Source organism: Euprymna scolopes, chromosome 3 (genome assembly GCF_053919585.1).
Source record: "Euprymna scolopes isolate OS-2025 chromosome 3, ASM5391958v1, whole genome shotgun sequence".
NCBI classification, from domain to species: Eukaryota; Metazoa; Mollusca; class Cephalopoda; order Sepiida; family Sepiolidae; genus Euprymna; species Euprymna scolopes.
This window is the reverse complement of record NC_136484.1, coordinates 150,310,793-150,382,881: the sequence shown is the minus strand read 5'-3', so window position 1 is coordinate 150,382,881 and position 72,089 is coordinate 150,310,793. Positions and strand designations below refer to the sequence as shown.

The 72,089-nt window shown below is 34.2% G+C and overlaps 1 protein-coding gene across 1 annotated transcript; it reads left to right on the top strand.

The window, feature by feature from the left end:
* Positions 1 to 14,706: 14,706 nt before the first annotated feature.
* On the top strand, positions 14,707 to 65,837 carry LOC145259764 (pre-mRNA-splicing factor 38A-like). Its single transcript, XM_080117505.1, has 9 exons — positions 14,707 to 14,875; positions 26,828 to 26,987; positions 31,881 to 32,002; positions 33,917 to 34,002; positions 38,048 to 38,146; positions 41,230 to 41,348; positions 44,272 to 44,339; positions 45,430 to 45,454; positions 57,277 to 65,837. The coding sequence occupies exons 1-9, from the start codon at positions 14,746 to 14,748 to the stop codon at positions 57,524 to 57,526; spliced, it is 1,059 nt and encodes a 352-aa protein (XP_079973631.1). The 5' UTR covers positions 14,707 to 14,745; the 3' UTR covers positions 57,527 to 65,837.
* The last annotated feature ends 6,252 nt before the right edge of the window (positions 65,838 to 72,089 follow it).

The following is a 72,089-nucleotide window of genomic DNA, read 5'->3' as shown; positions in this document are numbered from 1 at the left end:
AGTCGTCGTCAAAATTCTCGCTCTCTACATTAGCTCCCCCATGGTCAGGGCTTTGATGTTCGGCACCTGTTGAAGAGCAATTGAGATGGTGTCAGGGAATCCAGTGACAAAAATTAATTTTGTGAGTCTCTCTGAGCTTTCTCCTGTGAATCCGGCCAATCCAACCAACTGCCTGATTTTGTTGGCGTACACATCCACACGTTCACCAGCCCATCTAACCATAGTTATTTTTCTATATGCTGCAAACGTGTCATCAGTAAATGCCTCCTTTAATCGAGCCTCAATCTGGTCTATTTTCTTTTGATCGTCCTCCTCCATTTCCATGTAGAGGGCCAGCGCATCACCTTCCAGGTATAAAGGTAGCAGACTCGCTACGTCATCCACCTGCTGAAGTTGTGCGACAAGTCTCACTTTTTTCAGCCACGCTACAACGTCTCCCTCGCCAGAGAACGGCTTGATAATATCACTGCTTATCCGCACCTTCGCCATATTCGGGCCGAAATAGCTTGAAACAAAAATGTAGTAGGCAAAAAAAAAATAAATAAATAAATGTTCTGTCAGCAACAGTACAACTTCAAAATAGTCAATATCGCCCACCTCCAGAAGAGAGGGAATTCCTGTCCGTGATAACCGTGGTAAAAGAAGACACACTCCAATCGCCAGAAACACCCACACACACAGTTTGCAGGACACTGCCGACTCGTCTCTAGCCTCCTGCTTTTATAGTGGCCGGGAATTATCCATTTGCATAATCACATGAGACAGAAACGTGATTTTCCGAGAGTTGCATGGGGTAAATGCTAATAAAAACCCCCGGACGCCATCTTGGAATTCTCTTTTTCCCCCAACTGGTGACACAACAGACGTACCCGAGGTAAGCTCTTTTTCCCCTCATTTTAGTTATTGCTACTTCTGCTACAATCCTTTTAACTAGCAAATAAAATATTTTCATTTCTTTTTTAAATAAATAAAAAAAATCCGTTTTAGCAGGAATGAGCTTAGCATTGACACCATCTGGCATGTATCTTCATTTGTCTGACTAATGTTCTCGTCTTGAATGTTATTCTTACACCTGAAGAAGGCTGTAAATGACCAAGGACCCGTGGTGTAATGGATAAGGTACTAAAGTAAAATTCAGTTCTAAGTCATACACTTTTGAATGGTTCAAACCTCAGTGTATGCAATGCTGAGAATACAACTGTAAATTGCTTAAAACTTCTACATTGTCATGGCAAACCAAATGAGAGCATACTAGCTCTGTGTATTAAATAAAGAGTTCTGTTTGAAATTTCATAAAGATTCCAGAGTTCAACAAGTTATAGCTGAAGAAGGTCAGAGGTTACATCAACTGAAACATTGTAAAAATAACACTCTAGATGAGAACAGTAGTTTGGATCATCCAAAAAATGAGTTATCAATCCTTGTTTAAAAAATTCAGAAACATTAGAAGATCAGATTTGCTTAAAGGAATTTACGCCGGCTTTTATCTCTTGCTTTTCTCATAATGTAGGCTTTGACAATAATTCCATTTAATAATCCGAATTACAACATGGCAACTGAACAGTTTTACAGAACAAAATACTTTAAATGATTCAATTAAATTTTATTTAATGAGAATAAACATTATAGCAATGGTTTTAATTTTTATTTCTTTTATTATTGGTGTATGATTATATAAAGTGTTGAGGTTAATAGAAATGTTTTGTTTTTTTTCTTGACCGCTGGGTTTGATGATTACCATCTCAGTTGTATTGGAGTCAATGAAGAGCATTTTTTTTTTTTTTATCATTATTATTATAACAACAACAGAAGGAATTCCAAAGTCTAGTAGTCTGAGGGAAGAAACTATTAGTTGTAAGCTTTCCAGCATACCTTAATAGTGCTGCTTGTCAGGTTAGTTGGGAGTATCTAGGTCGAGGAGGCATAAGTGCTATGAGTTCATTAGAGCACATTCCATTAAAGTACTTATAAAACAAGCTTGGGGATGCAGCAATTGAACAAAGGTTGGAGCTTGGTTGACAATGTTGGACCTATTAGATTGGAGACTCTTTATGATCCTGTCTAAGAAGGAAAGACTAGTAGTAGATGCAGCAGCCCACATGTGGCAACAATACTCCATGCATGGGCGCATTGTGGCTTTGTAACACTAGGGTAAAGATTTACATCTTATTAGAGGATGCTGATTGAATAACTAGGCACATAAATTTAGCAACATTGAAACGTTACAATAATTTTTTTTTTTTTTTTTTGCTAGCTTGTGGTGTTCATGTTAGACTTGGGATTATTAAAATAAAATTGAATCTGGACTTCAAACTAATTTTATTTTATTGTTACATGTTTATATAAATTTATTTATGTATCCATTCACAATGTTTTCTCATTTTGCCACCATTCTTCCAACAGATCACGTCAATCATATTGTAAACATGTACTGGGTTGCATGTTTTGGTGGTGCATGTGAATGACAGACATTGGAGGCAATAGCTGTCTGGTCAAGGTAAAAGGGAGGGGCCACAGTCTAGCTACCCATAAGATACTTTGTTTGAAATGAAGTAAATATTTAATTAAATGGGGTTTAGACTGATAGCAACCTATTTGAAAAAAATAATATCCAAGACTGTCTGCTAATAAGCCCCTTGGAGTGAACACTGGCTGGCTCTATCTCTAGTTGATATCTTGAGTGTAAAGTTATACTTAAAGTAGGCCAGAAGTGAAATAATTCCAGGAGATGGGAAAGGGAGGTAATCAGCCGGCACTCAAGACTGAGGCAGTTAGTTGGAGTTTGACATTCGAGTTTGGTTTTAAGTGCTATTCGAATACCATTTTAACCTCTAAAGAAAAATAGATCTCTGTTAATTGTTTGAAACTACTGTTGTGATTTTTTTTTTTTTTTTTTTTGTTGGAAGGGGAGTTTCTTTTTTACAGCACTGTCTGAATTGACCAACACCTTTGGATCAGCACAATGAATGGGACAATCACAATCTGTGCAGTGAATACGCATTCATATTCATAATATTACAACTATTAAAATAAGTTGTTAGCCAGGACAGAACAATAACAGCTACAAGATCATTTTTCCTTATGTGTGGGATCCCAAATCATGTGATAACAAGGCGATCAACCATTGATTTAGTCCAGTGATGCCACTTTGAAGTTCGCTTCCTCTTTTTTTTCACTTTTTAGTCTAACCTTTGAGGTTTGTCAACTCCTTATCTTTTTTGATTTCACCACTAAAGTGATAACATCCATTTATCCACTGCTCCTATTTCGTCCAAGTCAGTTATGTGAGACACAGTCAGTCATCTTCTGACCACTAAATACATTCCATCAAGGTATCTTTGAGACAGCATGTCATCTGTTGTTGATACTGTTATAGTTTGCCTGCAAGGTAACCACTCCTTTTTAATAACAAAACCGGATGTTGTTGAATAGAAGGATAATCTTTACTTTCCAGTACTGGTTGGTTTCTGACTAAACATTTCAACATCAAATGAACATGCAGTGAACAGACATAAATCTAAACAATTTATAAAACTAGCAGGGGGACCTGACGTTGCCTGGGATTGGATGAGAATCAATGAATGTTTCACACTCAAGTACTTTTATTGTCAACAAAATCGGTGAAATCGCCCATTCGTCAATCAAATCGATTGATTGCCTGCTCTATTCAGGAACCCATCGCAGTACACCAGGAGGAAGCTCACATGCCTCCCTGCAGTGACTAGTTGTATACAATGCACTGTGGAGAACCTACTGTTGATTTTATGAAATTATTTTTTATATAATGACTTAAAGTTTAAAATGCAAAAATCAAATATCATGGTTTGATTATGCTTTAAACAGAAACATTTATTTTGAACATACCCCTGTCTTATCAAAGAACCTCTTGTTGATTTTAGATGTCAGGCCCTCCTGTTTGTGTCGTGCTAAAACTTCTCAAATTTACTTGTGATGTCAGGCTGTATAAAAATGTTAACCATATTTCTGAAATATGTTAGTGTTAGAAATCAAACAGATTCAAAATTGTTAATGGTGACTTGTAGCCATTACCACTACACACAAGTGGTTGAGTGCTATTGTTGGTCGCTTGAAGTGCCCTTACTGGGAAATAATGACAAGTTCATTCTCAGGTACTTTTACACTCAACTATAATACCTCTTTAGGGAAGTTGGTTTTCGTCCCACCTTCCATCCTTGTGCAACATTTTGCTGCAGTGAGAAATAAGCAAATCTACAACTTTTCCTGGTGATACGATCTGTCTGTCTGACTGTTGACTTCCTACCTGTCCAGTTGTAGACTTCACAGCCAAGTGGAAGTGACCAATGTGTCCTCATTTGTCTGTTCCAGGACAAAACTTCCATTTTCAGGACAACTTTTCTATTACAATTTTATGTGAACTAACCTGTTCTTTTCAGGACAAATTCGCTTTGTACACTTTCATGTGATTCAACTTGTTATTCTCTGAAAAACTTCTGCTTCAGTCTGCTCAGAAGTCACCTAATCTCCGTGCAATGTGCATACATGACTAGATCTACTGAGCTGTGTCTCCAACCTTCAGTGATGCCCATGTTTAACTACTAAGATTAGAGAAGTAACCTTTAATCAACCAACCTACTGAGCTGTTTCTCCAAACTTATATATGTGAATTCTCAGCTTTTTAAGCGAAATCCACTTGTTTTTTTTGTTTGTTTGCTTTTCAAATGAGAAAAGGCTTATTTTCCCTCTAATAACCATTCTCCCTCAACACTTCAAAGATAGGTAGGAGAATTAAATGTCTTGTTTCATTTGAAAAATAACTTTCTGTTTCTTACTTCCACAAACACACTCGGTGAGTTTGTCTTAATTCTGAACTTTTTAATTGAAACTTATTGGAGTTGCTTAAGAAAAAAAAATTGTTCTATTGTACTGACCTCTCTCTCTCCAAACACACACGCATGCACACACACACACACACACAGTCATGACCCACAAGTTGGGAAATTCATTTCGATTTAATCTTTTTTTACCATTAACTACTCAAATTTCTGCTGGGTGAAGTCCTTAAGAGACCAATAAAAATTACTATGTCATATAGTCTGATTGACCAAACTGTTATTATGCGTCTAAATTTTTGAGATGGGGATTGATAATTTGGATTATTTGGAATACTGTTCTCATCTTCAGTGTTAGTTGCACAACGTTTCAGACAATGTAACTTTCACCCTTTAGGTGTATCTTGTTGAATCTAGGGAAATTTGAACGAAACCCTTTATTTAATTTTTTGAGATAGCATGCTCTCCTTCCGTCAGTCATGATCGAATAGTGGTCTTAAGAAATTCATAATTGTGTTAGTGTAGCCTTAACTGAAGATTGAACTTTCAATCCTCCAAAGAGTATTTAAAATTGAATTTTATTTAGTACTTTATTCAAGAGAGAATTCAAAATTCAAAAGCAGAACTCTACCCATTTGTTGTAACTATTCAGCTAACATGCTTGAGTTAACTATGGCATATTTAATACAATCATTTTTAATTTGTGTATCTTGTCAAACTCTGGAATCTTTCTTTGAACTTGGGAATTTGCACCAAATTTTGAATGGGACATTTTATTTAATGCATGTGAAGTAGTATGCTCTCATTCCATAAGCCGAGTATTAGGGAGTGAAAAAAAAAAAAGATGAAACGCCATAACAAAAAGAGGAAATAGTTAATCAGCAGAACAAAAGATTAGGAAGTGAGGTTGATAGAAAGACAATGGGAAGGAAGTGATTAACCAAGGCACACAAAGGCATTAGAAAATAGGATAGTTAATCAAACTGGTGTTTGATTAACTATATATATGCCTAGTACGTAGATAATGCAGATCTGGCCCAAACATCTTGATGGCATCAAGTTGGTGCATGAGTGTCAAAGGGTAAGGTTGACAAACTTAATGACATGGTTTCAACCTGACAGGCAAGTGCAGCTGCGAGTTCAGAGTTTACAGGTCGGCTGGTGCAGCCTCACACAGGTGGGAATGTCAATTGAGTAACCCCAAGGGACACACGTGAGTTTTTAGTCAGAATGAGAGAACTAGTGATAACCAGAGTAAGAGTTAGAGAGCAAGAGGCAGGGTCAGAGATTTAGAGGAGAGAGTCTTACATTCAAGATGAGGAAACAGAAAAGAAGAAAGAGGTTTGAATCGATGCAGAGGCCATCCCAGAAATGAGGAAGATCCTGAATAATGGCCGTCTTCAAATAATAAACAAGTTGTGTTTTAGTAGTATGCATGATTCGATTTCCAGATTGAAGTGCAACTATCGTGAGGGACATCAACCGAAGAAAGGAGAAAAGGTATGGGTCTTAAGATCTTGTAGATTATGTAAATGACACATACACACATGTGCACACACAAAGACAGACAATCAACACCCATGGTATAGTTATATACACACCATACAAATTATATAAACCCAGAAAATGAGCAAACATGGAGGTCAATATATCTTGAGTTAGTTTACAGACAGTTTTAAGAGTGGGTGTGAGTTTTTGGGTCAGTTTATAGACAATCTCGAGTTTATGAAAGTTTAAAACAGTTTCCAGTTTGGGATAGTGGAAGGTAGGTTCTCAGAACAGATGTGGAGATGAACTGATCAGCCAACTTCTGAACATCGTTTCAACAGAAAACTAAAACTGTGGACATTAGTGTTTAGAGGATTGATAGTGTCAGATGCCAACCCAGAGCCCAACTGATACTTGTAAAATGGAGTCTTTTGTTTCTTTTGAGTTGTTTTATTTTTTCATACTTTTGAGCCATTGCTCGTCCGTTCAGCAGTTGTCAAGATGATACAGCCAAAATAAAAGATGAAAAAAAAAAAACATGCAAACAACATCAGGGTTGGTTACTGTGTCAAGAGGAAGTGCATGGTTTTGAACAGAACTTTTAGGCAAGTCACCATTGAAAACATTTCATTAAATAGACTCACCATGTCTACAAGCTTATAACAATATGAAAATGTAATTTCAAACCCTAATTTTTATTTCAATAAAATGAGCAAGGACCAAATTTTAAAATCATAAAAGGTTTAATCGAAAAATATACAATATTTCTTTTTATCGGTTTTTTAAAAAGATTTCACAAAAATCAACAAATTTAACTTCATCGAAATCTAATAAATATATATAACTGCCAAAAAAAATCGCTTACCTGTTCAAAATTACTAAGCTATGGGTGCTTCTATTCATGCATAAGAATTTGTCCATATTTATACATTATATTCCGTGTATTTTTTTAATAACAGGATTTTTAAACAGTCCAGGAAAAACGTTTTTTTTTCGGTAAATGTTATCCGCCATTAACAAAACCGAAGTTCGTCGATTTCTTATATACGGAACCAGTGAAGTGACAAAAATAGTTATTTAAAAAACGTAAAAACAACACATTAATAATCTCGATAGTAACTATATGAATAAACAAACATTTAATGTAATAATAACGAACAAAAACACGTTTTTTTTTTACTATAAGCATATTTTATTCAGTTTTGTATAAAATAAATGAATGTTTATGTATATAAGTGATCAGTATGTGCTACCATATTTGAAAAATATGAACATTTCATTCATGGATTTTGGCCAATTACAAAAACTTTGCTCAACCAAATTTCTATTTTTTTTTTTTTATTCTCTTAAAGAAATACATGAATTTTTGATTTAATATATTTTAATTCTTTATCGAGTGAATTTTTTTTTTAAATATCTAAAAAAAGAAAACATTGAATGAAATAGAAAAAAATTGTCAGCGTCCAATATTTACTGGACAATTTAAGCATAACATAAACTTTCACTTAACAAAAAATAAAAACCAACGTGGTTTAAAAAAAAACTTTGGACTTTACAGGTAAATTTGCAAAAAACACTTCTTTTTTTTGTTTTAAATTAGAATATTTTATTTATTGATCTTTTATCTTCAATTTGTGATATATAAAACTTTGGTGAGTAAATTAATTATTTAAATTCTAATTCTAATGACCCCCCCCCCGAAAAAACGGGCCCCATGTACACTTTATGTGATATCTCCATTATTTATTCACCAATTGCCCTTATTTTACAGGACATGGAAGAATCAATGACCGTGAGTATACCAAGACCCCAGTGGGAGCTGGGACAAAGAATACACTGTATTAAATTTTACTACAAGAAAGGCTCATTTAAGAAAACCCAGGACAGTTTCATGCATCAGTTCAAATGTGAAAAGGCTCCAGCCAAAAGCAGAATTCAGAACTGGGTGGACCACGTTTTTTTTTCTTTTTTTTTTTTACACGGTGGTCACCACTTATCAAGGCCCGGAAGCCACTCAGGGATAAGAGTTATTGCAAATACAGTACGTTAGTATGGAGATTTAATGAAGTGTTTACTTAAGGGGGCGGTTCATTAGGAATTTGTTTATGTTGGACTTGAAGACGTCCAGGTTGTAGTCAGGTGGGAAGCAGGCAGACGGAACAGAGTTCCACAGGCGTGCAGTTCTAAGAAAGAAGCTTTGTTCATGGAATCTACATTTTGATTTAGGCACAGATAAAGAGTGGGGAAAATTTTTGACAGTGGATTCAGCTAGACGGGTGTTTTTTGTGAAAGATTGGCGAGGGGGGGACCAGAGATTGGAGTTCAGACGACCACCTGCCATGGAAATAACGATAAAACAAAGATAGGCTCGCAACATCTCTTCTGTGGGAGAGAGGTTGCAGGGAAGAGAAAAGGGCATCCCCACTAAGCCACGAAGTCTATTTTGTACTCTGTCAAGGCAGGATAGGCTGTTTTTAGCAGCTCCTGCCCAGATATGGCAGCAGTATTCCATCCTTGGACATACTTGGCTTTTATATAGATAGAGAATTGCATCAGTAGTAAGATATCTTCTGGAGCGGTAGAAGGATCCCACCATCTTTCCAGCGACCTTGGCAACAGACTTGATGTACGTGTTCCATTTCAGATCAGGAGTAAAGGACAAACCCAGAAGCTTGTCAAAACATGGGGCTTCTCCTAGACGAGAGCCATCCATTTCAATTGATGCCAGATGGGGATCAGAGCGTTGATGATGTAAAGACAGGAGTTTGGTTTTAGATGCATTAAAGGTAACCAGCCACATCTTCCCCCACTGAACCACGCGCTCGAGATCAGAAGAGAGAGAATCAGAGAGAACTTTGTCATTTACAGCCTTTGATGTGTTGCCGTAGATGGTCGTGTCATCAGCATAGATGTCAACGAATGATTTAAGTATGTGTTTTAGGAGATCATTGATGTAGATCAGGAAGAGAGTATGAGACCGTGGAGAACTTCAACGCTGCCAGAGAGAACCGTCCAAGCCACTTGGGACGTCCCAAGAAGCGAACAGTCAAGCTGGTTGAAAGAGTGAGAGAGTCTCTCCAGCAGAGTCCAAAATGCTCTGTACGTAAGCGAAGTCAGTCCCTCTGTATGTCCTGTGAGACTTGCAGGAGAGTGCTGGTGAACAATATCAGGGCTTACCCATACAGAATATAAACACTGCAAACCCTTACAGCCTCAGACAAGAAGCAGTCTTCTGGGGGTCCTCCAGACCCAATGAAGTAGCCACCAAGCCCCTACACTCACCTAAGTGCACAGTGTGGGCTGCAATCTTGGCCAGATGCATCATCAGACCAATGTTCATCGAAGAATCTGTCGCAGCAGTGACAGTTACCAAGGAGCGGTATGTGGAGGTCCTGAAAACCTTCAAGAGTGAGCTCCAGACCATCTATCCGTCGCTCATGAGGAAGTTCTGGTTCCAGCAGGACAGAGCAAGTTCTCACACCTCAAACCTGTCCCGAGATTGGCTGAAAGAGAACTTTGGAGACCGAGTGATCAGTCTCAAGACTGATTTTGAGTGGGCACCCCATAGCCCGGACCTAAACCCCCCAGATTTTTTCTTTGGGGCTATCTTAAGGACAGAGTCTATGCAGGGAAACCCAGAACCATCACAAAACTCAAGGAAGCCATCAGGGAGGATATGAGAGCCATTACTAATTCAGTCTGTAAGAACGTCATGGACAACTTTGTGCTGCGCCTCAAGAAATGCACGGAGCTAAATGGAGGCCATTTAGAACATATGCTGTAGAACGGAGAAAAAAAGGCCAAAGACCCTAGTGTTTTGATGTGATGTTTTGAATATAATAAACTAGTTATGACCAAAGTTTCATTTCATTCAGACAAAACACTAAGAAACGGGGGCTTAATTAGAGTTGGGGCCGGTTTTTTTTGGTCACCCTGTAGACATTTCAAAATGGGGGGATGAATTAAAAAAAAAACGTTTGTCTAAAATATATTTGCTTTATGGGAAAGAGCATAAAATTTCACATTGACCTTGAAAATATCGTAAAAATTGAACCAATAGAAAAATTTTGATAGATTTTTAAAGTTTTAAAATTGAAAAATATTTAACTTGTAAAATTCAATTGATTTCATTATGTAAAAAAAAATGGCTGCATGTAGGCGCGCCGGCACTTTGTAAACACTGTTTTTCAAAAAATAAAAAATAATATTTCTATTATTTTTTAAACAACTTCAAGAGTTTATTTTGGAAGTATATTCCATAAAGAAAATAAACAACCCACTTTAAAAAGAGAAATTACAAGTTTTTTATATTTTATTCGCAGTTTTTGTTAGGGGTGTCAAAAATTCCTCCAAAATTCTGATACACCTAGTGCATGGTTCTATCACACCTGTATATCTTACACAGAAGAATGAGAAGACTTTATCAAAAGGATTAAAAGAGTTTGAATTAATTAATAATACATTAACGATTCTTTCACCGATTTTCTCTCTAACATAGCATGGATGCACAGATGTCACCGGTGGAGAGGGTGGGGAGAGAAAGAGAACAATCATGAGAGAGACCAGATAATGTTCAAGATCTCGAGATAGATGAGATTACATCCGATATCTTGTGAAAGATGTGGAAAACATTCTAAATCACGTGGGTGACGTCACGGCTGTACCAAGGAGGAAATAAATGCTGTTATACAAAGCAAAAAAGCGAGTTGAAGTGTTTTGCTATTCTTTGTCTTGGTCTTCTTTGCGACTGAAACTACACACAATGTGTGTCGGTTCCCAGACAACGTTACATCTCTTCAGATCTGGAACATGTGTAGCATTAGTGAAAAAAGTTGCTTGTTATTTTGAATATCTTTATAGCAAGCTTTTCTCCTTTCATCACCAATGATCAGATCTTTATATTTCTGAATTTTTGTAATGAGAACTGATAATTTGTATTATATGGTCGACTGTTCCATTTCTGAATGTTATTAGCTATTACTAAGTAAAATAGTGAATTACTTAAGACTTCTACCCAATCACGGTTGAGTGAGAGCATACTACTCCCATCAATTAAATAAAGAGTTCTGTTCAAAATTTTGTGCAGATTCCTGAATTTAACAGAAAGATTCATGCATTTAACTAGATATGCCGAAATAAGGTTGGAGATTCCACCAGTTGAAACGTTCTGCGAATGACACTCAGGATAAGAACAGTAGTCCAAATAATCTAAATAATACAAAATGCTCAGATACATGTTTCGGTCTGATTAAAATGAATGCCTTTCTCCTTGGAGAAGTCCCTTGTTTTGATAAGTTCCTAGGACTAATTTGACTCCAGATATAAAATAGAAGATGTATATCCAATCTCTTCCTAAGGTTGCTGGAAAAATAGTAGGATCTTTTTTTACCGTTCCATAAAGTATCTCGCTGCAAATGCAGTCCTCCACCTTCCATTTATTTTGTCCTTTAGTCCTCACATTCCAGGAGTAATGTTTCTGACGAAGAGGGAATAATTGCTGTTTTCTAGGTCAGAATCGATTCTATCTAACACTTATCGTTAGCAAGTTTTTCACCTTGAAGTACTGCTTTTTTTTTTTTAAGCTCTTTACATCAAGTGGCTTCATGTTTTGTCTGGAGCGATTTCCATAAAAAATATATAAATATTAAATAGATTGTACGATGGAGTACTGCTGCCGCATCTAGGGAAATGCCTCTCATAGCACTCATTCCTACCTTGGCAGAGTACAAAATAGACTTCAAAACCTAGAGTAGCTTTTTTACATAAAAGACGTTGTTACTCTATTGGCAGTTCATAAAAGTTTCAATTTCCGGTTTCCTCTTGTAAGAGCTTCACAGCAAGAACTTGCCTTTTTTCTTCTCCTTTCTTTTTTTTTTTTTTTACATAGGCATCATCACTTATCAAGGCCAAGCGGTCACTCGAGGTTAAGGGTTAAAGAGTGTACAGTAGAAATTGGAAAATATAGTAATCGTTAGTAATGGAAATTCGGTAAATTTGTTAACAAGTGGAACAGCTCATCAAGAACTTGTTTACGTTAGACTTGAAGACAACCATATTGTAGTCAGCAGGAAAACAGAAGACAATTCCACAGGCGTGCAGTTCTAAGAAAGAAGTTTTGTTCATGGAATCTACGTTTAGGTTTAGGCACAGAAAAAGAGTGGGAGGAATTATTGATAGTGTTTTCAGCTAGATGAGTGTTTCTTGTGAAAGTTTGGCGAGGGGGGGGGGACAATAGATTGAAGCTCAGTCGAACACTTTCCATGAAAATAACGATACAGTAGAGACAAACTCGCAACATCTCTTCTGTGAAATAGAGGTTGCAGGGAAGAAAAAAGGATATCTCCTACGAGGTTACAAAGTCTATTTTGAACTCTATCAAGGCTGGATAGGTCCTTTCTAGCAGTTCCTGCCCAGATGTGGCAACAGTACTCCATCCTTGGACGTACCTGGCTCTTATATAGATAGAGAATTGCATCAGCAGTGAGATATCTACTGGATCGATAGAAGGATCCCACCATTTTTCCAGCGGCCTTGGCAACAGATTTGATGTACCTGTTCCATTTCAGATCAGGAGTAAAGGTCAAGCCCAGAAGCTTATCAAAACTTGAGGCCTCCTGAAGACGAGAGCCATTCATTTCAATTGATGCCAGATGGGGATCAGAACGTTGATGATGTAAAGATAGAAGCTTGGTTTTAGATGCATTAAAAGTAACCAGCCACTCCTTTCCCCATTGTACCACATGCTCAAGATCAGAGGAAAGAGAATCAGAGAGAACTTGGTCGTTTACTGACTTAGATGTGCTACCATAAATGCTAGTGTCGTCAGCATAAATGGCTACAAATGATGTAAGGATGTGATTTGGAAGATCATTAATGCAGATCAGGAAAAGAGTTGGGCCCAGGATGGACCCCTGAGGGACACCGGCATTAATACTGTGAGCTTCTGACTTTTGCCCATCAACTACTACTCTTATGAACCTGTCAGAAAGAAATGATTTAATAATTGAGAAGAAATTTCCAGCTATACCATAGCTAGAGATCTTGTGAAGTAAACTTTCATGCCATACCCTATCAAAGGCCTTCGATATGTCAAGAGCAATTGCCCTAGAAAGGTTGCCTCCATGGAGAGATTCGCTAATCCTATGAGATATAACTGTAAGCACATTTGTTGTATATCTAGCAAAACGGAAACCATATTGTGTGTCACTAAGAAGGTTATTTTTGCTGAGATGGTTGATTACTTCTCTATTTAACACAGATTCCAGCAACTTACTCATGATGCACAGGAGACTTATTGGCTTGTACTGAGAGGGGAATGAGTGATCACCTGAATTCTTAAATACAGGGCATACTGATGAGATTTTCCAGGGTGATGGGAAGCAATTTTCCTTAAGACAACGTTTAAATAGTTTTGTAAGTATGGGCACTAGTTCTGGTTGAAGTTTTTTGAGTACTGTAATTGGAATACCGTCAGGGCCGGTTGCTTTACTAGAATCAAGGTTTTTGATTAGCTTGGCAACATCACGTACAGATATATGTATATCACATAGCATGTTTTCTGATACAGGAGGAAATATTGGGGGTTGGTAGCCTTGGTCGCAAAGGGTAGAATTAGCTGCAAAGTTCTTGGCAAAGAGTTTGGCTTTGTCTGATGCTGACGAGATTACTTCAGGTCCATTGATGATAGTTAGGATAGAGCACACGCTTCTATTCAGGATTCTGTTTGCTATTTGCCAAAACTGGTGGGTACCAAGCCGCTGCTCAGCTACTTTGGACGTGACGGACTGAGCATACAACTCTCTTGCGTTCTTTATTACTTTCTTACTGTAAGATTGCTATTTTTTTTCTTCTGTGTGCTTAGCACTAAGCAAATGGTGAATTTTAACAGACAGAGTTTCTTTACAAGAGCTTCCCACCTGTGGAGCACTTGCTGAGGAACTGCTTCCTTGTTGATTACAACATAATCATCTTCAACTCCAACGTCAACAAACACTAGTCGTAAACTACCCCTTAAGTAATCAACCTTAGTTCGTTCTACTGATTGTTCCCCATCTTTCGACTGACAATCTTTCCATCTCATTAACCCTTACCCTCGAGTAGCTCTAAGTATTGATAAACGGCGACCCTACATTAAAAAAATGCATAATAGCAAAAATAAACATTTACATAAAATTTAAAAAAAAAAACATTCTGAGATAAGTAATACTAATATTTATATTTTATTTAGATCTATAGCTTAAAAGGTTAACATTTAAAGATCCCTAGATGCAGTACACATCAGAAGAGACCCAAATATTATGTTAAAAACAATCAAGGTGAGGATAACAGTCTAAATAAAGAATTAAAATCATGAAATTGAGAGATTAAGGAATAAAAAAGAAAAGTTGTGTTGGATTCAAATTATCTCCCTTTTTTCAGAACTCTTCACAACACAACATGCTTTAAAATGGCGAACCGGACTGTGAAAGATGCCCATTCTGTGAAAGGAACAAATCCACAGTATTTAGTGGAAAAAATTATCCGAACCAGAATTTATGAAAGTCGTTACTGGAAAGAAGAATGTTTCGCTCTGACAGGTATGAAATTCCTTTTTTTTTTCTTGAAGTTGGCATTTGCTGAAAGTAATTTTTAAAGCGTACTTTGAATTCGAATGTGTACTCTCGAAAGTTTATTTCTCGAAAATGTTTTTAGTTTTTTTGAAAAAGTGTGTACGTTTTGATATCGATTATAATCTCAAGTTTGAAAACTTATCTCTTCTAAATCTCACAATAATTTCCAGATTTCGTATAATTATGGAACTTGTGCAAGTAACTTCTGTTTACGGAGGGAAGTTCATTTCAACGTGGTCTTTAATTTATTTACCATCCAAAACTTAGGACTTCAGTTAATTTTGATTAGGAACAAAGTGTAGTATCTGTTCTGATACTACACTTTTTTTCTGTCCTCGGACAATGGAGGAGAAATCCGTCATGACTGAGACAATTTTAATTTTTGTTCCTATCTAGAATGCCCTTTCTGGGGGAGCTGGATTTTCCCCATATTAAAAACCGACTTTGTGTCTAACTCTGCCCTCGTGGGGAGGCAAGTAAATAGGAATAATCCATGTTATTTTTCAGTAAATGTTAAAAATTAACTTGATTAAAATGTCGGTATGAAATGTGATTTTTCTGTAAGCATTACAAAATACTTAGAAAATCAAAACAAAGTCCCCCCCCCTTCTCTTTCTCATATCATTAAAATATCTTGTTTGGTTTAAATTTAAGGTGCTAGTGCAGAGAGTGATCCGCGCTATTTTTTAAATCGTATTTCCAAGTTTAATTAAAGTTTTATGTTTGTTTTTTTTTATGCAATTGTAAGGTTGAAGTTACATATAGGGTGGGGGTGGGGTAATTCTGTGGTGAATTTTGGCAGTCCCTAATATGTTTTTTTTTTGTTTGTTTTTTTATTCAATTATAAGGTTAAAGTACAGAATAGATACAAAACACCCTCCCCTCCTCATGTTAAGAATGGCTTTTTAAATAATGTTATTATTTCAGCGCGGATCACTCTCTGCATGAGTATCCGACTAGCAGCTGTGACCCATTATTGAGTGATAATAGTATTTTACTCGTGCAGTTTACAAATCGTGATTTTTTTTTTTTTTTAAATAGGATTTTAAAATTAATTCAATTCATACGCTATCTTTTGTTTATTAAATTGTTCCTATTTACTTGCCTCCCCACGAGGGAAGAGTTAGACGCAAAGTCGGTTTTTAATCTGGAAAAAAAATCCAGCTCCCCAAAAAGGGTCTCTCTGAAAAGGAACGAAAGTAAAAATTGTCTCATTCATGAAGGATTCTTCCTCCTCTGACCGAGGATAGAAAAGGTGAAGTGTAGCACTGTAGCAGCATCAAAACAGATACTACAATGTGATCTGGGCCCTTTATTTATTAAATTGTTATGCCACATACAGAATAGTTAAAAAAAAGTTTTTAAAAACACCTCCCTCTCCACATGTTAAGAATGGCTTTCTAAATAATATTATTTCTCAGCACTATCCGCAAACTGCACAATACCATTAATTGTTATTATTTAATTCCTCTGAAATTTTTTTAAAATTACAAAGTTCAAGGATTTCACACAGTCAGAATACATTGTGATGTTATATAATAGATAATTTATATCATCCAATTTTTTTCATTTTCTCATTCTCTCTCAATTATTTATATCATATCGTTTATTGAGCCTTTAGGTTAATCACTTTTCCTTAGCAAGATAATAAACATCATCATCAGAGTTTTAGTAGTATACTAACAGGGAGACCCGACGTTGCCCGGGATTGAATGAAGATCAACAAATGTTCCACACTTCCAATACTTTTATTGTTATTGACATTAATGAAATTGCCTATTTTCGATCAAATCAATTGATTGTCTGCTCTAGTTGGTGCACTGGAAGGAAGCTTCATATACTTCTCTGTAGTGACTTAGTCCACAATACATTGTAGTCTACATTGCACTGTAGAGAACCTACTGTTGATTTTATAAAATTATTTTTATATAAGAGCTTGAATTAAAGTTTAAAATGTAAAAGTCAAGTATTATGGTTCAGTTGTGCTCTAAACAGAAATATACATTTCAAACCTGCCTCTGTCTTATCAAAGGACCTACTGTTGATTTTATAGATTGGCCCCTTCTGTTTGTGTGGTGAGAAATCTTCTCAAATGCACTTGTGATATCAGACCTACTGTTGATTTTATAGATTGGCCCCTTCTGTTTGTGTGGTGAGAAATCTTCTCAAATGCACTTGTGATGTCAGACTGTATAAGGTTGTTAACTTTGGTCCAAATTAGACCGTTTCTTCTTTAATCAGAGTTTCTCAATTATCAACTTTTGATACTTATTGGAGGTATTCCAATACAAAATCTATCTAAGAACTCTCCCATACACAAAGTACAAAAATCAGTTCAGCTGTTTTGGAATTTATAAAAACAAACTTACACACACACACACACACACAAAGTGCCTTTTATATATAGGTAGAGATAGAAATGGATTAGATCCGATAAATGCTGTTTTGATACTTGTGCAGTTTATGGACCGTGCTGAAATAATAACATTTAGAAAACCATTCTTAACTTTGGGAGAGGGGAAGATACTTTTGATAACTTAATTGTATTAAAATACTATTTATAAGATTAAATCTCTCTTTTTTTGAAATTGGAGAGGTATTGTTCTTTTAATGGAAAATTCAGGGGTTGATGATTTCATTTTTCATCATATCGGAGGAAAAGTAATCCAAGATGAAAATGGTAATTACATTTTTTCATCAACACACTGAAATAACACAAATAAATTTTACTGAATTTTTCCAGTTCACATGCACATGTAAACACAAGAAATGTTTCTGATGCATACTCCATTTTTAACAAAATTATCTCTGTCTAGAAGGATTTCTCATTCACAGAAAGACTCCAGAACTAGTGGTTTCAACATTTTCCAATAATTTTTCATAAACATTTAATTGTTCTTTTGTGGTATGGGAAATTTTCAATTTTATACAGAAAATTTGATGCTGGCATATCCTCAGCCCATTTCATTTTTAACTGTTTTTAGTATACATGAAAGTATTGTTCATTTTTTTGCTTTTACTTTAACTTAAAAACATTTTTTTACACTCTTAATTTATCTACCACTTCATAAAACAATAATTACAGTTTCATTAGCTTATGAAACTAACATAGAAACATTTTCTTTGCTACTATGAAATAACACGCATAAATTATATTAAACGTTTCCAGTTCACATTGTACATGCAAACAAAAAGTTCCAGATGAATTTCCCAGTGGGAGGAGGATGCACACTTATGTGCAAACATAAAAAAAATCTTAACAATTTTAGCATCCTTTTATATCTCCTTGGGAAATGCTGAGAAACGGGTCCTGCTAGTTATAATTTGAAGGTGGACTTGATCAGTGTCAAATAAACTCAAACCTTGGGAATCCACTTACTTCTATTAAAAGAGTGATTGTCTAATTTATTGAAGAGGGAAAATAATATCATCTTACCTAGGTCGATCAAGACCCTCTGCATTATTAATGAACATAAAGAAGTCTATTTACTTCTTCATGTCTGTATAGAAAGGGGAATTGAGAGCAACTTACAGATGGAAGCTGTATTGCACCTACAATCTCTACAATGATGAGTTTTTCCAACGTTTGTTCCTTCAGTGTTTGACACTAAAGTCCAAAAGCTTTATTAAATAACATGTCATTTTGTTGCATAGCCTGTTATCACTTTTGGGATCAGGATTTACTTTCTTTTCTTTTTTTTTTTTTTTTTTTTTTTTTTTTTACATAGGGCATCACCACTTATCAAGGCCAAGAGGCCACTCGAGGATAAGGGTTAAAGAGTGTACAGTAGAAATTGGACAATATAGTAATCGTTAGTAATGGAAATTTGGTAAATTTGTTAACAAGTGGGACGGCTCATCAAAAACTTGTTTACGTTAGACTTGAAGACAACCATATTGTAGTCAGCTGGAAAGCAGGATCGAACAAAACCAAACCAAGTTATTGGTTGAGCTTGTTTAACTATTGAGGATTTTTAGTAACATTACACAATTGATTGGTAATATTAGATTTGAATGTAAACATGAGAAAGTTTAGCTAATCCACCCGGGGAGAGGGGTTAAAAAGAAAACCATGAAAATGGTTTTATGATCAGTTTTGTTTTGAAATTTGATAATGAACAAAGAGATTGATATCAGATGTTACTGACAGTGGTGCCATCTGTTGTCTGATGATGGTATCAAGTTTCAAAGAGATTAATGATTATTAAAATAATCTTTAATTGATTTTTTTTTTTTTTTATATAAAAATGATTATTCCGATGTTAACTGATCATGCTTGTCTTTACTTTATTTACACGTTTTGGATTAGTTGTCATTTTTACAATGTATGTCAAGTGTAAAGATGAACACAATATAGAAATCAAAGGGGAGATAATCCCAGAATTAGAAATAATAATAAGAATTACAAAATGGGATACATGAAAATCGCATTTCAAGTAAAAATTCTTCAATGTATTTATGTACTCTAAGGTTACGGTCAGGATTCGGTTCTGGGGTTTGGGAAGGAGTGAGTCACTCGCTTGACACAGCTCGTTTCTGCCCTCTTCTTTTCCAATCGATCACACCTGGCCTCTTGCCACCAATGTCACACCGCACAATTTGAAAGTCAGCAACACGAAATACTTTTCAAGAGAAGATGTTCACAACTCTTTTCTTTTTCCGTCTTGCAGGGAATTTTTCCCAGCTTTTATATCCTCCTATCAAAAAAAAAAAAAAAAAAAAAAAGGAAGAGACAAGAAAAAAAAATAGCTTCTCCCATCATGCTCTGCCTTCCCAAGATGCCCTTCGAATATTTAAATGAGCTAGCCATCCTTTCCTCCTTTCCCAAAGAGCGATGTAGATATGCCCGGTATGTCGTATATTACTTTTTTTTTTTTGTTTTTTTTTTTGTTTTTGTTTCTAACCATAACCTAGCCTTTGACGGTACCTTTTTTTTTTTTTTTTTTTTATTCCTTTTCGCATATACTCCACATGTACCAGGCAAAAATAAGTAATCTCACTGAAAATTAGGAGAAAATGGTCAAGTAGAATTTCAATTAAAAATAAAAATCAGTTTTTGTATTTTGCTAATCTGTCATTGATAAGAGCAGAAATCCTATAAAACAGGGGGAGATAAGTAAGTCTGTTATTTAACCAAGTAATAATGAATGGAGGATTGGCAAAATATGAAAATTGGTTTTTATTTTTAATTAAACATCTACTCTATCATTTTCCAGATTGGTGATGGGAATACTTATTTTTACCTGACACATAAGTATATTGAAGAATTTTTACTTGGGATATGAGTATTTAAATTTTTTTTTTTTTTAAGGCAAAGATTAAAAAATGACAAGTTACAAAATGTATTATGATTTTTATATATGTCCAGTACCTTGTGTAATCTCAAAATAAACTTAAGTACTCAAATTTAACATCATCCAACCAAAACATAGTTTAACTTGCAAAAGAATGTTCATTATTTGTTAGTGTATAGTTTCTTATCATTACTGTTGATGAATATGTACTTGTGCATTCATTAAATAAGCTATGATTGTCCCACTTGTTGTGCCGATCCAAGGTTGTTGTTTGATGCAGTCAGTGCTGCAACAAAGAAATTTCATCCAAACCAAAACCACAAGTCCAATTTATAAACAAATAACATGTTTATTTTCTTTGAGATTGTAAGTGGCACTCGTTGAATGGCAGACCTGCAGAATGAGATTTTTGCCTGACCAAATCCAAATATATAAATTCCATTAACATTAAGTTCCTTATTCGAGAGTCCCAAGGTCCTACCTTGTCTGGAGAAACACTGACTGACAACCTTCAGAAAAAACACTGCCTTGTTGAACGTCAAAAGTCCTGCTACTTGCCTCACATTTGCAAGCCAGCTCTGAATTTCTCTCCCCTTCCTGTCTCCTATTATCTTTTCACCCTTGAAAGATTCTGGCCTTTTGTTAATGGTTACCATTCGTCCACCAAGGAGTAGTACTTAAGATGTTTACTAAATTTAATGGCTAGGCAGTCTTTATTGGAAGGGGTTTTAGAGCTCATCTAGAAAAATTACTTTTCCCAAGTAGGTTGATTCCAGCATTTTCCATTTAATGAAGTACTTATTTTTTTTTTTTTTTTTTTAAACAAAGAAAACATCTTTTGAATGGCTGGACTCCAACCAGAAATATCTTCAATTTTCTGTACTTCCCCACCCTTTTTCCTTTGGTCAACCATCTGTTGCTTACAACATTTGCCATTTATATGCACCATTAAAACCTGCAGACCAACACGTTTACTAACTGTATTTGTTTGAACCTGTGTGTGAACATGATTATGCTGCTATGCATGTTTCATTGAACAGCACGGATAATTCCCGTTTGTTTTTTGTTTTTTGGAATCGACCCCCATCCCCTTTGGCAGGCCAATGTTCAAACATTCTGTTTGAGTGTAAAAAGAAATTTGCCATAGTCAACGAACATTTTTTTACTTCCATGAGTCATCTTCAGGCGATTGATGAATTAAAAATTGTGTTCGGTGAATTTATTGAAAAGTCTATTAAAATCATTAGAAACACTTCAACGTGATTTCCTCCTCATATTGAGCCTGATTGGTTGGTTTGTTGAACGTAAACAAGAGAAAATTTAGCTAATCTATGGAAGTTGAAACAGTTTACAACTATGGCAAATTTCTTTTTACACTTAAACAGAACGTTCGAACATTGGCCTGCCAAATGGAAAAAATGAATTGCAAGAAAAAAAAAACAGGAATTATACCTGCAGTTTAACAAAACATGCATAAGAGAAAAAATGCTGCCCAAATATACTAATGATTATGCTGTATATATGTATGCATGTGTGTGTAATATATATATATATATATTCTCCTATAAATTTGGTGTTTTTTGTGTGCATTAATATTCATATTAAAAACCCTTTTTCCATTTATTTAAATAGAAAATACAACTTTGTTATGAGTCATGGAATTGCATTCATCTTCAAAAGATCTAGCTAATTTGCATATTCTTTTAAACTTTCATTTTAATTAATTCCATATTAGTTTTTTCGGTTTTCTTATGGGATGATCATCTTTAGTTAATTATTATGTGTAATTATATTTATGCAGATATTTTACATGATTTATACTTGCGTAATATTTGCAAAAAAAGTTATAGTCAACACCACAAACCTCTTTCTATATATATTTGTGTATATATATTTGTTTAAAAGATTTTGCCTACCAAACTCTTTCGTCAGTTTTTAATTTACAGACATGAAACTTAATATATAAGGTATTCAAACCCATGCAAAACTATATTTGGGTTTTAGCCGGGGAAAATCGGTGCAAAAGTGTGAAAAAATGGAATTTGCCAGGTGAAGGTTGAACAACAGCATTATGAATATGCATGCATAATGTAATAGCTATTTGTTCATATTTTAATTTTTAGCCTTGCAGCAAACATGTCTTCATAGCTCAGACATTAACATCAAATACAAAAGTAAATCATAAGCTAAACGATTTTGGTTTTGATTCCCTGCACAAGTCATTTTTTTTTTTTTTTTTAACTTTTTAAATCATTACTATATATTGGATTCAATATAATAATAAATACAAAATCTACATTAATCAGAATATCATATTTGAGCATATTTTACCATCCGGCAATGCCGGGCGGCCTGCTAGTATATATAAAATAAATAAATATGACCTGTCAATAAAAGGGGCTATGGATTTATATGCCAAAACAAAGGGCAGGTAACTCCCTCATTTCTAAGATAAGCGTGAGATTAAATACAAAAAAGTGTTTCAAACTGTTAATATCACTAAAAAAATAAATAAAAATCACAAAAGATCTTATGTTTTTTTTTGTTATCCATATTTTCCAAAAAATGAAAAACACGTCTTAGTTACAAGAATTTAACTGAGATACTGATGTGTTCCTCTAATTGTTCTATTTTAAAAATATGGTCTTGTTGTATATGGATGGCATTATTTTCTACAAATATGGCATAATGTTATACCGGCCTTTCTATGCATAAGGGAAATTACACCAGTTCTCACTATATATATATATATATAAAGTAAATAAAAGTAAATAAAAAAATGAGCTCCGAGGCGGCGCCAATATTAACCGTATGTATCGCTTGAAAAAATAACAACAATAACAAAATCTAAATTTATAAGCGATAAAAATAAACAGTATAATTAATCTAGGGATTATGGCCTAACTGTTAAGGCACCGGACTGTGGTAAACATGGTCTGAGGTTCGATCCCTAGAAACAGTTAAACTACGCTGATGAGAGGTAAAAACCTTGAAACACGCGTGTACGTAGATTACTGTTTTATAAAATAATAAATAAATAAAAATGTTATATACGTCCAAATTAAAAAGGGCGACTTTCTAAGTAAATAAAAAAAATGAGCTCCGAGGCGGTGCCAATATTAAAACCATATGTATCGCTTGAAAAAATAACAACAATAACAAAATATATATATATATATATATATATATATATATATATATATATATATATATATATATATATATAGTGCCAGTAATGTCTACACCGGTGAGAAGGAGCGACAGTACTCCACTGCCTAGCTGAGCACTAGTCAGTTATACCCGTATTCCTACCTTTGTACCTGCGATGTTAATACACTTCGTTTGTTAAACCAACCTCAATTTCATTTTCTCCTTTTACTATTGTGCTACAACACAACACATAACAGAAAAAGGGATGAAATGCGATTTTAGTAGTAAAGTATGGATTACAACACCAAATATTTTGCATTAATTATAAACTTCCAGCTAGTATACTACAAAACATTGGGATCATAAAATTGTAAGCAAGCTTGTTTTCAGGTGAGTCTTTTTGCCTCCGGAAAATTTTTGAAAGAAAATATGTAGAAATGGATTTTTATACTAACCTTCTTCACTCTGATAGCTTTTCTTATTCGTGTTAATAGCTTTTTTACTTGTCTGTTTGCATGAAGAAATAAAATTTTCGGAAGAAAAATACTTTGCAATTTTAAAGACCACTTGTCTGATGATAAATGGATAACCAATGGTCGATTTTTGTTTTTCATTGTTAATAAGTTAAACACATCCTTTCAAGAACAACATTAAAAACATATTTATAGTACAACGTAAAACAGTTGCTTTCAAAAGAAAATCTCACCATCACAAATGCATCTGGCTGAAGGAGATCTACAAATGTTTATCAATTTTAATGAAAGAATTGGAGAAAAGGATGTCAACTGGCAAGTGATATCTATTGATCAATAGCACTTAGAGTCACTAACAAACTTTCTTTGTTTTTATTAATTAAAAAAAATATTTGTTTATTGAAGGAAGAAGATCCTAGGTATGTGTTGTGGTTTAAATGTTGAAAGAAGAATGAGAAGGCTTGAAAACAGTGAAATTAAATATATATTAACAGAAAATACAGAAACGTATATTGGTTGAGTTGGACTCCACTTAACTGGAAAGAACAAAGTAAGGTTATGACCCAACCCCTTTGAGTCTCAACTCCAGACTACTTTTTTCGTTTTTTTTTTTTTTTTTACATAGGCATCACCATTTATCAAGGTCTAGAGGGCACTCGAGGATAAGGGTTAAAAAGTAAACTGGCTACTGGAAGTGACCTCAGGAATAGTCTATTGTCAGAATCTGTAGGGATGTCATCCCAGCAGTATGAAAATATGTAGATAATAAATTCATTTGCAGCTAACATTGAAGATAGCAATCTAAGCATAAATAACACAAAAGTCTTATTGGTCCATCTTGCAATTTCAAATTCCAATCTTCTTTGTGAAATCTCCATTTTTAACTCCATAAACATGAATGCACATCAATCTGAAAAAACAATAAAAATTTTATCAAATTTCCTCATCGTTTTGCAGTGATGTCATTAGGAACAAAAATTTGCAAACAAGCAGGAACAAATATTAAAAATATGCAACATTTGAATAAACTGTTTATTTAAATACACTATAACGTTTTCACATTTAATGAATGCATTTCATATTAAGTTTTTTTATTATTTTTATACTATGTACTCACTAAAAGTTCTCACACAGATCATCATCATCAGAGATTACTCACTGATAATAACCAGTGGTGGCCCTGAAATCTGGGTGACAAGTTTCTCCAGATTTTCAACACACTTCAGTTTTTTTTATAACATTTGCAAATGGCAGTGACCATTAGTCTTCACTGGGATTTGGGTGGCAATAAATCTCCCCAAGGTTTTGGTTCTCTTTGCACTTTTTCAGCAGAAGTCTGATTAGTGTTCTCTCTTCTCAGTCTTTCCATCTTCCTTGACCCTTCACAGCTATTTTTTGTGGTCAGCTGAAACCGGTTCCTTTTTGTTATATATATTTATTTTATGTTTTATTCATTTATTATTTGTTTGTTATTTATATAAAATGACATTCTTATTATTATATAAATATATTAACCATTTTTTATTTATTTTTTATTTTTTTTACATTCACACTCGTGGTTTAACAAATTTTAAATGATACTTTTAGTAATGCATGAAGTTCTAGGGTTAATTCTTCCAAGATGTTGTGAATGGAGTTTAGATACTGATACCCACATATAAGGTATGGAAGATAGAATTCATATAGTGTTAGTGGTTCAATTTACCAGAAACTCCCTAATTACAAGGAATGGCACCGGTAGAATATTGAAGTGCACGACACCCGAAAAGTTGTGAAAATGGTAGAAACCAAGATGAAGAAATCTGTCTGAAACTTGTAAATAACAAATTTAAATAATTATTGAACCGTCCCCCTAAGTAATCCAAGTTATAAAATTCTCACTAATGTTTACTATACTAAAATCACAATGACTAATGTATACCCATTAACCCTTATCCTCGAGTGGCCTCTGAGCCTTGATAAGTGGTGTCCCCCTCCCAACCCCATGTAAAAAAAAAAAAAAAAAAATCTCACAATCTGCGATACAATGAATGCATAAAGGAAAACATTAAAAAGTTTCTCAAAAAAAAAAAAAAAAATGCCTACATTTAAAATTTGGTTTTTTTTCCTAGATTTTTCCCGGGTTATATAATAACACAATTTACAAGCAAAACTAGTGTGGTTGCTGTCATATGGGAATAATAGAATTGTTTAAATAAAAAAAATATAGATGAAATTCTCACAATGAGTATCAAAATCTAGGATACAATACATAAAGGGAAAACATTAACAAGTTTTTCAAAATGAAAAAAAAAAACATTTATGAAAGTTGTGTTTGAAGGCTATATTGATGCTTCAAGCAAACTACAGCATCCTTTTCAAACATATTTAGTAATTTTTTTTTTTTTTTTTTTCTAGAATTTTTTTTCTGGGTATATTTATTTTTCTTGTTCCTTATTTATACAGCCATCAACTAGTAATGTATAACAACACATTTTACAGATAAAACTAGTGTGGTTGCTGTCATATCTTAAGGTGCATAATTGCAGTTGCTTGTTTTGTGCTATCTTTTTTTCATTTATTCACCTGTGTCATTTTTATCTGTGCCATAATTACTGTCCATTAAAACAATACCACATCTCCAAAACATCAATTTTTTAAAATAAAATGACCTTTATATTTGCATTTAACATTTTAAGTGTTTTTTTTTTTTTATTGCAACTGTAGAATGTATGAAAATACAAGAGGCAACACACCAATAAATAATTGACATCTTATTTGTAATTCTAATGTATGTAGCTAATATGTATGATTAGCTACCAATGACAGCCACCTTTGGTTTCTTCTTATTTATTCTTATTCCTTGTGGTTTTGTTTAGATATGCCGGCAAATGGAGGTAATACCTGCCATGAGTTATCTCCCTTGTTCTTACTGCAACGCACTGTCCAAAAGAGTTTGCATTTGTTAATGGAAATTAAAAAAGAAAAAAAATTTAGATTTAATTTATTTTTTTTCTTTTTAGCGGAACTGATGGTTGACAAAGCAATGGAACTGAAATATGTTGGTGGAGTCTTTGGTGGGAACATTAAACCTACGCCATTTTTGTGCTTGGTGCTGAAGATGTTACAGATTCAACCAGAAAAAGATATTATTGTTGAGTTCATCAAAAATGAAGATTTTAAGTGAGTTTGTTTTCTTTTAACTTTTTTATTTTTTTTTTATTTCACCTCAAAAAAGGCATTTTGGCATTTGGACATCAGAGGCTATTATTTGGGGCCATGTCTACTGGTGACTATGTGAGATGAGCGAGATGTCTGTTCACATTACATTTAAACTTTTGTATTTTAGTACAGTCAATCCAGGAGGGAATTCAAAAGTCTAGAAATACAAAGAAAGAAACTATTAGAATAGAATGCTTTCTAGCATCTAGGAACCTCAACAGTAAAGGGGTGGGATTTGTCTGCTAGACAGGTTCATCTGTATGTATGTATGTATGTATGGTACAAGTGCAATGAGTTTGTCAGAACACATTTCGTAAAAGTACTTATAAAACACAGGGATGCAACATTTTGGTGATGTGACAGGAGTTAAAGCTTTGTTGATAGTGTGGGATCTATCAGATTGGGACTCTTTTTTGGATACTAAGAGAGATTAGTGGTAAATGCACCAGCCCAGATATGGTAGCAATACTCCATAAATGTGTGAGTAGTGGCTTTGTAGAGATACAGGATACTCTCAGTTCAGAGTAATTTTCTAGCACCAACCGTCTTTGCAGCAGCCTTGGCAATGTCCTCAATGTACTTGTTTCAATTCATGTTCCCTGTAAATGTTAAGCCAAGGATTTTTTCTTTTAAGAACTTAAATTGAAAACAACTCTATTTAGATTGAGATATTTAAGTACTATTATAAAAAAAGCTTAAAAATTTTAAAATGTAAATACTTTGGAACAAATAAAATGAATAAAATCTTGTAGAATATGTTTTGAAGCTTATTTTACTTCGAGGTGACAACTTGTAATATCGGGTGATAAATGTCCCTTTTTTTCCTACATTTATTTTTTAAATTAAAAATTTCTTTCAACAATCGATTTCTTAAAACAAAAAAAAAACAGATTTATTTTATATATTTTGAAATGAGACCAGAAAATATTTTTTTATTGACTAATTAAAGGGAAACAACTTTTTCATTGTAAGATGTTAATGTTCTTCTGAGAGTTGATATGCTGTTAAATTGACTGTAGCGGTTGTCAAAATCCAAGTCTTTTTTATATCACTAGTTAACAGGCACTAAAGTCTTTTTGTCTTTGCTACTTTATACGATCCTCAATACGCATTCCAATGAACCGAATTTCAAATTGTCTCCGTATGCCAAAATTAACGCTTATTTATTCTACAAGCTTTCAGGTCATTTGCATATTAAATTCACGATTACAGCATCCTACGCTTATTTACTGTCTTCATACTTATCATATTTACAAAACAATGATTACTAATTTTAAAATCTCTCGCCATTTTCATCATCTTATGATCTTATGATCATATAGAGAACAAGATGGCCGACGCGTCCTGGTTTGTGCACTTCTTCTGAGTGGCATTGAGGGAGGGTTTTCCTCTTCCTTAATTGAGACATCAGTAACAGAACTTCCTGCATTGTCATCAGCTATATCATCACATATCTAGACTTGGTGGTGTTAGGAAAGAGATCAATCTTTCATCATCCAATGACTCTCTGCTTTCACTCTTGCAATCAGTTTGACTGCTCAGCTCTACAACAGACCGCAAATCCTTTGTGTCATGGGGTCTCATCAACCCCATACCACCTGTACACTACAAACATCAGTTACACAGCCCATTCTAAAATGAGTTGTACATCTTCCGTCAGGAGTTTATATCCATACTTTATTTTGAATGGAGAAAGATAGCATCTAGTATTGAGCATTGTTTGTTGGCTGCAATAGTTTTTATACTCTAGTGACTTTGCTCCACTATGCCATTTCCAGTAGGTACATAAGCACATTGGTCTAATATTCTATACTCTCCTAAACTGTCAGAACTACCAATGGCTTTTTACTATCATGATCTAAAAGAGACAAAACAATTTATGGGCAGGCAGGTAATCCCGCTGTAGGTTCTAAATGGTAATGTTCACCCCTTTTCATAACTTCCGAGTACAGATGTCAGCATTTGCAGTCAAAGTATCCACGTGCTCATTCAACTTTTTGTAGTTGAGCGCGAGGTGCACCGGAGTTTTCCTGGAAAATCCGTTCTGTTACTTTTTTATTCATATCATGTTTAATATTTGTGCAAAATTTCAAAAAATTCAAAAGCGTAGTTATTGAGAAAAATGCAAACAGAAAAACGGACAAGGGTGAATTTGCAGGTCCACCCTCCTTTTGTCGGGGTACCAAAAAAAAGGGATTGTTAAAATAGAAATAACTCTATATAGAAATAATTATAGAGAAAAAAAATAGGCAATTTTGAAGATTATATGTACTTGTCTTAAGCAAAAATTAACAGTATCAATCCAATCAGAAAATGTCCAGATAAAGAATGGTACTATTAATCCATTTAGGGTCAGCAGTGATCCTCTTTTTGTATCAAGATGAAAAACTATGACTGAAAAATTTAAAAACATTCAGCATATTTTATACAGTGAGTCTGTTATGTGATCGGCTTGTTCTTATCATCCCTGACTATAAATATAATCACCTTAATCTTTGTGATGATGCCCTGAAATCTTGTCAAAAATATTGCAATAATTTATCTACTTTGTTAGTTTTGCATAATTTTTCAAAGGGAATACCTATTTCACTCACGTAAATTATTCTAAGTGAAATGGGTTATGACCTATTTATAATTAAAGAATATGTTTTACTTTAAAAAAAAAACAAAAAAAAACAAACAGTAAAAAAAAAAGTTAAATAGACTACAAAGTTTCATAGTCCTGGATATGACCTTAAACTATATCCGATGGTGAGGCCCCAGCTTGCGGGTTTTGGGGAGTGTGGAGTAACCCTTTAATTGCCATTGCTTCCAGGTCCACTCTGACCCAGACTGGTAATACCTGATAGTCCCAACTATGGGTTAAATAGAAACCGACTTAAAAAAAAGCAAATATACTATATTAAAAAATTGTTCTTCAAAATCACTGGATTCGGCATTAAATAACCTGAAAAGGGTAGATATGCCGTAAAACAACCAACCAACAAAATTTCATGTCTTTTAATTAGATAAACATTTTCATTAATTTTGTTTCTTTGTTAATATTTTTATTAAAAATTAAAATTAAAAAATATTTGATCAATTGTAATAAGAGTATGTTAATACTATTTCATTGTTCAAATTTGGTTTGGTAAATAACATTTCCTATAATTTTTTTTTTTTTTTTTTTTAATTAAAATGTAATTAACTGTTAAACATGCAAGAAGGTTTTTTGTTATAAAAAAGAAATGTTATAGTAAGCTTAATCATATAGTGTTCAATAACGGCGTCCAGAACATTGCATTGTGCATAGATTGATGACTTATGAATTCGCATAGAAGTCTAATCATTGTTGAGGGAGGAGGGGACGATATATATAAAAAAAATGTAATTTTTGAACATCTGGGATATTTAAGTAGAGTAAATGTATTCTGGTGACTGATTCTAGCTAAGAGTAAGATAGACAGTGAATGTCCAGCAACCTTCCATTTTCCACACTTTTGGTGGCCGTGTTTCTCAAAATTTGCAGTTTATATTTTTTCACAAATAAATAATTTATATTGTAGTATCTGTTCTGATACTGTACAACATATTTTCTGTCTTCAGTCAATGAAGGAAAAATCCTTCTAGACTGAGACAATTTAATTTTTTGTAGGCATTTTTTTTTTTTTTTTTGGACAACTGGATTTTCCCATTTTCAAAATTAACCTTGTGTTTAACTCTGTTTTTGTGAGAAGACAAGTAAATAGGGTGCTCAATCAAGACCTAGTTTAAGTGTGTATGAAATTATGTGACTGGTGTCAATCCTTTGGATCAAACCACATGGAGAGCAGGTGTGAGACATAGCCTGGTATTGCCACTCTGAAGTCTGGAACACTCGCTGTATTCTAAATACCAAAATCTGATAATTATGACTTTGATAATACTACTGTTGTCAGAAATTAATTCTTTGGTACTTGTTTATTATAAGTGGATATAAAAAAAAAATGCATTTGAAGTAAAAACACTGTTCCGTAATTTTGTGTCATGTTGAAATTAGTAAAATTACAAAAATTACAGAGTAGAAAATCTGCTTGAACTATTTTTTGCACAAAACATTGTTATTATTGATTCACCATTTTCTCATTTGAAAATAGCATAAGTGAAAATAAGGGAGATAAGTCAGTTTGTCATGCACAATAGACTAAACAGCGCTTCTATAGAATTGGGACGAGATTTTGTAGTCATTAAATGGTGTTTTCAGATAAAAAAAACAATGGGTTCAAATGATTTTTTTTTGTCAATTCTAATAAATTACAATGTAGCTTCCAAATTATGCAGTCGAAATTTCCTGAATATTATTGAATTATTAAACAAAGCAACTTTAATTGTGGTAGCAGGTGAAAAACTGCCACCATCTTGTTTAAATCAAAACGGAAAATTACCTCTCTTTGGAACTTTGCTGTGTCTTACGATCGTTTTCATTAAATTCTATTATTTTCTTGAATAAATAATTTTCTACCTTATTGATTTTCGTAATTTTTTGATATAATCATTTTAAAAAATATGAGGAATATGTAGATACCCTTGTTTTCATGTGAAATTCAGTATTACAATTTCCGAAATTTCATCCCAATAGTATAGAAGCACTAACTAAACTACTAAAGCTATATTATTGGATCAATTTTATTTTTTGTTGTAATTATTGTTCTACTTGATTTCTGCTTTTGTAATTTTTACTAATTTCAACAGGACACATAATTACTTAAGTCTTTACTTGGAATTCATTTTTATTGATATCCAATTATAATACACAAGCACTGATTCTTTTATAATGTTTTCTCCCTTGATCTTTTTTCTAATGCAAAAAAAAAAACTGTTAATTGTTATTTCTAGGTATGTGCGTGCCCTTGGTGCGACCTACATGAGATTGGTTGGAAGTTCTTTGGATTGTTTTAAATACCTTGAACCACTTTACAATGACTACAGAAAATTACGGAGACAAAGCAAGGCAGGAAGTAAGTGTTGTAATTGGAGATTGTATTTCTATTTTAAAGTTAATGCTTGACATTGTTTGCAGATGTAAGTTTTTATTTAGATTTTATGCACTTTGTCATTTTGTCATCACTTAATCCAGTTGAGATCATTTTCATTGTTGTCACAAATAGAAATTTTTACAGCAAAACCTCTGACATTTCTCTACAATCACACCACTATGAAAAAAAAAATGTCTCACTATTTTTAAAATAAACCAATTTTTGTGTATTTTTTTACTTAAAAACATAATTTCTAAAATGTTTTTTGTCAATAAAAGCAATGGATGAATACATTCATCTTAGTTACTTACTCTTTCGTGCAAATATCAAGTAGTGTATATTTTCCAGGAAATTTAAATATTTTATTGTATGTGTTAGCTGCAGAAACTAGATAAAGATGAAAATTGACAGGCATTGTACGAATCTTGTTAAATGAGTAGCTATAAACTTGTAATCAAAAGAAAATCAACACATTATCTAGAAACAGTTTGCTTCATAAAAAAATGCCAAAATTCTATATTCCAAATTTCAAGATGTTGACCATCTTACTGTTTATTTCTTTAAGTATGTTGACCTGCACAATTCTTGACCTGTTTCATAGTGCAGAATCATTCATGTAATTATTATATTAATTTTTTTATTTATTTTTCTCCTAACTCATCAGAAGAGGAACTTGTCAACTTTAATGGCATAACACATTGAAAAATGACTGCAACTTCTCTTCCAACTTTCAGATTTTATAATCATGCCCATATTCATTTATTTTAGTTTTATGTTCCATTACAAAGGTGTTAATTATGTATAATGATGCAAAATCTTATGTCTAAAATCCTTATTCTAATTTTGATCAAAATCCATTATATTTCTTTTATAAATAATTTGTGCATAAGTAGTTTTTATTTTATTATTTTCAATTGAACTTATTAAAGTAATGCACATTTTTTTTCATCTATGTTATTTGTAAGACAAATAGCCATAGAAAGATTTACTAAATTGAATATTTTTAATGAACTTTTATTTCTTTTGAATAATATTTCTACCTAATGTTGCTCAGGAGCCTTTTGGCTTTCATTTTTGCTTAAGTTTGTTTTTTAATTACACTCTTTTATTTGGCGTCTTTAGACTATTGTTCTCATTTTGGATATTCTCACAGCGTTTCAGTCAAATATTTGAAATATTGTGAGTATAACATCCAAGATGAGAACAATAGTCCAAATGATACAAATTATCAATCCTCATCTAAAAACTTCCAAAACATAATATGCTGTATTATTATTTTTATTTTTATTTTATTTTTTCAGTTTTTTTTTTTTTTTTCAGATTATTGTTTTTTTTTTTATATACAGCATTTTCAGAATTCAATTGAATTATTGCTTCCCAATTTTTCATCTCATTTTTTTAGTTAACTATTATTTAATGTTTGTTGTTAAATATCTGAAATGATATTGACTTTGTCCATTTTCCCATTTTGAATAGTAGTTCTTGCCCTTGTTTGTTTTTTACTTTTTAATGTTTTTAATTTTAACTGGAGTTGAAATTGAATAAATTTTCTCTATTCCTTTTAACTAATAGCCATCTATTTTTTTTTTTTTTTTTTTTTTTTGACATGTCAATAAAATGCCTGAATACGCAATATTATTATTGCATCATTTGGTCATTAAAAAAAAGTGTTAAAACACTATAGCTAATTTTGTTAAGATAATGTTTTAATCTCTCTAAAATTATTGGATATGAATGACTTGCAAAACATTTTTAATATATGTGGATTTGATAAAAATTTTAAAAACAATAACTTTCTATTCAACTGTTTAAATGCTTTTGAATTTTAAAAGATTGTCCTTAGATATTTAAAAATATTCCTATCAATTCTAAAATGTTAATTTTTATCTTTCAAAGCCTTTGAAATTGTTCATATGGATGAATTTATAGACGAATTATTACGTGAAGAAAGAGTCTGTGACATAATTCTACCTCGAATTCAGGTTGGTTAAATTTAACTTTTATTTCTGAATCTAAAAATGATTTCTATTTTAATTTATTTAAACGATTGAAAACATTGTTTACTTTTCAAATTATATATTAGGTTTCGATTCTTGTCCACAATTCAACCTAATTAAGAAACAAAAATCTGGAAAAATCTTTGTATGTACCTGTCACGGAATAAAAATATCAGATTCTAAAAAATCACAAAGTGATCAAATAGTTTTATTTTTAACTAAGAAAATCAAATTTTATGAGTAAGATAACTCAATAAAAATTCAAACTTAATAGATTTCTGTTGTAATGACTGAATTCCAATTAATTGCTTAACAAATGATTTTCTTTATGAAAATAAAACTACTTAATCAATTTACGAGATTTTTTAATATTTTCGTTTCATCACAGGTATATACATCATACACATTTTTCTTTATTTTTGTTTTTTAATATAGTGAGAATTCTGGACAAAAACCAGAGTTTACTTGATTAATTTTTTTTTTTTTTTTTTTTTAATCATTAACAATTTTGTAAAAAGTCAGAATATGTATTATGAGTACTATTCATGCTTCATGTGAAATATGGCAGTTCCAAAATAAAATAACAGGAAAACTTGTAGACATGCTTACCTATCAGTTGAAAATATTGGTGTACACCAAAAATTATGGAAAATTATCAAGTAGAATTTTAATAAAAAGTAGAATTAATTTACTATTTGGAGTCAACAAACTTCAAATCACAAGACTGCATGGTGTCTTCATATTTCTTATTTTGTCCTTTAGTCCTCACATTCTATGAGCAACGTTTCTGACAAAGAGGGAAGAATTGCTGTTATCTGCGTTGGAATCTATCCGTATAAAATTTATCATTGGCCAGTATTTAACCGTAAAGTGCTAGTTAATTTTTAGTTCCTTACATTAAGTGGCATCATGCCTTGTCTAGAGAGATTTCCATAAAAAAGAAATCTTCTACAACATGCTGGTTTAAAGATGTATAATATTATTGCTTCAACATGTACTTGGTAATATTTGTAAGAATTTTATTTATTAAGATTCTACTTAATAATTTTCTGTAATTTTTAGGGTACACTGATGCTGTAAGTACAGCGATAAGTTTTTATTTTATTTTGAAGTGCCATCTTTCACATGTATCTGTGTGTAAAGAAGCACTAGCATATCAAGTAATTATTATTTTGGTGTTAAGTTTTGTATATTTCCATCTTTGTCAGAAATAAAGAATTATAATGAAGTTATTAAGGTTGTTCAGAAATTTTTTTACCTCGGTGATATCATTGGAGTAGATGCTACCATGATTGCAAGAGTTAAGAGTGGATTGAATAAGTTCAAGGAACTTCTGCCATTACAAACCAGCAGTGTTACCACTGTTGACCAAGGGCAGCATCTATTAGGCATGTATATGCAGTGTGATGTATGGACGTGAAACCTAACCAGTGAGAATCAAGGACATGTGTTGCATGGAGAGAAATAATGAGATGTGTAATATGATGATTTAAGACAGGTTTAGATGATAAGCTCAGAAGAAAATTACATCTCAACAAATAAGGAGATATATGCAGAACAGGAGACTCTGATAGTATGGCCACATTGAGAAAATGGATGAAAGTACTGGGGTTAGTAGACATAGAACAGCTTCAGTTTACAGGAGAAGGCCAATGATAAAAGCGGACTTGAGTGACAGTGGGATAAATAAAGACCTGGCCAGAGATAGGTTGGTTTGGAAATTAATTTCTTAATGCTGTCATGCATGCATGTAAAATTGACGTTAAACCGAATATGAAGATGATAAATATATTTAAGTATTGGATTTGTATTTCACAGAATCTTTTATCGCTTAACAATATTTCTTGGAGATGTTAAAAATAGAATATAATAATACAATCTATAAAAATAGTTTTCAATTTAATTTACTTTAATCGCAAAATCTGGAAATGGTATAACTGTTTAACACATAATTAGGAAGAAATGAATTCTTATCCGAGGGTATTAGAGAAAATAATTTTACATCCCAAATTGAACTTGAACACTGCATGCCATGGCAGCCGTCCATACTGGAACCTTATACTTTTACTAGTGTGTGAAATAGTAGGCTAAAAAGAAATGCTCTTTCTATACTGAAAACTGAGATATCAGTGCTGCCAATGTACATCAGACTGTAGGTGTAATATTTGAAAGGTACTCTAATCTTTATTACTAACTATAGATATCTCTGAAAAAAAAATAGAGAGATTGCTGAAATATAGTTAATTATCCCTCTAGCCCTAAAAATAAATCATATATGATAATGGGTTAAAGTATCAAATTCAATTGAATAGATCGATATAAGAAAGGAAAGCTTACTTAGGTCTCCATCTATTCCTGCATGTAACGTCATAACTCTGCCATATAAGCTCTATTTTCATACAGTTTACATCAAAATCAAACTACCGCGATTCAAAACCTTTATGCTTCTTCAACTGTTTATCCATGAGGATAAATGTTTTGCATGACCATATCTATAGAACCAATTCGTCCTTGGTATAATTCCAATGTAATGTTTTCAGCAAACCCTAATCTGACCTAATGTATTGAATTTGGTCAGATTTTATATTGCAGATCCATCTAATCCTAGATCTGTCATTGCACTGTAGCCGAGATAGGAGTCGATAAAAGCCAAGCATTATAGATGCAGATACATTCTTGATAAGATTAAAAACTGAGAATGAGTTTATACCTCATCTGTGCCTAGGGATGGGTGAACTCTGTTAGCTGTTGATTCTGTTATTCTGTCGTTTTTGCTTGTCTTCTGTTGCGTCGCTATTTTTATCGAATTTTACTACAAAATACTTGTAAAACAGAAGGATGCAACATTTCATCGATGGGACAGCTGTTGAAGCCTAGCCGATGGTGCGGGACCAATTAGGATGGCAACTCTTTTGAACCCTGTCTAAGAGGGAGAGACTAGTAGCAGATGCATGAGCCCAAATTTGGCAACAATACTCCATACATGGGTGAATGGTGGCCTTGTAAACGTACAGAATACTCTCAGGCGTAAATAACATTTTAACACAGTAGAGAGAGCCCACTTTCTTTGCAGCAGCCTTGGCAATGCACTCAATGTATCTGTTCCCCGTGAATGTTAAGCCGGGGAGTTTGAACAAAGTACTTTCAGGTAATTATCATTAGCCATGGCTATTATTGGCTGAGAAGATTTTTTTGTAGTTATTAACGGAAAAGAGCTTAGTCTTTGCAGCATTGAATGTGACCATCCATTTTTGGCCCCATTTCACTATAGACTGGAGGTCTTCCTCTAGGGTTTCCGCCATTGCCTTTGATACGTGTTCATTCATTTTCCCCTCGTATGTTATAGAGCGTGATGTTGTCAACAAATAAACCCATCTCAGAGACAATTTCAATTTAATAACTTCTAGAACTATTTTGTGTACGAAAAAGATTATACTATAAAGGAATTTGTTAAAAAGCCAATTAAAAAAAATCTCGTATTAAACTAATTTAAGCTGGCATAACTATGATGATTCACTATAACTATGCAATTCCTACAACTATCTCTTTAGAAAATAGGGCTATTATACTTGACATGGTGGTATGGGACAAGGAAGGAGAAAGAAGCAACCTTAGTAGAAGTTAGTGTCCCCAATGATTCTGGGTTGAATAGTTGAGAGGGAAAAGATAACTAAATATTAAGATATTATGTACAACATGAAAAGAAACTGGAATCTTAGGAAGATCTTCATCATTCCCATAATTACAGGAATAACCGAACTCATGAAAAGGAATTTCAAAAACTACCTTGCAAATATACCTTGTGAACCAAATGCAAGAGTGATACAGACAATTGAACTTAAAGGGATGGTTAGAATCTTCAAACGATCTCTTGGTTGGAATGTATGAGATAGCTAGTGAATGTCTGGCATCCGGCAGATTGCTCCATACCCAGTTAAAACAAAATGATCAGAAAATTAAAAAAGAAAAAAAAATGATTGCTTTTTTTTTTTTTTTTTTTTTTTTTTTTTTTAAATTTTTTTTTATACAGAAAAGAAATGTTCTTGAAGATTCAAACCAATTAGAACAACGGATCAGTGCGTTGGATGAAGACATTGAAGACATGGAATCGTCAGAAGAAGAAGTTGTAGTACGTACAACACTATTTTATTCAATTTATGAAATTATTGTTTCCAAACATTTTTTTTATATCATTTTGTGCTTAATTTTTTCAGTGCTTGTTTGAAATGATAATGAAAATTTAATTTCAGCTAAAATCAATGTTACCTACTAAATTGTCTTGTTGAGATTAGTAAGATATCTCCATAATTACGAACAATCATAAAGTAAAAAATGAATTATTAATGAAAATTGCTTTCCAAGAAAATTGCAAGTTTTACCTGAGTAATAAACAGATTTTGAACTCTGAGTTACTTCCCTTGTTTAATTTATATTTTACAATAATAATGGTGGATCACTGGATTGTAAAAGTGCATGTTTTATGTAATACTGTAGTTATATGTTACTAATTATGACATGATATTTAAGTAGGTAACATTGCTTTTAATTGAAATTCAATTTTTCGATTTTTAATTTTCATTATTCTGAATAAGCAGCACTTTTTCTCTCTACCGATGCAATTCTCTATCTGTATAAAAGCCAAGTACGTCTAAAGATGGAGTATTGCTGCCACATCTGGGCTGGAGCTTCTAAAAACAACCTATCCTTCCTTGACAAAGTACAAAATAGACTTTGTGGCTTAGTGGGAAATGCCCTTTTCTCTTCCCTGCAACCTCTCTCCCACAGAAGAGATGTTGCGAGCCTATCTTTGTTTTATCGTTATTTCCATGGCAAGTGCTTGTCCGAACTCCAATCTCTGGTCCCCCCTCGCCAATCCTTCACGATAAACACCCGTCCAGCTAAATCCACTGTCAGTAATTTCCCCCACTGTGCCTAAATCAAAACGTAGATTCCATGAACAAAGCTTCTTTCTGAGAAGTGCACGCCTGTGGAATTCTCTTCCGTTTGCCTGTTTCCCACCTGACTACAACTTGGATGTCTTCAAGTCCAACATAAACAAATTCCTGATTAATCGCCCCCTTAAGTAAGACACTTTATCAACTGTCCAATACCAACTATTACTACGATATTATCTCATTGAGTGGCTTCCGGGCCTTGATAAGTGATGGTCCTCCATGTAAAAAAAAAAAAAAAAAACATATATTTTCTTTGACTTTAAAGACATTTGGTTTTAATTTTTTTTTAATATAAGATTATTATTAATTTTTTTTTTTAATATAAGATTATTATCAATTTTTTAATTTACCTTTTTATTTAGAGGATTTACTTCTCAGCCAGGGATTTTTTCAAAGCCAACAAAGTCTGGGCCATTTTTTAAATGTTTTTTTCCCCGTTGACTACAGTATGTTACTGGTCCTGTGCAATTCTAGGAGGTTCACCATCCCAGGATTTGTCTTCTCCCTTTAAGAAGGGGTTAATTTATTAATAATAATCATCTGAGTTGCATTTATCAAGGAATGCTGACAGTATTGCCCAGGCATATTTTGCTAGCCAGAGTGCTCTCTCTTTGGGGTGCTAGTTCTTTGATAGAAACTAAAATAACTTCATTAGAATTAAAGTAATTTCAGGTTGTAATAGAAAGTTTATTTGACTTTTGTATTGATTTTACACTGAAGATTAAACTTTCAAGAAAATAAACATTAATGTATTATTTGAAATACTGTTCTCATCTTGAGTTGTATTTGCACAGCATTTTCATAACCTTAAGGTACATCTTGCTAAACTCTAATTTATACAGAATTGTGAACAAAACCTTTTATTTAATCCATGGGAGTAGCATGCTCTCATTCCATCAGTCATGACTGAATAATGTTAACCAAAATGTTGAGAGTAACAATCGAAACCAGTGAAACTTTCATGGTTCCCTGTGAGTTTACAGTGAATGAGGCATAAAAAAAAAATGACTAAGTTCACCATTTGCACCCCCCTCCCCATTTAGCCCCAAAAGTCCCCAGTAGACATCAAATCCTGGTGAAAATGAACGGTGCAGTTTTAGGCCTTAACATATGTAAATTTCATCATGCAAAAAAAGAAATGACCAAGTCCATCATTTGCCCACCCACCCTGCCTATTTAGCCTCAAAAGTTCCCAAGGCCATAACATATTTAAATTTGAGTTCAGCACCATGCAAAACTGCTAAATAAATATATACATAAAATTTTGGACAAATATGGTAAAATAGTTAAAAAATGGAGTGTTTTTATTAGACCTAAAAGAGCCTCTGGGACACACCCAAGAGTTATCGCGAAGTATAGACAAACAAAATTATACAGAAATCAGTTAGTTACGACTTCAACTTTTCAGAAAGTTTTATAAAAATCCAAGGCATCAATTTTTTTTAATAAGTAAAAAAAGTGTCAATTTTAGCCATTATAACTCGAAAGGCACCCCTAGGAGCAGAACCAGAGTTTTCCCGGAAAATCCGTTCTGTTTTTTACTCATATCATGTTTAATGTTTGTGCAAAATTTTAAAAACTTCCAAGGCGTAGTTATTGAGAAAAATGTGGACAGACGAACGGACAAGGGTGAATTTACAGGCTCACCGTTCTTTTGTCGGGAGATCAATAAAAACAATAGTCCAAATAATGCTAATTATCAATCTACATTTGAAAATAATGATGACATTATAATGCGATTAATTGTTCTCCATTATATTTGTTATTCTGGCCTGAAATAAAAAAAAAATTCTAATTCCAACAGTTAATGAACAGATGACTCCACAGTTTAAAATGAAAAAAAGAGTTAAATAACTACACAAACCCAGTCTTTACGAAGTGTGGCATGTAACTAAAGTAGATTTACAATATCATTGGTGATTTGGGGAAATGAACAAAATATGTTCGCTCTGAATAGTCTATTGGCTTTAACTTTCCAGTAGGGGGACAAAATCACAGGGGAACTATAAGACACCCAGTGATTTGTATTCTCATGCTAAAGTTTCTGATTGATTGGGGATGGTAGACTATCACTCAAGTGGTACACCGACTATGGAAAAAACACTTGAAAAAAGGCCCAAGATTACTAAAACTTGCACAAATCAAGTTTGAAACCTATAAGTATATATTGCAGAAGAAAATCAAAAACATATTATTTCTGTTTTTAAATATTATTTTGTCTGTTTATAATGTTTAACTTTGGAGCATCTACTTCCAGGAACCACATCAAAGTCCAACACCTGAAAGAAAAAGAGTTAGCCATAAAGATAACGACAAGTCTCACAGAAGTCCTTCTCCACGGGCAAGAAGAAATCGCAGTCGTTCTCCACATCGAAGGTAATCAGAAATGACCTTTATTTCTTATCTCTCTTATACAGTGAATGGGGACTCAAGAAGATTAAAATTTATAAAAATACATCCAGTTAAAATTTTTTTAAAGAGAGAATGAATTGTAAACAATTAAATTTACAAACCATTTTTTTTTTTCAATCTTCAAGCAAAAAAGGGTTAAAATGCAAGTAATTGAATATCTGCTAATAAAAATAAAAATCTTAAAATGACAAAATTTGAATAATAAAATTACTGACACTATGGAATAAGATAAATCGAATTCAAATCCTGTCTCATTCACTTTCATTGCAATACTTTTGAGAAATGTATGAATGCGCCCTTCTCCAGCTATCAATAAAATATCAACTTATGTTCGATTAATTATTTCCTATTGTGATTGTATTTCTTTGTTAAATAGCCAATTTTTTTTTTTTTTTAATGGAAATTGCTCCAGACAAGGCAAGAAGCCACTTGATGTTAGAAGCTAAGAAAAAATATCACTTCATGGTCAAAAACTAGCTAACACTGTAATATGGATAGATTCTGATCCAGAAAATAGCAATCCTTCCTCTTTGTCAGAAACATCGCTTGTTGAATGTAAGAACTAAAAGACAAAAGGAGAGAAGGTAAAGGGGTTAATTTATTACTAATCATCTGAGTTGCTCTTATCAAAGAATGCTGAGTGTTTCCCAGGCATATTTTGCTAGCCAGAGTGCTCTCCCTTTAGGGCGTTGGTTCTTTGATAGTCATGAGACTGCTGAAAGTAAACCCAACGTCCGCTTTCTCCTCATAAGTTACGAAGGGGTGTGCAATAAGTAATGCCCTGACCCACTTCCAGTTGTCTGATCTAGCTGAAATTTTGTATGTGCAATGATTTATATCTCTACGGGTTATGTGGCAAATTACAGCTCTGAACTAATTGTGGTTTCTGTTTTACAGGTGTTTGAACTTAGTCAGGTGTGAAATGGAGCCTGTTGAATGTCGAGCAGTGATCCGGTTTTTGTATTTGAAAGGACGCACACCACAGGAGACGTTTTATGAAATAAAAGAAAATTATGGTGATAATGCCCCATCCTATGACCTTGTAAAACGTTGGCATCGTGAATTCAAACATGGCTGGAAGTCTGTGGAAACAGCTTCCAGACCTGGTTGCCTCCCCTTCTGCCATTGATGAGGCATCTGTCCGTCAAGTTGAGGCTGCCATTTTAGAAGATCGGCGCATTACTATTCGCCAAATAGCCCAAGATGTCAACATTAGTACAGGGTCTGTGGAAACTATCATTCATGACCATTTGCATATGCATAAGGTGTCTGCCAGATAGATTCCCAGGTTGCTCACACCATTCCAGAAGCGAGAACGCATCTAGTGCTTGAGGATGAATTTGGAGATGTGCTAAGAAGATGAGTCAAAGTTTTTCAAAAGACTGATTACACAGGATGAAACCTGGGTCCATCACTATGATCCAGAGACTAAAGCCCAGTCAATGCAGTGAAAGCACTTGGACTCACCACTTCCAAAGAAGGCAAAGGTGCAGCTCTCCGCTGGCAATGTCATGCTCACAGTCTTCTGGAACCAGGACGGAGTAGTGATGACAGATTTTCTGGTAAAGGGTACCACAATTACAGGAGCCTATTATACTTCACTTTTGAGGAAATTAAGGGAAGCTATCAAAATCAAGAGGCGGGGCAAGATCAGCAAAGGTAACTCCTCCTGCAGGACAACGCTCCGGTCCACAACTCGCATGTCGCCAGATCAGAAGCACGAGCGTGTGAGATGAAATGCTCCTTGTCCTCCCTACTCTCCTGACCTTGCACCCTCTGTTACCTCTTCCCAGCCATGAAGTTGTTTTTTGAAAGGAAAGCATTTCCCAGATGATGCAACCTTGATTTCTGAAGTCACATCGTGGTTCGAGGACCAACCTGGGGTGTTCTACGAAAACGATCTCCATAGCTGCACCAAACGATGGGAGAAATGCATAACTCTGGGTGGTTCCTATGTAGAGAAAAACTAATAACTGTGCCAAGTTTCGTTGCTCTATTGCTATGGGAAGTGGGTCAGGGGCATTACTTATTGCACGCCCCTTGTAAGTACTATAAAACAAACGAACAAATAATATAGAATAACTCAAACTGATAACTTAAGTGTTTTACCACTATTTTCTTCATCTGAATGTGATTGAGGATTGTTTGTGAATTTAATGCCTTAGAAACTTCCTCCTTGAGGGAAGCCAGTTCAACTACACCAGAATATATATGATGTTTCGTTGGTCAAGGGTAAACATGTTCACTTGATTTCTTTTCTTGGAAATTGAAGAGGAATAACAGGGTTTTTTAACTTTAAATATATTTTATTCACTTGTACTAATGGGTTGCTTCAATGACCATCCTCAAACAAGGGGTCATAAAGCCACCCCACCCTCCCCATCTCTTAAGAACCCTACATTATGTCTACCTTGGTTAACATTCTAGCAACAACTAATTCAACCTAAAATCTCTCCTGTGTTATGTGATCAAGTTCACCAATCAATTATCTGCTTTTTATGTAGGGTTAGCTGATTGTAAGATCATCCACCATTAATCCTACCATGTAACCCATTACATCTAATAATTATATTTATACTTAACTTTTACAGTATGTTCCTGCTAAGTAATATGCAACAATAATTGTCAAATTCTTACCTATGTTGGGTTACTATAATTTTTTGGTTTGCTGTAATTGTTTCATACACACACACACACACACAAAATTCCAGTTGGTATTATAAGTACAATAATCTATTATTTAAGCTACTTTTAATCAAATTTATTTATAACTTGTAAAAAGAGCATGAAATCTGAACACTTTAAATTCTATAATTCGAATTAATGCGTTTTATGAAATGATTCAGTAAATTAAGAAAACAAGATCTTATTTTTCATTTAATTTCAGAGACAGAAAAAGTCCAACCAGAAGACGAAGTCGATCCAGGTCTCGAGAAAGACGTCATCGGTCACCTGGTAAATTAAACTTTTTAGAAAAAAATCTTGCAACTTTGGATTTCTTTCTATTTTTTTTATTTTATTTTTTTTTATATTTCAAAGCAATTTGTTTTGATGAAAGAAATATGTAACATAGTTTTTATACACATTTTTTTTTATTGTTTTTTATCTTTCATGGCTCCTATTCTGATACTTTTCTCGAGATGACGATTTTCGCTTAAAATATATTTGATTTAACTCAAGTCATTTCTGAAGAAATCAATGTGTTTCTAATTATCTGGACCCTACATTACATTTCAACTGATCCAAATTCTTGAAATAAATAATTCTAACCTCAAATCTTTCCCATTTGTAGTCAAGACAATTTTGAATACAGGGCATCTACTTATATTTTTAATCATGCAACCAATCATTAAATAAAATGACATGATTTCAAAATATGATTTGGAGATTTAAACTTATGATGATCTTCTCCCCATGCAAAAACAAAAATACCAAAAATAAAGAAAAATCTTCATTGTGTAGATACCCATAAAAAATATTGTATGCCAAAAATCACAAATTGATCAATTAGTATTATTTTAAATAACTTACTTTAAAGCGTTTATTCAGTTCAAATAGAAGTTGAATGATACTAAGTATTTAGTATCATTTTATTGAATCACATTTTACGACTAAATGAGGAGCGATTATCTCTTGACGTCATTTTGCAGGAAAAGGGAAATAATTCCAAATATTTCAAACTTAAAATTATAGTTTAGATTGTCATTTTTAACAAACATGAGGTGAGTGATAGGGAAAAATTAAATTCTTGATAAAAATAGAACTACTTGGTCAATTAACGTGATTTTTAGTGCTCACCATCTTTTTCTTGTTATGAGTATGTACATAATAAAACTTTTTTTTCTGGAGGAGTTATGGATGAGCACCAAACTTATTTACTCCCAAATGACATTTGTCAATTATTTTTTTATTCTCTTGTTTTCTAATTTGTATTCATTTAAAAACAAAGTGATATAAAAGTGAAAACTTAACTTTTCTCCTTTTGTTGCATAGGTTAAATTCATGTTTTAACTTTGAATTTTCATCATTATATTTTTATTTTCAGCTCCTCGGCATAGAGATGATGACAGGTTAGTTTCTTTTGATTTTTCGGTGTTTATTTATATTGAGATACAACATGGCCGTTCACAATGAAATAAAAGGAAAACTTCTACATATATTTACTAATTAGTGTTCACAAAAATAATGGAAAATTATCGAGTAGAACTTTAATAAAAAAAATAATATCAATTTACTATTCAGAATCCATGAGATCTAAACAAGTCACGTCAAGCCAAAATTGTCATATAAGATTATGTCCTGTTTTCTAATATGAAGACTATACATTGTCTTGTTAAATTTTGTGGATTGTAAATAGAAAATTGATATTTTTATTAAAATTTTATTTGATTGAGTTTCAATAAGAATAAACAGATTTTTTTTAGTTTTTATTTTTGCTTTTACTATTTATCTCCCTTGTTTCATTGAAAATTTTAATTTCATGAATATTTAAAAAAAAAATTTTATTTTTAATCTTTTAAAGTATTTATTATCTTATTATTTTTATTATTTGAAATAAGTGATGACTGAAAATCCCATTCGTTTGTAAACGGACCCAGTGTTTTAGGGTTTCTTTATTAGCTGTTTCTGCATGTGTACCAAGTTCTGTTCTATGTTTCCTACAATTTTGTAGTAGAATGCCTTCAGTTGAAGACCAGATAATTATGTTGCATGGCTTTTAGTTATGTAACTCATGTTGTTGTCTTTTAGTTATGTAACTGTCCCATATTTAGGTCCACCATCTTTAAATATGTCACCATGTAGTTGCAGTCCAATCTCATCATAAAATACTACATACGACAACGCAAAAGTTTATAGATATTTTTTTATTTATCTGTCCAGAGAAACAATTTCATGAACCGTGACACTAAATGCCATTAAGAGATACCCAGACCTCTTTTTCTCCTAGGTGGGAGTGATATGCCTTAGCAATACTTGAGATGTTTGCTCTGTCTAGTCAAGGAAAAAGATCTTTCTAATCTCCCACTTCTCACCCATGCTTCTACGTATGACCTTAAAAGGCATCCAGTGGTGAGGCCCGATTTTGGGAATGTGGGAAATGGGAAGTTTCCATTTAATTACCATTGCTCGCATACCCACTTTAACCTGGAGTGGTAATACCTGTTAGGGCATCTTGTGCTACCAAATCAGGCTATCTGAAGATACTGGCTTCCTGACTAACACTGCACCAAATATTGATATTGTTTTTCCTTTCCCTTTGCAAGACTCAATCAGGTTTTGCAAAGTCAAAAACATTTTACTTGTTAAAAATCATCAAACTAAACACCATAAATAAATATTTGAAGATAAAAGACCTTTTCCAAAATTATTGAATTTGACAATAAATAATCGGAAAAATATCAATATGCCACGAAACAAAACAACCAAATCAAACTCCATTAATAGATATTTAAAGATATAAAGAATTTGAAGTATAATAAATTATTTAAAAAATTATTGGGTTTTCCATTAAACTACCCGAAAACGGTTGATATGCCATAAAACAAAACAAGTAAACCAAACTGCTTACCCATGAGGTTACAGTCACACAAGACTTCTTTTCACCTTTCTTTCAATTCTTAATAACAAATAGAGAATGAGAAGAAAATAATGTCAGAGGTAGCACAGGATTTGCTTGTTATTATCTGGTGTTTATTCTTGTCTGCTATTTTTATAAACAAACACACTCATATTGTAAGTTGTATATGTTTCTGATTCTCTTAAGTCATAAAACTTGATTTACTATAAAAAAAATCTGGCATTGAAATCAACTAGGTATGAAGAACTGGTAAAAAAAATCAAATACATAACAAATGTTATGTTACTCTTGTACCTCGTTGGATAAATTTTTAGTATTTTTACTTACTTTAAAACGTTTATTCAGTTAAAAAAAAAAACAAGTAGTTTCTACCGTTATGTGAGAACAATAAAAACTGGCCATGACTTGAAACTTATCTTTGAAGTTTAGATAATGACTTCAAAATAAATAAAACAAAATACTGTTAAAAATTCACCCAATAGTCTAGTGTAAGACCCTTCAGTATTTAACAAGTAGATTTGTTTTGACATTATTCATTAAATTATATTGTGTAGTTTATTCTCTGCACATAGATCTTCACATATTCAAAGTCATCAACTTGTACTGTCTGATGCATCTATCTCTCTGACCAAATTCCAATATTTTTTTTTTTTTAATTGCATTTTCACCCCAAACAAAGCACAGTGCCACTTTGATGAAAGACTACTATCTGGGACATAAGTTGCAGAGATACTATGTAGGGAGTTGAGCAGACAGATGTCTGTTTACATTACACTTGAACTTTTGCATGTCAGTACAGTTAGAGAAGCAGGAACTCGAAAGGGAAATCCAAAGCATAGCAGTTCTGGGGAAGAAACTATTAGAGTAGAAGACTTTTCGGCATCTGGGGATCTTTACTATGTAAGGGTGGGACTTTGCTGCATGTTGGATTTGTCAGGGGTAGTTACGTTGAGAAGGTACAAGGGCTTGTAGTTTGTCGGAACATCTACCATTAAAATACTTATAAAACAGGCAGAGGGATGCAACATTTCGTCGAGGGGCAAAGGTTGAAGCTTAGTTTACAGTTCAGGACCTATTAGGTTGGCGACTCTCTTTTGAATCCTGGCCAAGAGTGAGTCTAGTAGCAGATGCACCAGCCCAAATGTGGCAAACAATACTCCATACATGGGCGAATGGTGGCATTGTAAAGGTACAGGATACTTTCAGGCGTAAGTAACTTTCTATCACGGTAGAGAGAGCCCACCATCTTTGCAGCAGCCTTAGCAATGCCCTCGATATATCTGTTCCAACTCCTGTTCCCTGTGAACATTAAGCTGAGGAGTTTTAACAAAGTACTTTCAAGTAATGTATCTTTAGGCATAGCTATTGGTGATTGAGAAGGTTTCTTGTCATTATTAAAGGAAAGGAGCTTAGTCTTAGTAGCATTGAACATTACCATCCCTTTTTGTCCTCATTCTACTACAGATTGGCGGTCTTCCTGTAGGGTTTCTGCCATTGTTTTGGATATGTGTTCATTCATTTTCCCCTCATGCCTGTTATAGAGCATGGTGTCATCAGTAAATATACCCACCTCAGTGACAATTTTATCGGAATGGTCATTTATGAATATCAGGAATAATAAAGGTCCAAGGATCGACCCCCCCCCCTCCGAGGTACACCCGCATTTATATCATATTGTTTTGACGTACGGCCATCAAAGACAACCTGGATTCTTCTCATATTTAAGAATGATTTAATTATGTTTAGTATTCGTCTAATAATACCATAGAATCTGATTTTCATAAGAAGACCATGTCATACCCTGTCAAAAGCCTTAGATATATGTAGGTCTACTACCTTCACTCCCCTGCCTTATCCAGTGCATGTTATATACATTCAGAGATTACAGTTAGGATATCTGCTGTAGAACAGGCTTGCCTAAATCCATAATGATGGTCGGACAGACGTTTAGCAACTGCAAGGTGGTGAACTAGAGCTTGATTAATTATGAACCCAAATATTTTGGCGAAAAAAGTGAGGAGACTAATGAGGCGATAATTTAATGGGTCAGTTCTTTCGCCAGAATTCTTGTAAACTGGTACCACAAAAGCAGTTTTCCAGCAGTCATGGAAGCAAGATTCGTTAAGGCATTTGTTGAAAAGTTTGGAGAGACCTGAAGCAACCTTAGTGGAGCAGTTTTGTAATAGAACAGCCGGCATGAGATCAGGTCCAAATACTTTTGAGGTGTCTAGGTTTTTTTTAGCATTTCATGTACTTGAGAAGGAGTGATTTTCAAATCATCTAGTGCAGTTTCTGTCCACAAAGGAAAATCAGAGAGGGAGTGGTTTGCTGAGTCTAAAGTAGAGTTTGAAGCAAACTGACAGGCAAGCATGTTTGTTTGTATGGCAATCCAGAAAACTGTCTCATGATTGTTGGATAGTGGGGGAATTGTTGATTACCCATTATTTACTACACTGTTGTAGATTTTTCAGAAATCATGAGTTCCTAATTTCTGTGCTTAAATATGTTTTCTGGTGGTTTCGGTATATTCTCTCTTAGCTGTCGCTATTTCTTTCTTACAATTACTTGTAGCTTATATAAACTTTTGCCTGTTTATACTAGACTTATGCTGGATAAATCTGCGGTATGCATGCCGCCTTTGAGCAATGGCAGCTACACAAGTAGAAATAAACCATTGAGGAAAGTGGGGTTTGCTATAGAACTTCCGTGTGGAAACATGGGCTTCAATTGCCACTTTGAACCATTCAGTAGTCTCATTTGCCCACTATTCTGCAGGAAGAGAAAAGATATTTACCCATGGGGCATCTCTGATGTGATCTCTAATGGCATCCCAGTCATCCTTATTGTAGTACCTTGTCGTTTTGAGCAATGGCTTTTCAACTTGGGGTCAAGAGTTTAGAGTGATGTCCATCATTATCACAGCATGATCAGCATTCCCAAGTGGGTAATGGGCATTTGTTACACAATCTTCAGGAACTGTTAGAAATAAATCCAGAAGTGAGGCTTGCTGGTCCTCACGAGACGGGTCGGGAACATTACTGTCTGTGTCAGAGAATGAGATATAGAAAAGTTATGGATGATGCTACCAACTGTAGTTAGAGAAGCCAAGCTAACTACTGTAGTGTGCATTAAAGTCACCAAATACATATATTTGAGCACTAATGTCAAACGAGAGTGCTACATCTAAGCTGTCAGAGACATGATTGATTAGAGTACAGTCCTGAGTCAAGGGAAAGTGATAAAGAAAATATAAGTAGCTAAGCTATGTTGTAAAGTTAGTTTAAAGCACATCAAGACCGGGTCATCCGATTCTAGTTTAGATTCCCTAGTCATGGGGAGGGTGTTACGAGTATAGACTCCAAGTCCGTACATGTGTCTGTGAGATATCCGAGGAGTTTGCTAGGAGAAATGATGCATCATCTAAGTGCTAAGTCCACGGATATTTATAAATGCAAGCCTCAAGGGAGGAGCCAAATCATTAGTGTGTGTCTGGTTTGATCATAATTTTGGATTGAGCTGTCATTTCATTTTATAGTTTAAGTTTAGGGTGAGAGATGCTAGACAAAGCGGATGTACATAGCCACCATCATGCAATACAAGTAGACCATCAGCTGACTTCTCATCCACAGGAATGTGGCCTCGAGAATGCCCACCAGAGATGAGTGCAGGGTCCCTTTCCATGCATGGCATGGCACTACAAACATCCTGATATTATATAACTGACGATAGGGCAGCCATTGCAAACACTACCAAGAGTTAGGGCTCCTGTACTGTCAGTTGGAATACAGTAGTTAGACAAACTGTCAAATTGGTACCCTCAAACCTGTCAGACAAGAGTAGCCCAGTCCAATTGCATTAGCATACATGGTAAACCAGCATCCCCAAAATGCCCAGGTGTAGAGGAAGGGAATGAGGTGGATGTGGAGGATGGCATTCATTGCCCTATTCAGGAAACAAGGCTAAGCACTGGGTGTCTCTAATAAGTCCATATGATTGCACCTTTGCTCCTGGCTAATACACAAAGGAGGAGTATGGAAACTGAGCTTTGCCAATCTACTCATTAAGCAGTTTAGGTTTGCAAACCAGTGATTTGATTGAGTCACCAGCTCTAGGGAGGTTGTCGGCCAGGGCTGAGGAGGCCTCCTTTTCCAGTTTTGTGTCAAGATATATGAGATCAGTGACACGGGTTTAATATCGGAGTTTTCCTTCTCCTAGATTGATGACCCAACCAGATCTACGGGTCCATCAGCACCGAAAGGGTTATTCTTGCACCTAGTTTCAAAGTCAGGTATTTCTGTGCGCTGTTAGAATTAATCGAGTTAGTATCAAAGATAATTAGTATCTGCTTTGAATATACACTTCTCCAAATAGGATTAAGATTGGAAGATGTAGTTATTCACACGTTTTGAGTGGAAACACAGGTGCGGGTATGCATGAGTATGGCATGTAGATTAAAGGTTAATATCTACTAGAATTCAACGAGGATTAAATATTGTTATCACAACTTTCTCAGAAGCCAGAAAAATAGTTGATACATACTTAAAGGACAACACATATGCTGAGACAAAAAAAAAGACAACCAAACCATGCCAACATAATGATATATATGATCAATATAAAGAAATGATAAACAAACTGATTGCATTAAACATTAAGGAATGGCCACAATTTCAAAATAGCCTAAAAGAAAAATACTCAAATCTGGACAACAAAGCAATAGAAATAACAAATCCAAACAAATAAAGTAAGATTCCACAACAACAGAAACATTAAAAAAAATATCACACAAACCAACAAAACAATCACCAGAAATTAATAAAAATATAAGCAATGATAAAACAGCAAATAAAGAATGTGCCAGAAAAGAAGAAAACCAAACAATATACACAGATTCCAAATACAAGAAAAAATGGAAAACACTTTGGATAAAAAAAAAAACAAACACAAGTAATCAAGATGGAAAAAAATAAACAAAGAGCCAAAACAACAACATCCAAATCAAGACCTAGATCGACATCCAGATCCGAACAAAAAAAGAAAAAACTCGGCAACACACTCCACCAAAGACATAAACTCCGACAAAAGACAAACCCTCTACCTCTAAAGAGATGGAAATAGAGGAAAATTAAATAGCCTCATGGATACCCTACCCTCTATCCCAAAAGCTTATAAATACACAAACATACATGAAACCATCTTATGACTCAAATACAACAGATACAAACACACATAAGATTCTACAATGGAACTTTAAAGGAATAAAAGCAAACCTCAACGAACAACAGCTGCTCATCAAAAAATTGAGCTCAGCCATTATCTGTCTACAAAAAACTTTTCTGAAAAATGACCAAAAAATAAACAAAAATTATCAAGAATATAACTACATCAAAACTCTGATTTTCATGCTTCAGGAGACACATCTATCCTAGTCTGGAATGATAGACCTCATAGCCACATAGGACTTAAAACAAAACTACAGGCATCAGCTGTAAAAATTACCTTAAATAAATATTTGCTCCATATACATTTTTCCCAGTGAGAAAATTAAAAAAAAAAAAAAAAATGAATTACAAAATCTAATTAAATAACTCCCCACACTATTTATAATACTTGGAAACTTTAACTGTCACAGCTCAATTTGGGGCTGTAACGAAACAAATCAAAAAGGCAGAAACCTGGAAAGATTTATAAGCAAAAATGATCTTTATCTATATAACAACCAATCCCCAACATACATGTACCCATACTTAGGAAAATATTATGCAATTGATCTGACCTTATGTGATCCAACCCTAGTTTTGGATTTCTCTTGGTCAATATGCGACGATACTTGTGGAAGTGACCACTTCCTCATTATCCTTGAAAGTCTAAGCTCTAACCATGAAAATAAAATTCCTAACTGGAATCTAAACAAAGCAAATTGGGAAAAATTTAAAACAATCTGTTCTATCAAACTAGTTTCAAACCCAAACATCAATAAAGAAGATCAAATCTCTCACTTCACCAAAACAATAACTTCCATAGCAGAGAGATGCATCCCAAAATACTCCAAAAACACTGAACACAACTATCCCTGGTTCAATGAAAAATTCAAAAAAGCAATACAATTATACAAAGCTGCCCTACACAAATTTAATATACACCCAACATCAGAAAATTTGAATTCCTTCAAAATATGCCCGGCCAAAGCATGGAAAATCATCAAACAGTCAAAACGTTCCTCATGGAAAGAATTTATATTCACAATTAACGCTAAAACAAAAACTGTATAGAACATGATTAGAAAGATCTCTGGAAAAAAAACAAACACCCCTCTCAAGCATTTATTCAACTGCAATGTAAAAATAACCGACTCTAAAGAAATAGCTAACACGTTTGCCCAAAATTTCACCCAAAACTCCTCTGCAACAAATCACAACCAAAAATTCCAAAGCATCAAAAGAAAAGATGAAAAAGTAAATCTCGACTTTCATTCCAAGAACACAGAAACATACAATTTACCTTTTACTCTGACTGAATTGTCAGACTCCCTCAACCAATCTCACAACACTGCAGTAGAACCTGACCATTACACACTATGAATTCCTTAAACAACTTCCAAAAAAGCTTCAAAACATTTTGAACAAAATCTGGTCCAGTGGGAACATGCCTAACTCCTGGAAACAAGCCAATATCATTTCAATACCCAAACCTGAGAAAGACTTGTGTAATCCTTTCAACTACAGACCTATTTCCCCAACCAGTTGTCTCTGTAAGACCTTAGAGAGAATGATCAACAAAATTAATCTGGATGCTTGAAACTAACAACAAAAGATTTTCAAGCAGGCTACAGAAAAGGACGTAGCAACATAAATCATCTTGTCTGCTTTAAAACATTTTTCAGAAGTGCCTGCATTAGAAAAGAACATGTAACTGCAATTTTCTTTGATCTTGAGAATGCCTTTGACACCACATGGAAATATTGTGTAATGTGAGATCTATACAACTTTGGTCTCAAAGGCAAACTAGTAACATTCATTAAAAATTTCTTATCCAACCACTTCTTCAAAGTTATATATGGAAAAACTTTCTGAGCTCTACGAGTAGGAAATGGGCATCCAAGAGGGAAGTGTACTATCAGCCACACTATTCAACATTAAAATGAACAGTATAACAAAAACTTTAAAGCCTGAACTTTCTATATGTTAACGATTTTCTAATTGGTTACAGATCAAAACACATCTACACCATAGAATGTCAACTGCAATAATCTCTCAGTAAAATCAGTGAGTGGGCCAACAAAAATGGATTCAAATTCTCCCTAACTAAAGCCAAATGCATACACTTCTACCAGCAACCTACATTTGAATCCCTCTCTTAAACTCAATAATTCAGAAATAAATTCTTAGGCATCGTCTTTGACAAAAAACTAACGTACAGACCTCACTTAAAATATCTGAGAGTCAAATGCAATAAATCAGTTAACCTAATAAGAGCTTTAGACTTTACCAAACACTAACTGGGGAGCAGACCAACAAGTTTTAATAAAACTCTACAGAACATTAATCCAATCAAAAATAAACTATGCTGTTTCGTCTATGGAACAGCCAGGAAGTCCTATTTAAAACATTAGAAACTATCTATAACCAAGGACTCAGACTGACGCTAGGAGCTTCTAGCACCTCTCCAGTAAACAGTTTATATATGGAAGCCTATGAATGTCCACTCCACCTAAGGTGGGAAAACTTACACAACAATATTATATTAAAGTTTTCTCAGATCATGGAAACTCAAATTACAATTGTTCTCTTCCATCCTGAATACCAAATTCTCTTCAACAGGAAAAAATAGCATAAAAACTTTTGGATTAAAAATGGAGTATTCACTAGAAAACTGTCAAATAGACAAAAACAATATACATAAATCGAAATTCCCTGAACATACTCCTTGGTCACTGAAACAACCTAGAATCATTCTAAACCTATCAAAATACCTCAAATCTAACACGCACCCCACAATTTACTTTAACCACCTAAACAACGTATTAGAACAACATCCAAACAGATGGCTCTAAAGACAAAAATAAAGTTGGAAGTGCAGCCATTTGTGATAACATCAAAACGCCTACCAGACAACACATCAATCTTCAGTGTTGAAGCCATAGCCATAGATTTAGCCTTAGACTTGAACTCAACTATAACAAATACATAATACTTTCAGACTCACTATCAGTGTTAACATTACTAAAAAACACAAATCTAAACAATCCTCTGATCATCAATCTCCTACAAAGAATCAACTTCATTACACAAAACATATTACCTTCTGCAGAATACCCATCCATGTCAGACTAACAGGAAACGAAGAAGTAGATACAGCAGCAAAACAATCACTCAAAATGAACTCTAGCAACACGAAAGTACCCTACACTGACTACAAACCGCTAATCAAGAACTTTAATATGTCCAAATGATAAGAGCTATGAAACTCCTGCAAAAACAACAAACTTTACCAAATCAAAACCATCCTCAAAGAATGGGCAGAAGTTAAAATCTCTAACAGGAAAATGACAAGGAAAGGAGCAATAACAGCAAGACTTTAAATAGGACATACAGCAAAATATAGTAAAAAAAAAAAAAAAATCTAAAACACAGTATATAACTAGTTCCCACCAAAGAGCATTACTTCTACTCAAATTTCAATACTAACAAAATCTGTAAAAATGTACAAAACCAAAACAAAACCAATTCTTCAGCATTAAATAACCCAAAAGATTTGATATGCTGCTAAAATAAACCAATTAAACTAAGCAAATATAGGAAGGGTGTTGATTATGACCCGGGAGACCCCCCCCCCTTGTGTTTCGTTGCAATGTCATGGAATAAAAGAATAGGTTTATATCCAAGTTTTCATTCTCTCAGAAAGGTAACTTGACAAGATTTACCGATCAATTGCACTAAAAGAGGTGGCCATGCACGAAAGGGGGTCCAAACCAGGTTTATTAGCACCCTCACATAGTTGGTAAGATAATAGGTATCATACTTAAAGTTCTGCCTTCTATCCAGGATGATCTAGAATTCAGGTATTAAGTATCATACTTAAAGTTGTTCTTCTAAAGTTTAAAAAACAGGGTAAGTCTCCCTTCCAATAAAATACAATAATGTAATTTTGTATCAACATGAGAAGGCTCACTATTTTGTATTAATTTGGATTAGAAAAAGTGGTTTGAAACTGGTTAAAAAAAAAATGGATAAAAATACAGTACTAATGCAGTATTAAAATACAGGATTAAGTATTAAGTTTAAACTAGTTAAGAATAATGTATAATGCAGAAGAGATAACGGTAGCGTTCTTGGAGTCAAAATACCTGACCATTTTTAATTTGGACTTTTCCTGATATTAAAGACCTCGAAGAGAAAAAAAAACTGACTATTTTCAGAACACATTTAACAAAGAAAAGATTTACAATTACAAAATGAATCCAATTAAAATGTTTGGAATTTAAGTCTAGATGAAATATAAAGTGCAATGCACAAACTGTTTGCGATATTTAGAACAAGTGGATTTCAGAAAATAAATAAATAGAAAAATGACTTATCTTTTATCTCGGACAAAATTTCCGTGCGTTCTTCTGTTGTGGTAGCTCAAAAGAAAGAAAGAAAACTTGTCTGCATGTCTTGACCATGTCCTGTACTTAAAGACCTGGCATAAATAATGTGGGGTGGAGGTAGGTAATCTTAGTATGATTCTGTACCTTCATTTATTTTTTACGGTTTTACTTTCACTACCTACCTCCACCCCTTTTTCTCTCTCTACCTCTATCTACCTCTCACTTTAAAGTTAGAAAGTTCTTGCATCATCTGTGCAAGATGCACCACCGCTAGCGCTTTGGTGACTCTTCTGAAAAGGAGACTTTGTTGGTTTGAGCACATTCTTCAACAACCATTGGAGGAATTAATTCGCAAGTTGATGATCCAAATTGCATCTAATGACTGAAGGAAATGCAAAGGCAGCCAACTGTAGCTGATCTCCATATTTTTTCTTTGTATTCAATCCAACCAGAAATGGTATGTTAAAACTCAGTTGCTGACCAACTTGGATGGCATGGGTTTGATGTAAGATGTAATGAAATAATTTAAAATTGGCTCAACCCACCCTGGATGAAGGCCATTACAAGTGTTAGATTGTTATTTCCCTTTGTATTATAAGTTTTGACTTGAGGGATGCAAGTCATGGTGAAAATAAATTTTTTTCAATTTGTTTTGTTTAATTTCTTAACATTTTTGGCATTAAAAGATTATCATTGTTTATTTATTTTCAATGTTCATTTTTCAGAAAAAAACGCAGCAAAAAACCAAAACGAGATCACAAAGAGCGGAGCCGTGATGAAGATCGCCATCGTGATCGAGGACGAGATCGCGATAGGGATCGTGATGATAAGAGAGAACGAGACAGTGAACATTATAAGGACAGGGGACAACATCGCAGTGGAGGAGGAGGAGGTCGAGAAAGTACGAAGGAACTAGAAATCAGAGAAGCTAATGAAGTCAGAGCCAGGCTTGGCCTAGCTCCACTTCGACCTTGATCTACATTTTTTATTTAAAAAAAACAAAAAAAGATTTTTAAAACTTTATTTTCATCATCTTAAAATTCATAAAAAAAATAACAAAATAAATTCATTTTTTGTAAAAAAAAAATTTTATTGCTTATCAGTTTTTTTTTTTTTTCAATACCATTTTTTATTAGCATGTGAATGATGCAAGCAAAATAGTTTTTTAAATGCATATCTGTCTATATATTAATAATGGAAATTTAGTATCTGTTTTTTTTTTTTTTCTTGTTTGTTTTTTTTTTTTCTTAGAAATTGCTCCAGACAAAAGCCACTTGATATAAGATGTTTAAAAGAAATAACGCTTTAAGGTTAAAAATTAGCCAATGTTATATGGAAAGATTCCAATTCAGAAAAAAGCAATTCTCTCTCCTTTTGTTAGAAAAAAAATCACTCATGGAATGTGTAGACCGGTGGTTCCCAACCTATTTTGGGCCATGCCCCACCTAAGCATTTCTAAAATCCTGATGCTTCCCCTTTGTGATATTTAATTTTTGTTATTAAAAATCCCTCTGTTATTCAGTGAAATAAGCTTAAAAGGCCATTAAGATTCACTATGAAACAATTCACTGTTAATATAATAATAATAGTAATAATAATAATAATAATAACTCATTCTCAAATTGCCCTATTGTCTTTGGTATAGTAAGCCCAAGGGTGCACGTCCTGCCCATGCCCCACCGGTGGGGCATGCGCCCGACGTTGGGAATGACTGGTGTAGACTAAAGGACAAAATAAGGAAAGCAAGAATTACGTAAACTCAAAATACACTATCTACTCTATAAAATATATACATAACAGGGAATATTTTTGGAGAGTAGAAAATATTTGTCTGAATTCAAAACTATACTATTGCTTCTATTAATATTGTACTAATTTGTAATGCTCAGCTCAGCTAATATCTGTTCTGTTGTCATGAGACCATCTTCCCAGGCATTACCTCCTTGTTTGGGGAGACAGTATACATCAGCAAAAAATCGTCACAATTGGCTGTTCATTAGCAAGCTTAACTTCTGCTAGATATCATATCGAAAATATATGACCAACGAAAGCATATTGTTGGTGTGATACTATCGCCCTCTCTCCCCAAGTGTTAAGAAGTAAAAAAAAAAAAAAAAAAAAAAAAAAAAAAGGAAGGAAATAAAACAAAATAAATTTATCAGCAGAACAAAGGTATAGGAAGTTGTTCACCAAGATACCCAAAAGGCAGCTGAATTAGTATTCTTTATCAAGGTGTGGCAGTAATGGGAACAAAAGGATCGGACAATAGAGACTGATATATTTAGAGTTAGTTTATGGTCAGTTTTAGGAGTGGATATGAGTTTTGGAACAGTTTATAGACTGTCTTGGGTTTGTGACGGTTGAGGACAGTTTCCAGTTTGACACCGCTCAACTATTATGACAGATTATGACTCGGAGCAGATTGAAATAAGCTAATGTCAACTGACAAACACATCCTCAACAAAAGTATAAAACATTGTATTCTACATCATAACCTGTAAAAACTGTATCCTAAGGCCACCATATCTCGGGGTTCTACTGTACTTTTATTTTTCTGGACCAAGTTTCAATTAAACACTCCAAATTAAGAAAGAAATGAAAAGGTTAAAGTTTTATTTAACTCTGGTTATTTGAATATAAAAATTTTCTGCGGAAAGTGAAAATCACATTTGTATTTTCTAAGTATATTCATGAAAAGCATAATTATATTAAGAATTCATTTAAGTAGGCTTTTTTTTAATTTTTTTTTTTTTTATAGATATGAAATTTTTATTAAAATGAATTTCATTTTCACTTCAAGTTCAGCCTTGAAGGTATTTATTTTGAATAAGTCATGTTAAATGGAATGTTGACCTTTTCATTTTGACCAAAATGTTAGGATGTTTAATGGGAACTTGATCCAGTTTTCACTGATGTAATCAATCAATATTTTTTCAAATGGAACTTATTTCGATATTGTTAACTGTTTTGAGTAACTAGTTTATATCTGCTCCTTGAGCAGTTTTGGTACAGTATCTGAATATGTCAATTTCTATCCTTGACTAACTTTTATTGCTTTATAACAAGTACAAAGAAAAATTAGCTAGTATGAGAACAGATGTTTGTATTCAGGAAAAACCAGCTATACTAGTAGAACTTGTTATACTATAGCAAGTAGAAAATCCAATTTGGAAAAAAAATAATCTTTAAATGTATTGAATACCCTTTTGCTACTTTTTTTTCTGAATTATAATAAAAATGGTCATTTGGTTTAAAAAAAATATATATATTTATGCATTCATTCATTCAAGTGGTATCCTACCTGGTACAGACATTGACGGCTATGACTCTCCATCTATCTCTCTCCCTCAAGGCATTCATGAATTCATTGTTGCTCATTCAGAACCCCATTCATGCTGTTTTTTGAAAATGTTTTGATGTATTGATATAGCTTTCTTTGCAATTCTGCAGTTTCTTTCTGCCCGAGCAGTGTCCTTACTGGGCGATTGTCCCAACCATTGTATTCACTAGAATTTTCTGCACAATACGAGATACAAAGCTGTGAACAGAATTATTTCTGATTGTTTCTGTATTACATCAGTCACCTGCTTTCCATTAACTCACATTACCATGATCCGAGGGCAGAACTGGGTTCTTGACCTTCTCTAAGGGTTTCCCACAGACTAGTGGAGGAAAGGAGGTGCCTTACTTTTGCTTTGATAATAGTGCTATCCCACCACCCTATACAGTGCCTAGCATTCCCAAATAATCACCCATCTGGTACTGGCCAGACTCATCGTTGCTTAACTTTGGTGATCTGGCCGGAACCAGTATGTCAATGTGATTATGCCATACATATGCATATTTTTTTTTTTTGTTTTTTTCATATTATGTTAATTTCTTTAAAATTATAAAACACATATCCAGTTAAAACAAAAGTCCTTTAGAGTTGAGTGAGATTTGAATTTGAGTATGGAAAGTGTAAAAAAAAAAACACCTCAAAGCAAACAATCTTAGTAATGTGTACTCTGCCTTTTCTTTTTTTTTTTTTTTTGTCAACTAATTAGATGTTTCTATTTGTGTATGAACAGACAAACTCTAAAAACACCATAACTTTTTAAAAGTATATCAATGAACCATAGTCAAAATATCAAGATACTGGCTGATCAATATGATTTCAACAAAAAAAAAAAAAAAAAAAAATACTGCAACATCACCCCCCCCCCCAAAAAAAAATGTGCATTTTGATATTTTATTATATTCCAGGTAATGTAAGTAGCGTTGATTATAACATACTTTTTTCTTTTCTTTTTCTGTTTTTTTCTAATGAACCATTCTTAGCCAGTCGGTTATTTCCCCTATTGACCAAGAGAATTCTATTAAGCATGTGAACAGTGTGATCATGCATGGTAATGAAAACTGACCAGTAAGGTTTTAGGACATGCATTACATGAAAGGAAATGATAATAAAATGATATGATGGATGTGTAATGTGAATCTTGACGACAAACCTCAGAGGCAGATTAAATCTATAGTATAGGTAGATGTGTATAACGCACACGATTTTGTTAATATAGCCATTAAAAGAATGGATGAGAGTTCTTCGGTCAGTAGTAGATGTAGAATAGTTGAGGTAGTTGGGTCAGTTCAGAGAAAACATGGGATGGAAGTGATAAGGATGTATTTGAGGGAAAGTTTGTATGAGTTATCGAAAATCATGGGTTAGTTGTTTAAATTATTTGTGCTTTTATTTGAAACATAAAAGTTTTGTTTTTTAATTCTTGTTCAATTATTTTCTGATTTCATTTCTGACAAAATTCTCATCAACTGAATAATAGGTTTTGCCTTTTTTTATATATATACTTACAAACAAGGCATCTGGAAATTCCAGTTGAGATAGCAAGGTCAGTTGGCAGTAGTAGGCCAAGGAAAATGTAGAAGGCAATGATAAGAATGAATTTGATAAGCCTTTTTTAAGTTGTAGTTATTTTTTCTTATTTTGGTATCATCCTGCTTGAAAGATGCACGATTGGCTTAATTGTCTCGTTAAACATGATTTCTTCATACAAACATATATTTCATCAATAAAAATGGTGAACATTTTCCGTCTAGTTAATCTTTTAATCGTTCTTTCCAAATCCTAAACAACTTACATGAGTCAGAAAATAAATTAACATTTTTTTTTTTTTTTTTTTTTTCTTAACTATTATGCCAATGAGACATAAGGGGTTACGGCGATTAAGGGACTAATTTATAGAGAGTATCCTAAATGAGGAGTTGTGTAGCAAGATGCTTGTTCACATTACATTTAAATTTCTGCATGTTGATATAGTTGAAAAAACAAAGAGCAGATAGGGAATTCCAATGAAAAAAGCTATTAGAAAGTCTTCCAGTATTTAGGGACCGCTACAGAAGGGGATGAGATTTTTCTGCTAGTCAGATTGGTCAAGAATAATTGGGTAATTATATTTAGGTGATGAAAATGCAGTAAGTTCATTGGAGCACAGTTTGCGGAAGTACTTGTAAAACAAGCACAAGGGCGCAATGTTGTAGTGATAGGACAGGGGCTAGAGTTTGGTAGACAGTGTGGGAACTGCTAAGTTAGACTCTTTTTTTCTTTGGTGTGTGTTCAGGAGGGAGAGATTAGGGTGTTTAAATTTTGGAAAAAAATGGTCACAATATTAAATGGATAGAAAGCGTGAATTACTGCATCTTTTGATTAGATTTCTTCAGAAATAGACAGGAACAAGAAACGATTAGCAGGAGAACAAAGTTTTTAGAGAGAATTGTGATATACACAGGATAATTACAAGAAACCTTCTCCATCACTGATTGGCTAATAATACACTACTTGAAAGTACTTCCCTTAAGCTCCAAGGCTTAACTTTCACAATCAACAGAAATGGAAACAAATACATTGAGGTAATTGCCAATGCTACTGCGTGGAAAGTAGGCTCTCTCTACTGTACTAGAAGATTACTCATACCTGAAAGTATCCTGTATTTTTACAAGCCATTATTTGCTCATACATGGAGTATTGTTGCCACATCTGGGCTAGTGCGTCTGCCACTAGTCTCTTGCTGCTAGGCAGGGTTAAAAAAATGTTGCCAACCTAATAGGTTGGTACTGTCAACCATACTCTAACCTCTATCCCATTGCCGAAATGTGGTATCTCTGTGCGTGATTTACAATTACTTTAATGGAAAAGTGCTTGGAGTTCATCCAAGCACAATTACTCCCTTGACATAAATAAACCCGACAAACAGCAACATTCCACTCCTACACTGTAGAAATCCTTAGATGCCATAAAGCCTTCTACTCAAATAGTTTCTTTCATCGAGCTGTTAGACTTTGGTATTCCCTCTCGGGTCCCTGCTTGCTTGGCTATACTGACATGCAGAAGTTCAAATGTCATGTGAACAAACATCTTGCTGGTCAACTCCCTACATCGTGTCTTTGCAAATCTAGTCCCATATAGTTAGCCCCTTATGACTCAGTGGCATTATGCCTTGTTTGGGGTAAAAAAAGAAGTTTTTTATTTATTTTTTTTAAGATGATGACTAGTGAATAAGACAAATTTCATGCACTTACACAAATGTCAGTAATGATTGACTGATAAAATGACATCAGCAAAGCCGGTAACACAGATTAATCAGCTATCCTAACTATTTGTTTAGAACTACGTGTTGCCATGTTCTTGTTGACTCCATGTGTTTTGAGAAGAGTACTATTCCTCTTCAACTGTAGACACAACACATCGATAAAGACGGTGGGAAATTCATTTTAGGCACCAGCTTCATGTCAAAATGCTCATCATATTCAACAATGTATATCTTTAAATATACAATGTTAAAAAGCACATACTAATGTTCCTATTTACTTGGTTCCTCATGAAGACAGTTAGACACAAGGTCGGTTTTTATTGTGGAGAAAATCCAACTCTTCAAAAAGGAGCACTCTGAATTGAAACAAAAATTAAAATTACCCCAGTCGAGAAGGATTTTCCTTTGCTGATCAAGGAAAAACAGATGAAATATAGTATCAGAACAGATACTACATTGCCAAGGCTACTGCATGGACGGTGGGCTCTCTCAAACGGTCCAGAAAGATTTTAGTTTTTATTTACTTCCTTCCCACTGTAGGAAGATGTTACACAAGTTCAGAAGGTGGAGGAGAGTCAAACCAGAGCCCCTAAAGGAGGAGCACTCTAGCCTATTAAAGATTGCCTGGGTAGCCCTATCAGCATTCCCCAGTCAAGGCGTCTCAGGCAGCAAACAATAAATTTACTCCCCCTGAAAGATGGGAAGCAATAGCCTGGAAAGGTGCACCTCCTAGAACTGCACAGGACATCAGGCCTTGGCCTTTTGGCTAGGAACAAAGTGTAGAATCTGTTCTGATCCTACACTTAGTCTATTCTGTCCTTGGTCAGAGAAGAAGTCCTTTCAGATTGAGGCAATTTTTATTTTTGTTTCAGTCCAAAGTGTCTTTTTTTTTTTTTTTTTTTTTAAATCGACCTTGTGTCTAACCTTTCCCTCGTAGGGAGACAATTAGATGGCAAGGTGTTTTCTGATTCTCTTGAGTATCTACAGTGGCGTGCCATCATATATATTACATATTTCCTGTTCCCTCTGGAATATATGATCAGCTTGGATTAGATTTTCTCTCTACTCACTGGAATGTAACAGTTGCTTCTGTTACCTACAAATTATTTCATGGTTGTTGCCCCATCACAATGCTTAAATACTGCCCTGTGCTGCAGCTGAACAGACAAAACCTGTGACAATATACATTCACATTAGACCCTCTGCATAATCAGACAGGCGCTTACTTAGAGATGTACCGGCAATCTCTTTCCGCATTTTATTCTGTAGTCTTGAATGTGTTGTCTCAGAATTGTGTATCATTGTCACATTTTTAAGTTCTATACTGTCTAACTATCGTGATATTCCTGAGTTTTATGCATTCCCTAATTAGCTTAGTAACCTCTGTCTATTGCTAACAGTTTTATGACCATGGCTTAATAAAAGAAAAACATAGAGAAAAAGCCATCTCAACAACGGCCTAGATCTTGTTGGCTTTCATGCCATGGGAAAATCCTTGACCGAGTTTTTGTCTGTTTTGCTTAATTTCTTCACTGAATAATATTTTGGGTGAAAGAAACTCTAAATTCATGTTGTTTATCGTTTGCTTTCAACTTACATAAGTCATCAGGATTTTGTAGATGTTTTGAGATATTTATTTTATGTTAAGTCCTTATTTTTATTTGTGGATTTTTTTGTTATTTAAAATTTGTATTGGATGTGTGTACTTTTGGATGGGAATAATCAAGTTTGGTTGTTTTGTTTTCCGGCATATCAACCCTTTTCAGGTTATTTAATGCCGAATCCAGTGAGTCGGAAGAAAATTTTTTTTTTTTGTAGAATATGTTTTTTCAAGTTGGTTTCTATTTAACCCGTAGTTGGGACCCTAACAGGTAATACCACTCCGGGTCAGAGTGGACCTGGGAGCAATGGCAATTAAAGAGTGGCTCCACACTCCCCAAAGCCCACAAGCTGGGGCCTCACCATCGGATATAGTTTAAAGTCATATCCAGGACCCGTGAATAATTTAGACAGGAATAGGTAGTTATATATGGTTACAAAAGTGGGGGTGGGGGTAATATTTGTGAACTATGGTATTATCTTTCTCTACTTTCCCCATGTCAATGTGGTTGCTAAATATAAGCAATAAAAAAAAATGATTTATGAAAGGTATTATGTTAATGTGTGTGGCATTGTATTTTAAACAGGCAATGCGGGCAGCCTGTTAATGATTTAAAAAATAACAGATTTTAATAAATATTTACCTGGTATTATGGATTTATTACTTCATTGTTTTATTTTTATACATTTAATTAACAACTTTGAACACATTTTTTTAAGAAAAACATTTTTTTTAAATTTATATACATTTGCAAAATGTTAAATACTAATGGTATTCACTTAAAATTGTTTGTGTGAAGAAATATTGCTGATTGGAGATAATTTCAAATATAGTCGTGTTTATAATGTTTGAGAAATATAAAAACATACTTTTTTTTTTTTTGTAATATGTTGTCAAGTAATAAAAAGTAAATGTTAGCATGGTGGAGTTTTCTTAAAAAAACATACCAACTTGTTGATGGTACACTTCATACAGACAGCTGTGAAACGACAAATTGCTTAACAAATCTGTTTATATTTAATTATTTTAAATGGTAAAAGTATCAACAAAAAAATATTTTTTAAATGTTTAAATGTCTTTCTTTTAAATAAATTTTTCACTTAGATATTCTTTGTTTGATATTATTTTTGTTTTATGAAACAAAGAAATATTTTGTAATATACTTCAGTTGTTTTACAAACCTAACCGATAATTGCCCCTGATGACCCCCCCTCCCTGGTAGAGTTCAAGAAAAATTTCAATGGTGTCTTTAGATTCTGTGAAAAATTTAACCCTTATTGAAAGTTATTTAAATGTTCTAATTGCTAAAATATACATTTCTATAACACACAAACAAACAAACAGACATTGATTTTTATAGATAGAAAATAAATTTGTACCAAGAGGATGCATATGTTCACTAGTGTGTATAATTCTGGGGTTACTTAAATTCATTAACCATTGATGTTATTGTGTAACAGCCACAGAAATAAAACAGGATCTATTCATGATACAAAATACGGAAAGATGTTTTTGTTATGTGTGTAGACATTGGTATAAAATGAACAAATGACACAGAGCTAGGTAGAAATCAAATATACTTTATTGCCATTCATGCCGGAAGTCGTACACTCCTCTCCAAAGTGAGTTACCCTAACCAGGGGAAGTTAGTAGGGGAAGTGTACCTCTACAAGGAGAGTTACACAGACAAGGGGCAGTGTATTGTTTATACATGTAACATGTCCCTCCTTATGGGAGATGGGGGGCGGGGACAGGAAAATTGAAATTAATTTATTATTATTTATTTGGGGAGGGGGGGGATGAGTCCTTTGCTAAAATTGGCATAGAGCGTTGGATTCATTCACAATATCTGGCAGGCTTTTTTATGACTCGCCCCAATCTTGTTTGTATTTGTGATACTGGTCCCTCGTTTGGCTCTTGTTGGTCTGCTGCTGCTTCCATCTCATTGTGTCTGCTTGTTTCATTGTCTTGGGTGAGACTTTCTATCTCAGTGGCTTTTCCCATTCTCTTGCATGAGGTCTTAGAGGTTGGACTGAGTCATTGCTGCCCACGTGAAGTTGGCTCAATTCTCTGCCTTTACCCTGTTGCCTCAGCTTATTTTCCTTTTTTCTTTTGTGCCTGATGATGCGAGTAAGCATAGCTGGGCTTCAGTAAGGCCTCCATGGTACTGTTGCCTTTGTCCGTCGTCTTAGTAGCCTTTGTGCTGGGTTAGTATTGAGACCCTCGGTTGGTATATTTTGCATGTTTAGTAGCCCAAGTAGTAGGTCCTCTTCCAAGGCCTTGCACTTCTGCATTAGATGCTTCATTATTTTCACAGCCACCTCAGTAGCGCCATTTGCTTAACTGTTGCCAGGGGCTATTGTTTCAGTAGTAAACACCCAATCTTTTGCAAACTTTCAAAATATGTTAGATAAGAATTGGGGTTCGTTGTCAGAAATGAGAATGTCTTGTATACCATACCTGGCAAAATGACCTCTAAGACGATTGATCACTGCATCTGAGATCGAGCTGTTCAACTTGTCCACTTCAAAAAACTGCTATACCGGTTCATCGTGACTAGATATTCACTTCCACCCCATGAGAAAATGTCAGCAGCAACTCGTTGTTATGGTCTCTTTTTTTTATTTATTTATTTTTTTTATTACATTTTCACCCCAAACAAGGCACATTGCCACTTTGGTGTAGGGAGCTACTATGAGGGATATAAGCTACTCGGGTACTATGTAGGGAGTTAAGCAGCAAGATGTCGGTTCACGTTACACTTGAACTTCTGCATGTCAGTACAGTTGGATAAGCAGGGATCCGGAATGGAATTCCAAAGTCTAGCGGTTCTGGGGGAAGAAACTACTGGAGTAGAAAACTCTCTTACATCTAGGGATCTCTACTGTGAAGGGGTGGGATTTAGCTGTTTGTCGGGAGTATTTATGTCGAGGGGATACGAGTGCTTGCAGTTTGTCGGAGTATTCACTGTTAAAGTATTTGTAGAACAGGCAGAGGGATGCAACATTTCATCGGTGGGACAGAGGCTGAAGCTTAGATGACAGTTCAGGACCTATCAGGTTGGAGACTCTCTTTTGAACCTTGTCTAGGAGCGAGAGACTAGTAGCAGATGCACCAGCCCAAATATGACAACAATACTCCATACATGGACGAATGGTGGCCTTATAGAAGTACAGGATACTTTTGGGCGTTAGTAGCTTTATAGCACCTTCTTCGCAGGGTCCTGGTAACGCTCTCAATGTAATTATTCCAACTCATGTTTCCTGTGAACGTTAGACCAAGGAGTTTAAAATAAGTACTTTGAGATGATGAATCTTTGGCCATTGCTATTGGTGGTAGAGAAGGTTTCTTGTAATTATTGAAGGAAACAAGTTTAGTCTTGCCAGCATTGAATGTGACCATCCATTTTTGTCCCCATTCCACTACAGATTGTTGGTCATCCTCTAGAGTTTCTGCCATTTCCTTAGTTATGTGTTCATTTGTTTTCCTGTTGTGCATGTTATAGAGCTTGGTGTCATCAGCGTATATACCAATCTCGGAGGCAATTTTGTCGGGTTGGTCATTTATGAATATTAGGAATAATAAAGTTTTGGAGCCGTTTAGGTGCTTTTGCTAGTGGCTTCTGGCAGATTGACACAAGTGGTTTGTGGTCAATGAGGACATTCACTTTCCTTCCATGCGTATAATGGTTAAATTTTTCCAGACCATACACCATACAAACATCTCTTTTTCAATTTCGGCATATCTTCTTTTGGTGTCCGCATAGGCGACTGGTTTCTCTTCTTGGATCAGGGCTGCTCCCAACGCATACTCACACGCATCATTTTCAAGTGTGAGTTCCTTAAGTGAGTTGTAGTATGAGAGCACTGGCGCTTTGCTTATCATGTCTTTGGCCATATTGAAGGCTGATTGCTGTGCCTCTGACCACGTCCATGGGACATTTTTTTGTTAAATCCTGGAGGGGCTTTAAGATTGTTGTGAGGTTGGGGAAAATTTTCTCAACATAGTTTATCATGCCGAGAAATCTTTGCAGATTTCCAATAGCTTCTGGGGCCGGCATATCAGTCACGGCTCTGACTTTTTCTGGGTCGACGATCATACCCTCCTTGGTGATGCGATGCTCCATGAAAACGATAGCATCTAGGACTGTTTTAAACTTTTCGGGGTTTAGCTTTATCCCTATTGTCTGGTATTTTTGGAGAAGGCAGTGAACTCCTCTGCCATGTTCCTCCTGGTTATTTCCATAAACCAACACGTTGTCAGTAATGATGATTCTTTTCATGTCCTGGAATTGCTCCACCAGCTTCCTTTGAAATATTTGTCTGCCGAGTTTAGACAGTTTCCTGGTTGTCGAGGAGCATGAGACACTTGGTATCTCTTCTTTGCTTCTTCTTTCACTTCACTATGTACACCCAGTGGGTGTACTCACCCTTGTCATCCTCCGATGAAGTGTCGATGTGGTGCACATGTGGTCATGGCGTACTGTACCTTTTTTTTTTCTTTGATGTGCTGCTCCATTGCTCGGTAGGTTTTCTGAACTTACCGGAGCACTTTGACTCAAAATGGCCCTTCTTCATACATGCGTTACAACATTTACCAGAAGTTGGACATCCGCCATGCTTTGCTGCATGCAATAAGCCACAGAAAGACCATTCTTTTTTTGGAGCTGGTTCCCTAGCTCTACTGGTTTCATAGATCCCCATAATCTCTTCCCATGTTTTGACTGAATCAAGACCTTTTCAGTTGCCCTGCAAATGTCTACACTTTTTTGCTAAGGTTTTCGAGTTTTAGAAAGTCCTGCTTTTCGTTTTGACTCCAGATGCCTTCCACAAGTTGGTCTCTTAGTATCTACTCATAGCATTTGGAGCAACAATTACATCCCTGACAGGAGTCTTAAGTCATTGTAGGAGGTGCCAAAGGCTTCCCCTTACTTCTGCTTCCTTTGAAAAAACACAAACCTTTTGTAGGTTTCGTTCATTATTCCAACAACGTATTCACTTAAGACCTGCACTATATCCTGAACAGTGCGGTCTGCATCCACGGTGTCAAACTGTTTATTCTGGTATATCTCCAAGGCTTTGTCACCTAAACAATTTTCCAGTACGGCAACTTGTATTTCTCTAGGTTTTTGGTCAAGTCAGGTCAGCAGTACATAGTTGGACCATCTTTTGAAAAACAAGTTCCATGAATCTGCCTTGTTCCCGCCAAATACTCGTCTTTCGCCCCCCCCCTATGTGTAGGCCAGCCATGTCAGTTAACAGGTTAGTGATAGTAGTGGATGTTGTGCCCTCGATAGACATCTTAAGAGTGTGAGCAGAACAGGCAAGTGGTAGTCACAGAGATAAATTAATTCTAGTAAGCATTAGAAATAAATGAACAGTCAGCAAATAAAACCAAGCAATGCTAATAATAATACGCGGTCACATTGTCCTGAAACGAAATGGGTTATGCTGTTCCCACAGATGTAGAAATAGACAGAGAAAAACAAAGTTAAAAAAAAAAAAACCCAGCTTACTCAGTTTTATGACGACCTGTAGTTCTGCTTTTGTAGTTGAGAAGAAATGTTTTCGTTCATTAAAGCTGCCACCATGTTACGTGTGTAGACATTATTATAAAATGGACAAACGACACAGAGCTAGGTAGAAATAAAATATACTTTATTGCCGGTCATGCCGGAAGTCACACTCTCCTTTCCAAGGTGAGTTACCCCAACCAGGGTAAGTCAGTAGGGGAATTGTACCTCTACAAGGAGAGTTACACAGACAAGGGGCAGTGTATTGTTTATACATGTAACAGTTTTTGTATCCAAACCAAAACTCCTAACTCTATTTCTTTCTTTTCTTTCTTTCAAGCAAGATATGAATAGATGCACGTGTAGGACGCTGTTCCACAAAAAAATTCTTTTGTAGACAAACGTTTACAATAAAATAAGCAATTAAAAGGTCAACTTCGTTATGTTAATTCTTCTTACTTCCTTGAAGTGGTAGTCAAAAATGTAACAATTGTATCTTTCCAAAATAATTGGATTTGATATTAAACTAGCCTGGGTGTTTGGAGGTGTGTTGAGAAAAAAAAAATAGTGGTAGTAGGCAGGCAGGATCGAACCCACACCACGAAGGAGGAAAAGAATGTGAAAAAAAAACATGGCATCTTCGCCATTGCGTCCATCGCCAAACTGGAGGTGGCGAAGGTTTAAATTAAGGCTAGTCAATCGAAAAGAGGGAATGACTTTCGAAAATATCGTCGAAAAAAGCAACCGCTCTTTGTAGAAAAGTGCCCAGTTGAGGGTGAAGGAATTAATGTTTTTAGGCAATTTTTCAATATTTGTCGTCCAAAGGGTCGAACTTCAAAAGTTATAGGCATACATACATACATGCATACATTTAAACAGATAGGTGAGATTTATATTATAGATAACCTGAAAAGGGTTGGTATGCCAGAAAACAAAACAACCAAACCAAACACCATGAATAAATATTTGAAGATATAAATAACTGGAAAGATAAAAGCTCTCTTCTAAAATTACTGGATCTGACATTAAATAACCTGAAAAGATTTGATACACTGTAAAGCAATACAACCAATCTCCTTTAGATTATTTTTCTATTATTAAAAATCTCCAGAAAGATTATATCATAATGTCAGTTTTGTATTGCAGTGTGAGAACAGATTATTTAAATCCTAGAATAAAATGTCAGTTTGCGTTACAAGATGAAAATAAAAAGTTCAAGTTTCATCTTATTTGTAAACAGTAATAGTAAGACAAGATTACGATAATAATCTGAGCTGGCTTGGTTCCTGCATTCTGATACAAAGCAGTTCACCATTTAACAGTTTTTATTTACACACCTACACGGCAGTGTATTCTTAGCTTGACTTTGAATATAACCCGCATAACTGCTTTGTTATGAATAACACAACAACATACTGATATATAAGTAGATACTAATATGAGACACGCATGCTTATCTGTCTGTATGTCTGCTAACTATTTTTAAGCTGTAAAGCATACAGACGTAAAATTTGGTAAGATGAACCCCCTTATATTTATAGATTGTTCATAGGAGGGAGGAGGATTTTAAAAAAATCTTTTTTCACATAAAGGTTCCCCAGAGCACAAAAATCATTAATTTATTTGTTTTTACCTATTATTTCAATAAGATACAAATGCCATTAAAATTAAACAAAATTTATTAATTTTATTTATTGTGGACTATTATCCTCATTTTTTTGTTTTTTTAGTTGTTATTTCGTGATGTTTCGGCCAACTATTCCTCTGGCTTTCATCAGGTGATAACCGCAACAGGATAGGAACTCTGAATCTCCTAACTGCATCTTCAGCAATTACTGCCTTCCA

Excerpts from the sequence above, each read along its gene's own strand:
- LOC145259764 (XM_080117505.1), top strand. The coding sequence starts at position 14,746 with ATGGCGAACCGGACTGTGAAAGATGCCCATTCTGTGAAAGGAACAAAT. Across the intron at positions 38,147-41,229 it reads CGTCAGAAGAAGAAGTTGTA|GAACCACATCAAAGTCCAAC; the intron begins GTACGTACAACA and ends ATCTACTTCCAG. Across the intron at positions 45,455-57,276 it reads CGGCATAGAGATGATGACAG|AAAAAAACGCAGCAAAAAAC; the intron begins GTTAGTTTCTTT and ends TTCATTTTTCAG.